This window comes from Oncorhynchus tshawytscha, linkage group LG33 (genome assembly GCF_018296145.1).
Source record: "Oncorhynchus tshawytscha isolate Ot180627B linkage group LG33, Otsh_v2.0, whole genome shotgun sequence".
In the NCBI taxonomy this organism is placed as follows: domain Eukaryota; kingdom Metazoa; phylum Chordata; class Actinopteri; order Salmoniformes; family Salmonidae; genus Oncorhynchus; species Oncorhynchus tshawytscha.
The window spans coordinates 32,945,644-33,017,732 of record NC_056461.1 but is presented as its reverse complement, the minus strand read 5'-3'; the positions used below and the strand labels follow the sequence as shown (position 1 = coordinate 33,017,732).

The following is a 72,089-nucleotide window of genomic DNA, read 5'->3' as shown; positions in this document are numbered from 1 at the left end:
GCCCCATTCAATAAATTTAGAACCAGGAACAGATATAGCCCTTGGTTCTCCCCAGACCTGACTGCCCTTAACCAACACAAAAACATCATATGGCGTTCTGCATTAGCATCGAACAGCCCACGTGATATGCAGCTGTTCAGGGAAGCTAGAAACCATTATACACAGGCAGTTAGAAAAGCCAAGGCTAGCTTTTTCAAGCAGAAATTTGATTCCTGCAACACTAACTCAAAAAAGTTCTGGGACACTGTAAAGTCCATGGAGAATAAGAACACCTCCTTCCAGCTGCCCACTGCACTGAAGATAGGAAACACTGTCACCACTGATAAATCCACCATAATTGAGAATTTCAATAAGCATTTTTCTACGACTGGCCATGCTTTCCACCTGGCTACTCCTACCCCGGTCAACAGCACTGCACCCCCAACAGCAACTCGCCCAAGCCTTCCCCATTTCTCCTTCTCCCAAATCCATTCAGCTGATGTTCTGAAAGAGCTGCAAAATCTGGACCCCTACAAATCAGCCGGGCTAGACAATCTGGACCCTTTCTTTCTAAAGTTATCTGCCGAAATTGTTGCCACCCCTATTACTAGCCTGTTCAACCTCTCTTTCGTGTCGTCTGAGATTCCCAAAGATTGGAAAGCAGCTACGGTCAACCCCCTCTTCAAAGGGGGACACTCTTGACCCAAACTGCTACAGACCTATATCTATCCTACCGTGCCTTTCTAAGGTCTTCGAAAGCCAAGTCAACAAACAGATTACCGACCATTTCGAATCTCACCATACCTTCTCTGCTATGCAATCTGGTTTCAGAGCTGGTCATGGGTGCACCTCAGCCACGCTCAAGGTCCTAAACGATATCTTAACCGCCATCGATAAGAAACATTACTGTGCAGCCGTATTCATTGATCTGGCCAAGGCTTTCGACTCTGTCAATCACCACATCCTCATCGGCAGACTCGACAGCCTTGGTTTCTCAAATGATTGCCTCGCCTGGTTCACCAACTACTTCTCTGATAGAGTTCAGTGTGTCAAATCGGAGGGTCTGCTGTCCGGACCTCTGGCAGTCTCTATAGGGGTGCCACAGGGTTCAATTCTTGGACCGACTCTCTTCTCTGTATACATCAATGAGGTCGCTCTTGCTGCTGGTGAGTCTCTGATCCACCTCTACGCAGACGACACCATTCTGTATACTTCCGGCCCTTCTTTGGACACTGTGTTAACAACCCTCCAGGCAAGCTTCAATGCCATACAACTCTCCTTCCGTGGCCTCCAATTGCTCTTAAATACAAGTAAAACTAAATGCATGCTCTTCAACCGATCGCTACCTGCACCTACCCGCCTGTCCAACATCACTACTCTGGACGGCTCTGACTTAGAATACGTGGACAACTACAAATACTTAGGTGTCTGGTTAGACTGTAAACTCTCCTTCCAGACCCATATCAAACATCTCCAATCCAAAGTTAAATCTAGAATTGGCTTCCTATTTCGCAACAAAGCATCCTTCACTCATGCTGCCAAACATACCCTTGTAAAACTGACCATCCTACCAATCCTCGACTTTGGCGATGTCATTTACAAAATAGCCTCCAATACCCTACTCAACAAATTGGATGCAGTCTATCACAGTGCAATCCGTTTTGTCACCAAAGCCCCATATACTACCCACCATTGCGACCTGTACGCTCTCGTTGGCTGGCCCTCGCTTCATACTCGTCGCCAAACCCACTGGCTCCATGTCATCTACAAGACCCTGCTAGGTAAAGTCCCCCCTTATCTCAGCTCGCTGCTCACCATAGCATCTCCCACCTGTAGCACACGCTCCAGCAGGTATATCTCTCTAGTCACCCCCAAAACCAATTCTTTCTTTGGCCGCCTCTCCTTCCAGTTCTCTGCTGCCAATGACTGGAACGAACAACAAAAATCTCTGAAACTGGAAACACTTATCTCCCTCACTAGCTTTAAGCACCAACTGTCAGAGCAGCTCACAGATTACTGCACCTGTACATAGCCCACCTATAATTTAGCCCAAACAACTACCTCTTTCCCAACTGTATTTCATTTTAATTTATTTATTTATTTTGCTCCTTTGCACCCCATTATTTTTATTTCTACTTTGCACATTCTTCCATTGCAAAACTACCATTCCAGTGTTTTACTTGCTATATTGTATTTACTTTGCCACCATGGCCTTTTTTGCCTTTACCTCTCTTCTCACCTCATTTGCTCACATTGTATATAGACTTGTTTATACTGTATTATTGACTGTATGTTTGTTTTACTCCATGTGTAACTCTGTGTCGTTGTATCAGTCGAACTGCTTTGCTTTATCTTGGCCAGGTCGCAATTGTAAATGAGAACTTGTTCTCAACTTGCCTACCTGGTTAAATAAAGGTAAAATAAAATAAAATAGATGGAACCTACAGTTAATCAGGGACTCCATCGCTTGGGTTGAAGATAGAGGTCTGCCTTTAATGGTAGCAGCGCTAGAAGTGTTGGGCTGCGTGTTAAGATGATGCAGTACACCGACGACACTTCCTTGCTGCTGTGCAAGGACTCTTGCCTGACAAGGTCCCTTGCCATCATTGGGGATTTCACCTGAGCGTCGGGAGCGGTTCTGAACCATGCAAAGTCTTCCGTTAAGATTTTCATAAGATGGCGCGGTAGGACGGATGTGCCCGTGGGGTTATCTCTCTGTGAGGAAGCCCTGAGGATTCTCGGGGTCCATTTTGAGACCTCCGGCTCAGCGACGCTGAACTGGAACATGGGTATCGCAGTGGTACGGAGAAAGCTAGCGATGTGGTGGGCTAGGTCTTTGTCTTTTATGGGCAAGGTCCTGGTCCTAAAGGTGGATGTGTTGCCGTCTCTTTTGTATTTGGCGTACATCTACCCAGTGCCGGCTTGTCTGAGGAGGCCTCTGGTGAGGCTTGTGTTTCAGTTCATGTGGGGTGGCAGGTACGAGTGGGTCGCCAGGGCATGCATGCTCTGTCCCATTGGGGAGGGAGGTAGGGGGGTACCACATCTCCCCCTCAAGCTGGACGCAATTTTTGTTTCTTTCTTGTTATCGGAGCATGCTCATCCAGTGATACACCGGTCCGGTTACCTCCTGCGGGTGTTCTTCTCGTATCAGGCGAGAAGCGTAATGGTGTGGTCTAACACGGGTCCTCGGGCGGAACAGCTGCTGTGGCACTTTGGCCATGCGGCCAAGTGGCTGCGTGCGCACCCCGAGGTTGAAGTAGCCCGAGTAGGTTTAGATCACAGGCACCTGTACAAGGAGGTCAGACAGGCAGGGAGTCCGGCGCCTGTAGTGGGCATTTCGGCAGTGGCCTGGGAGGGAGTGCAGGCGCGGGGCCTGGACAACAGGCTCAAGGACCTGAATTGGCTGAGCCTCCACAAGTGCTTGCCGGTACGTTCCATCATGTACCGGCATAGTTTGGCGCAATCCCCCACCTGTCCAAGATCCTCTTGTGGTAGGGAGGAGACTGTGCGCCATGCCTTTTGGGACTGTGCCTTTGCCGGAGTAGTATGGGCTAGGGCACGGGTGTTGTTAGGTTTGGTAAGGGGGGATTTTGTATTGACGTGGGCCAGGTTAGAGAGAGGTGTAGGGAGAGCGAGAGGGACGGATAGGGACAGGTTTCTGCTCTGGCTTCTCATGAGTCTCTTTAAACGGGGGCTGTGGGAAGCCAGGCAGAACATGGTTAAGACAGGGAGAGATTGGGGGGTGGAAGGGATAGTGAGGAGGGTGGAGGGAGACTTGAGGGGGAGGATGAAGAGGGAGGAGAGGAAGTGGGGGCAGCATGCTGCCCGGGAGAGGTGGAAGGGGGGTTTAGGGCTGGGTTTCATTTAGATTTGTAAGGGGATAGATCAGGGACGGGGAGATAGGGAAAGGTAGTTTGTAGGATGACGGGGAGGGAAGATGCTCCTCTGAGGTTTTGTTTTGGGGTTTTTGTTTAGTTAAATTAAAATACCATTATTGGTGTATGAATGAAAATTATGAGTTGTAAATAATGAATGGTATTGAACGTAATAAATTATTTTTAAAAATAAATGTAAAAAAACATCTTGGTGGCCTTTTGGTTGTTTGCTTTGGCACCTTTCAACACCCTGCATTATCACATTCATGCATGCAAAACACTCACTTACACTACTGTTTACTATTACACACACCATTGTATATTGTACTTAGTTTACTTTATTTAATAAATATGTGTTTTGTTACTCCTTATCTCCACGTTGTCTCCCTTTTGTTACGGGCTTTGAGCCGGTTCGTGACAAGTGGGCGCTCGTCCGGATTTTTTAAACATAATGGTTTGGGAGAATGTGGAGGTACGTGTTTGGTTTGCATATTTTGTTTGTTTTGAGTTTGATAGGCCCAGTATTGGTTGCCTGTGTTTTTTGGTTTGTGTGCTGCGTTGGAGAGATAATGGTTAGTTTCCAGGCCCTGCCTAGCCTGAAAACTCTTGTTCTACTTTCTGTTGGGACATCAATCTGAGGAGGTGAGTAATCTGCTGTGTACCTCGGTGGGAGATTTGGGTAGGGTAGTGGAACTTGCTACCCGGAGCTATGGCTTTTGTCCCCTGATAGGTTTAGCGACGTGTTTAATTTTTGGACATGTTGAGCATGGTTAAATGTTTGTTATTTTTGTGTGGTGTCTGTGGACTGGGCAGTTGTCTCGGGGGCACATCCGTGGCTTGGTGGAATCTGCCAGCATGCTAGAGAGTTTTATTTCCTTGCCAGCAGGCTACAGTGCGTAAATACCTACCGCAAATCCGCACAAAGACTAGGGTTGAGTTATTGTAGGTTTTGGGGAAGCTCCTTATCTCATCTCTCTTCTGTGGTGCTCAGGGTGATAGTCATTTCTCTGGTTGTGGTCTGATGTGCTCAGCAGAGGGGTTGAGCAAGATTATTTACTTATGACTATGGTGTCTCATGTTGACAAGTTCATTCGCTTTCCATCAGAGGAACTGTTAGAATTATGTACTAAAGAACAGCTGTTGAAGATCGCTGAACACTACAAGGTTGAATGATTGAAATTAGTGAAATTCTGTTACGTTGGGAAGTGACTATGAATCGTTGGAAGTGACTATGAATCATTGGAAGTGACTATGAATCGTTGGGAGTTGTTGTAAAAATTAAGAAGGACCCTGATGTTCTTTTCGTTGGAGTTTGTAGCTGTTGTGGTCTTTTGTGCCATGTTCCTGAATGTTTACGTGACTGACCATTGTTTGGGGTTGTCATGTTCTATCTTTCCTGTCTGTTCCCTCCTGGTCTTGTGTTCTTCTTTCCTCTTAAATATTGCTTCCTATGTGCAAAGGTTGCTGAGGTCTGGGGAGGAGGAGGTTGGCTGGGGCAGGTGGAGGTGTGAACACGTAAACCCTCATCAATTTGGGACGCAGAGGCTGTGTCAATTTGGGACGCAGAGGCTGTGTCAATTTGGGACGCAGAGGCTGTGTCAATTTGGATTTGGGATGCCGAGGCTATATCATTGTTCCCGGGCCCTTGTTGGTCCCCGGTTTTAAAGGGGGGGATGTGACGATCCTCCCACTCTGTCTGCCGTATTCTCTCTTTGTTCTTGTTTCCTTATTAGGATGCCGGTGGGCGGAGTTGGGTGGGTCGTCAGCTACATGGGAAACACCTGGGCCCGGTGTCTCCCAGGATAAATACACCACTTCCCCATCCATGGAAGAGACTCTCTCCATGCAGACACCTTGACAGATTTTGTTGTGTATCTTGGTGGCCTTTTGGTTGTTTGCTTTGGCACCTTTCAACACCCTGCATTATCACATTCATGCATGCAAAACACTCACTTACACTACTGATTACTATTACACACACCATTGTATATTGTACTTAGTTTACTTTATTTAATAAATGTATGTTTTGTTACTCCTTATCTCCACGTTGTCTCCCTTTTGTTACGGGCTTTGAGCCGGTTCGTGACAGTATATGTCATCTGTGACTGTGTATATACCATCTGTGACTGTGTATATACCATCTGTGACTGTGTATATACCATCTGTGACTGTGTATATACCATCTGTGACTGTGTATATACCATCTGTGACTTAGTGTGTATACCATCTGTAACTGTGTATACCATGTGTGACTGTGTGTATACCATGTGTGACTTGTGTATGTGAGGGAGGAGCATTTTGTGGAGCGTTTATGATGAGGGAGGAGCATTTTTTTTAATGAGCATGGCCGTATTTCTATTACAGCATGTTGGATGACTGTCATTCATATTCCATTCACCCTGTTCAATGTAACATCGATAAGTTTAGGCTACATGATACTCAAATTTTCCATATACCCATCATGAGGTTGCTACAACCTAGCCTATGAATGAAAGTTTACAACACAGGTCGAGAGAAATTTGAGATGACGGTGACACATGAACAGACAGTGACACATTCAATACCACCTTGCACACTCTTGCCTGCATCTAGCTTATCTAGGGTGTAATCATTAATCCATCAGTTGCAAACCAGAGTTTCTATTGGAAAAATACAGGTATTGTTATCCCCGTTTCGTTTGCTTCTGTTTAAGAAACGTTTTTCAACAGAATCGGCGGAATGAATACACCCCTGATCATTCATAAACACAAAACTTTCATAGCAGCCACGTTGTATTCCTTCTCATCTCTATGCATTCTCCTCTTTTCACCTTTCTCCTTTGTTGATTTCAATGAACAACACAGCTATATGTGACCAGGCGGAAAAAAACGTTCCAAGCCAAACCGTGTCATAACCGCTACACACAGCCTACATCGTTGTCTCCATATTAGCTAAAGTAACGTCCTAGTCAACATAGCTAATAGAACTCATGCGTTAGTAAACCCACTATAATCATGCAGTGTATATTCAGTAAGCAGTTACACCGGCAAGCCCCGGTGGCGATAAATTAATACAACCAAAAGTTTACCTTGACTTGGAAGAGTTCCAGTGTTGTGTTGGATAGTCATAGCCACTTAGCTAAAATACAGTAGCAACCCAGTGTTTGAGCTGGGTGTTTGACAGCTGCATTTGCTAGCTAAGTAAGTGAAACTGAAAGTCAAAAAAATATTCTCTCTCTCTCTCTCGCTCTCTCTTCTCCATTTTTGAATACATACATTTTTTTAAACTGTTCAACTATTGTCTTTCTCTTTGAGTCAAATACTCACCACATTTTATGCACTGCAGTGCTAGCTAGCTGTAGCTTATGCTTTCAGTACTAGATTCATTCTCTGATCCTTCGGTTGAGTGGACAACATGTCAGTTCATGCTGTAAGAGCTCTGATAGGTTGGAGGACATCCTCCGGAAGTTGTCATAATTACTGTGTGAGTCTATGGAACGGGGTGAGAACCAAAAGCCTCCTAGGTTTTGTATTAAAGGTTTTGTATTAAAGCTGTCCTCCGGCTACACCATGGTGCAACCCTACAGAATGCTGCTGAGGCTACTTTAGACCTTCATTGCAAAACAGTGTTTTAATCAATTAGTTCGTAACGTGAATATATTTAGCATAGTTTTAACTAAAAAGGATAACTTTTCAACTTTTTAAAAAGTTTATTTTTATGAAATTCACTGAGGAGGATGGTACTCCCCTTCCTCTTCTGAGGAGCCTCCACTGGCGTATTACATGTGTGGCTTTGTGGGTATACCATGTGTGACATTGTGTGTATACCATGTGTGGCTTTGTGGGTATACCATATGTGGCTTTGTGGGTATACCATGTGTGGCTTTGTGGGTATACCATGTGTGGCTTTGTGGGTATACCATGTGTGACATTGTGTGTATACCATGTGTGGCTTTGTGGGTATACCATGTGTGGCTTTGTGTGTATACCATGTGTGACATTGTGTGTATACCATGTGTGGCTTTGTGGGTATACCATGTGTGGCTTTGTGTGTATACCATGTGTGGCTTTGTGGGTATACCATGTGTGACATTGTGTGTATACCATGTGTTCTTACACGTGGGTAATGTAAAGCCTTCAATGTATGGTGTGTGTGGATGGTGTGTGTGTTTGAGTGAGTAGTGTAAACGTGTAGTTTTGTGTGTGTAGGGTGCTCCTAGCTGTGAGCGGCCTGGTCTCCTCCACTCTGCTGGAGCTAAAAGCCCTGAAACGGGACGGTAATTGCCCAATTAGGCCCCTCTCTCTGTGGGCCGCAGAGCCCTACGCGCCTCCACGCGCTCACAGAGTCACATAATTGAGCTGAAAGCAAACGAACGGACGACAGACAAACAAGCTACTAGAAAATAATTACTTGGAGTGTTTCTTTTCAGTACCTGTACAGGGGATTTCATTATCGTCAATAGCCTCTAAAGCTGCTCCAAACGCTGCTAGTTGTCATTTTCATAGAGATTTGATAATGACATTAATTTGTCTTAATGGGTGGTTCTATTGTTATAAATAGTCAAATGAGCTGAAATTGTCTTGCCATGGCAGGCAGAGAGGACTTCACCGCGCTCCCGACAGACACGAGGAGATAATTTGGTGTGCTTGACAAATTTCCAATAATTTGTTATATGGAACATGAGTAATGCTAGTGCCATTAATGTTCAGTTTCCTTTAAATTCATTACTGACCCTTTTCCCTTTCATCTTTTACTGCCTCTGCCCATTTTACACACACACACACACACACACACACACACACACACACACACACACACACACACACACACACACACACACACACACACACACACACACACACACACACACACCCACACACACACACACTGAAGACTTGCATACACTAGCACATACTTCTGAACAGTGAACACAAACATCAGATTGGTACATTTTATACATTAATTTATTCACTGATTTCAATTGATAGGTTCCTCAGTAAGTTTTCCGTCTACTTTAATCAGTTACAGCCATGCAGCGGAGATGGCATTGAACTTCTAAGGCACCAGCAGTCTTGTAAAATAATGCAGATTTTTGTCCCAGTCAGGTTACCTCCCAAATTTTCTACAATCACCCCACTACTTATGGTAACATCATATCACTAAATCAAGGTAATTTGAGTAATTTGTAAATATCTAAATGTTCAAACATTGACAACATCCCATTGTTTTATACTGTGCTTTAACCCTGTCTCTTAAATCATTAAATCATTCACAAAGTCACAAGCTCCTGTAGTTTTGTGTCTTTTTGAAGTGACGAGTGAGAGTTTTAGAGTTGGTGATAGATCTCAGTCTACGTGATGAACAGTACCAAACAGCCATATGACGCAGAAGCATACATCTTCAATGAGCCTTGGGATGCCTGTTCCCCATTGGTACTATTGATGAACCCTAATATCAAGTTCATATGTGAAATAACAATATATTTTATGATAGATACTCAAACATTTGCTCAATTGTGTGCTTCATTACATTGATTGATATATGCATTTTCTATTATCTTGGTGTATGTGTGTGTCATTTGAGAGTGTATATAATATCATTTCTAAGTTATCTCAGAGAGGGTCCATAGAGGTTGGGCGCAGTGACTCAGGAGCTGATTGGTGATTCAGGGATGAAGCCATACTCCTGCTGGTAGCTTATTTCGTAATGTTATCTAATAATAGTTTTTAAACAGCCCTCTTATAACGTTTCAACAATCCTCGCAGCACACCAGTAAATACACTATCATAGACATGTGAGCTTTTAAGAATACCTCACTAGTAAGGGTGTATAAGCCTGTCTCACTCCCTTGCCACTAAAACAGCACAACACCAGACTGAACAGAACAACACCACACTGAACAGCACAACACCACACTGAACAGCACAACACCACACTGAACAGCACAACACCACACTGAACAGCACAACACCACACTGAACAGCACAACACCACACTGAACAGCACAGCACAACACCACACTGAACAGCACAACACCAGACTGAACAGCACAGCACAACACCAGACTGAACAGCACAGCACAACACCAGACTGAACAGCACAACACCAGACTGAACAGCACAACACCACACTGAACAGCACAACACCACACTGAAAAGCACAACACCAGACTGAACAGCACAGCACAACACCACACTGAACAACACAAAACCAGACTGAACAGCACAACACCACACTGAACAGCACAACACCACACTGAACAGCACAACACCACACTGAACAGCACAACACCAGACTGAACAGCACAGCACCACACTGAACAGCACAACACCAGACAATAGAGTAGTTAATGGAGTGTAAATGAGGGTCAATAGAGCAGGAGAGAGGAGAGAAACTTCTACTATGGATACAATAATTTTTTTTGTTGTGTTTTTTGTTGTTGTCTTAGTTTATGTGTGTGAATGTGGTGTGTTTCTATACATTTCTGTGCTGGCGTTGGTTTATGTGCATGCGTGTGTATTTGTGTGATGATGTGTGACACACTCCAGATGAAAAGTCTCAGAGCCTCTCAGATCCACACAACAGCCAATGAAGAATCAGTGACTTTTATTGGTGTAGAATAAAAGGATGGGATGAAAGAGTCAAAGCCTAAAGGAGAGAAAGAAGGGATTCAGAGGGAGGGGCAAAGGAGTGCAGGACAAGGGCTCTATCCATCACGGCCGTGGAGGAGAGGAGACGCATTCCACCTCTCAGAGCAGGAGGATACACTCACTCAAGCCACAATGGAGGGGGAGGCTGGGAGAGACTGGGAGGGGCGTCCATCAATACTCAACCTCACCCATGGACTCTCTGTCCACACAATCTCAATTCAGCTCCCAGTCCAATTCACTGCCCTCTGTGGGCATGACAAATGTACATTTCTGATGCCAAAAGCATTCCTACCCACAACTTAGCAAAAACAAAACCACACTGCACTAGCTCATGGTTTACACTCTAGGTTGTTGGTTTCAGTGTCACTCATGTCTTCTCCAGATTTTACTTTTTTTTTTAAATCTCTTCTATTCAGTTTGTTCCTGTGTTGGTGTCTTTATTTTGGAGGTCTCTCTCTCTTTCTTTCTGTCTGTCTCTCTTTCTCTCTCTCTCTCTCTCTCTCTCCTCTCCTTTCTCTCTCTCTCTTTCTCTCTTTCTCTCTTTCTCTCTCTCCCTTTCTCTCTCTCTCTCTCTCTCTCCTTTCTCTCTATCTCTTGCTCTCTTTCTCTCTCTCTTTCTCCCCACCCCAGTCAGTCAAAGTAGGCAGTGAGGAGCAGAGGGTGGTAGGATGGTTCGGAGGTGGGGGTGGGGGGGGGTTAGTGGGGATTGGAGGGCGGAGGGAGCAGGTGATGGCTTTCTGGAGTGCACCCTTTCACATCTCTCTCTTTCTCTGTCTGAGCAGCGTGAAGAGGTGGGAGAGATGAGGGGCCTCCTCCTCACGCCCCCAGGGGCTGCACCTGCCAGGGGTGAGGGCGGTGAGTGTGAACTCTGACATTGTACCCTCCGGGCTTGCTCATTTGATGCCCATACACAGGTAATATACGTATACAAACGCACACTGTTACACACACATGTTGAGTCCCTATCATCCAAACAAGCACATATTTTGTGTACACTTCACACACACACATTTCACACACAACTCAGCATGCTTACTGATGTGAAATGACTAATTATCATTTGAAATGTTTGGAAATTGATACATTTTCAGAGTTGTATTTAGTGTTAAGGAATTAAGACTTGTTGAGCTCTTGTTTGTTATCTAGTGCTGTTTTGTGAATTACTTTTAGCTCTGTTTTGGGTTGGTTATTTTCTGTACAGATGACCTGTCTCGTGGCTGTTATAGTTCTAAATGTAGTGCTGAGAAGTCCCGTACCTGAGAGTTCTGCTCCATAATGTAGGGTTTGGCCCTGTACTGGTTTGTGTCATCTTGGAGTGGTTCTGTTTGGGTATCTTCCAATTAATCTTATTCGTCTGTGGTCCATCATGGGAGTGGCATCTCAAAAACTAGGTCTCATTTCTTAAAGTAATCTGTGCACAGGCTGTCATAACGGTGCTGGCAGTTCTTGTTATGTTTGACAAACTGGCAACAAATTAGTATTATTCAGTGTGCGGAGGTCCGTTTGGGTTCTGTCAGGACTCAGATCAGTGCGAAGGTCGGTGTCAGTGGACCCCTGGCCCGGGCCAGCTGAAAGCCAGTGTATTGGTTTCTATGGTAATGGAGGAGTAGTAACCCCCCACTCAGCAGCGTCCCGCCGCGTGTCGCCTCCTCAATAGAGCGCATCTGCAGAAAACGGGGGACCCTCTGAAATGGGCAGTGACCCGTCCCCAGCAGCCACAAAAAAAGTAACACATTTTATACCCCAGAACCACAGAGTTGGGCTTTTTCTCAGCGCTTACGTCATAACTCAGAGACAAAAAGCTGGGACAGAGCCCTGCACTGTCAAATGCAGAGAGAGGGAGGACTGGGGAAGGGGGGGGTGGTCACCCCGGTCATTAGGGTGGGGGGAGAAGTCAGATGCAGGAATGAATGAGAGGAAAAAAATCAAACGAAAACTTAAACAAAAGCTGGCTCCAAAACACAATGACGGCCATAGAGATTTGGTAAGAAAAGGGGATATTGGGTTATGAAAATGAATCAGGGGGCTATTCTTACTCACGTCCCCAAATGTCTCATTCATTACCCTGAAAGTGTCGCTCTTGGTAACAGCTCACTCATTTCAGGACTGGGTACAGTTTTACATTTTCATCAGAATTTACACTGAATTGAGCAACTCAACCTTCACCACAGCATTTCCACACAACATGTGTTCTCCTATAGCACCACTTCAGAAATAAAATTGCCAACAAAAAATATGCTCCTGCCTCAAACATAATACTGTTTTTACCATTATAGTGCAAAGTAACAATGCAATTCACTAAACACAGCTCATCTATTCTAAAACACTGCTCCAAAATACTTGTAAAAGTACTGAATTTAAAACAATGCTAACATTAATATTGCATTTTCTCTTTCACAATATCTTCTCTTAAACTAATAAAAAATTATACTAACTGTTAAAAGGAGAATGATGGGAGATAGGGGAATCTTCAGGGGGTGGGAAATGAACAGGATATAAGAGGTGATAAAGCCATCCAAGCAGCAATGCTATCCTGAGAGCTTAATTATACAATCACATTATTGCAATTAAACCACGTTACTTTGAGTAAGAAATGGAAATAAACAAGTCAATACAAATGCAATAGTAATGTTGACAGTTTGCAGGCAGTGGCAGCTTCCCACCCTCCCCAACCCCTCTTCTATTCTCCTCCTCCCTCCCATGGCTCAGTTGTCAATCCCAGGGGGGATCCAATTAATTAAATTAAGCGAATACACAAGTACTGTGGGACTCTATCAAATAGCCTATGGTTTACTTGTTCAAGTATATCTGAAACTAGTTAGCTAGTTCACTAAGAATACATGTTTCTTCAAAATATTTAGAATTTCAACCTGGATCCTCAACTTCCAGCTTTCATCATAGGACAATGCTGTGTGATTGGAAATTGATTTCAGATAGCATCGCAATCTTGGAAAAGTGCTTGAAGTTTAACCAAATTTCTCCCTCCTTCCTATACGGTCTATTCTTCTTTTCAAGCACATCTCCCCACCCCTCCCTCCCGCTTTCTCCCGCTTTCTCTCCAAGAGCCAATGTAGCCAGCTCACAGAGAGACATGAGAGGAGCTGAAAGAGGGACGATGAGAGAGCGAGATGGCTACAATGAAGGAGGGGAAGAAAAGAATGAAGGGAGGGAACTAGGGAGGAACAGAAAAGTAAAACGATTAAAAGGAGGGAGGAGTAGAGAGAGACAGGCAGCACTCGTTTGGGTCATAACTCTGTGCACATGACTAGTTTCTGTGGGTTTCTTATGACTTTTTCTAAGGAGAGGGAAGGAAAGTGGTGAAGAAAGTGGTTTGCCATTCTTTCACATATTGTTGTTAGGGAGTGTTTGGGTGTGATAAAAGGACAGAAACAGAGAGCGGAACAAAGGGGGGAGGGGGGGGGGGTACCTTGGCTGAAGGCACTGTCACTGACGTCCCCAACACTTTGAACAACTTGTCAATGGAGATGCTGAAGTGGCCGCATTCTAAGCATTCTGTCACACATTTGTGTACAGACTGTTGAAAGAGCTTGCTGACCTGCCCATCGCCCTTTATTGCAGTTCAAATGGCAAGGCGCATGCATTGTGCCTGGGAGTTCATTAAATTCATTGGTTTGACCTGTTATTTTTAAAGCCGAAAAGTCTACTGAATCGGAAAAATCTGAGTCAGCCATACAAAATGGCCTGATGACCTCCATAGGGAAACAGACCCCTTTGAGCAGCATGTCAAGGCTTTCATATGGGAACGAAAGCCAAAGGGGACATTTTAAAACATATCTATACCATAACAAATGTATTCACATCAAAAGGGTATTATGTATGCAGAGTGTCGTTATCAAACGTCCATTAGCTCTATACTTCACTATAGTTTGATGGGCATTTCGTCAAAAGGCCTTAAGGCCTAGTGCAATCAAAAACTTGATTTTCCTATGTTTTATACTGTATGCATTTCCACACTATGAGGTTGGAATAATACTGTGAACTCATGAAAAATGATGATAATGCCCTTTTTAGTGTAAGAATTGTTTGAAAAGACCACCTGAAATTTCAGCCTGTTTTGGTGGGGTGGAATTTTGGCCTGCTTAGTGAAATCACCAGGCCGTAAATAAGTAAATAGACCAATAAGAAAGAGAGTTACAAACCTCTCTGCAAATAACAGTTAGTTTTCAGTTTTCCCCTTCCCACTCAGACCACTTCCAGACAGACCTAGCTAAATTCTTGCTTGAGAAATTGCTTTTTGCTACAAAACCATTTTTGTTATTTTTGACAATTTTGATTGAAAACATTCACAGGTACTTAATTGTTGAGATAAGGTACTTAATTGTTGAGATGCATTGGAGCTTTAAGCGAACATGAGTTTCCATATAATCTCACTGACTGTATTTATCAGACCTCTGGATGCAGACAGTTCGAAGTAACAAAAGTTATTTCAAAAACAGGGGGCAGGCAAATGACAGGTCAAGGGCAGGCAGAGGTCAGTAATCCAGAGAGGAGTCCGAAAGGTACAGAACGGCAGGCAGGCTTAGGGTCAGGGCAGGCAGAGGTCAGTAATTCAGGGCAGTGTCACAAGGTACAGAACGGCAGGCGGGCTCAGGGTCAGGACAGGCAGAGGTCAGTAATTCAGGGCAGTGTCACAAGGTACAGAATGGCAGGCAGGCTCAGGGTCAGGGCAGACAGAGGTTAGTAATCCAGGACAGTGTCACAAGGTACAGAACGGCAGGCAGTCTCAGGGTCAGGGCAGACAGAGGTCAGTAATCCAGGACAGTGTCACAAGGTACAGAATGGCAGGCAGGCTCAGGGTCAGAGCAGACAGAGTTCAGTAATCCAGGACATTGTCACAAGGTACAGAATGGCAGGCAGGCTCAGGGTCAGAGCAGACCGAGGTTAGTAATCCAGGACAGTGTCACAAGGTACAGAACGGTAGGCAGGTTCAGGGCAGGCAGAACGGTCAAAACTTAGACTAGAGAGAAAAAAGGAGTACAGGAAAAATGCTGGTAAGCTTGACAGAACAAACTGGCAAAAGATGTACAGAGAACACAGGTATAAATACACAGGGGATAATGGGGATAATGGGGCAAATGGGCGACACCTGGAGGGTGGTAGAGACAAGCACAAAGACAGGTGAAACAGATCAGGGTGTGACAGTATTAAAAAGGGTCTGACCTCAGCAAGGACAGTATGCTGAATTTGTTCAATCTTCTGTGTACTAATTGGTTCCTACAGTGCACAAATTAGTTCTCTGCTATTTGACCATAGGAAAAACAGCTACTCTGTAGATACTGCAATACGGGTTTGATTGAATTGAGCACTGTTGACTATTGTTGAATACTATTATTCTCTTATATTGGTTTATGAATGCATGTATAGCAACTTATTGATGCATTCATTGATTGGGCATTATGAAATGGTATAGTGCTGTTATGATTAGTCACAATGATATCACATGATTTTAAAAGTATTCAGTTCACCTGACTTTAGGGACTTTAGCAAGTTTGGTAGGCTACTAACAACCATCAGCGCCCTTCATTTACAGGGTGCAGTTTTGGAGAAGCCTAGTTACTGTGACTCAACAGCCATATGGAATTTGACTATGGTCATGATTGTGACTGCAGATGTGGCGGTAATACGGTCACCATAACAGCCCTCTTCAGGTGACTTTCACTCTTGCTGTAGATTTACAACCCACCTCACACTGCATCGTAGATATTTGATGATACTTCCCATACATAGCTAACTTGTGGTGGGCACTAAACCCATACTTTGCGTTTATATTTTTCACATTCCTTGGATGATTGCACTTTACTGTCAATCGCTCTGAGTAATAGTGTCTGCTAAATGACCCAAATATAAATGTAAATGCAAGAAAATGTGTGTTTATCTATGTTCAAGTTCATCTTGATAACTCGTATTGCTACCAAATGGAGCAGGACACGCACACACACACACACACAGACACACACACACACGCACACTTAAGGATTCATTAGTCCCCATGGTGTGCTGTACATATTGCACTACTCAGCTGGTAGTTGGGTTAGCAGTGTTGTCTGTTGGACTGGTGGCTCTGCTGAGCATATGAATGATAATCAGGCCTTTGTGTGCCTACCCATAGTGGTGCAGCAGGACCTGCAGTCTGTGCAGTCGCCTCAGGGGAAGATTAGGAGGGGCAGCCGGCCCTCTGTGTCACATCGACAGTCACAGCGCCCGTCCGGCTCGGCCAAACCCCACTGGGACCCTAAATCCTGTTACACTGTCAGCTAAGACCATCCCTCCTACTAGAGATGTGTGGCTGTAAAATGTGTGTACATATTAAGTAGGGGGGCGGAGTGTCTCAAAAGGATGAATAATTCATACTAGAAGAAAAGGAGATATTGACGACATCCCCATGAACAGAGTGCCCTCTTTATTTTATCAAATGGGAGATCTTTAGACTCACACACAAACCCATGAAAATTTCATTTTCTGGTGGCACAGTGGGTGCTGGCCAATATCATCAACATCATGCATAAAAGATGTTCAACTGGAATCATGACTATTGTTTATTGGAATATTTGATTAATGGTTAGGCTATTTTCAGTTGTTGCTTTTTCAGTTGTATGGTTTGTGACATCACACTATTGGATACTTAGTGGATTAGCTTAAATGTTTATCAGATTCTTATTCTATTTGTTGTTTGACTTGAGTGAGTAATCTATTTGTTGTTGTACTTGTAGATGTTCACTGCTTTTGTTTCTAATTTCACAATTTATGTTATTGATTCATCTTATATGAATGTTAGGCTGTAGCCTACTTTATGAAATGAGGACTTCATAACAGTGTCTAGAGTATCTATGAGGATGCTGTTTTGCTCAGACAGGGAACTGCAGAGTAGCTGTTTGATTTGTTTCAGTAACAAAGTCATTATACTAGATGAGATTTCTTGCACTTCTGGCCTGCGCCTCCAGAGGGCCATGTTTTCTGAGGTCAAAGCTATTTGTCGGTCTCCAGTTGGGATTACAAATGAGGATGAGCCTCCCTAAGTAGCGACCCCCAGCACCCCTATATTCCTACCCACGGGATGACAGCTATGACCGTTATTTTGAAAACGATTTCCTTTGATAATATATTTAAGCAATGGGCCGACTCTAAACGCCAACCAGCCAAGCAAATGTCACTGTCCTAATAGTGACCAGATAATTAAATGTAACCCTCCACCTGTTGAAACAGCACCAATTCCAGACCAATTTTATTGTGCCTTGTGAGATCATACCCCAACAAACTCTGAGCCTCTAATGTTTTACATTTTTGTTGTGAAAATAAGGAAATGCCTTTAATTAATGAATTGTTACATTAATACAACATTATTAACCCATTTTGTAATTCAAATTTAGAATACATCATATAATTGAGAGGGGATGTGGTGGGTCAAGGGACTGGAGCGAGATTGGCCTATTAGTTAATGGAAGACGCCTGGCATACGGCGTCCAACAGAATGAAAGGCCTAATCCCACTCTGTTGCAGATAACAGGCTCTTGTCCGCATGAATCTGTACCTACAGCTTGTTTAAGGGTTTAATTGCTCCTAATTTGTGCGGTAAATACCTGCTATTATGGCGCTGCAAAGTTGCGACCAAATTATACCCTTAATGTAAGTCGAGTGGTATTTTCCACGGAGCAGAGTCCCTGGTCATTTCACAGGAGATAAAACAAATAGGTTTGTATGCTGCATATGGGCGGGCTTTGCTTCTACACTGGAAAGCCATTATGTGAGCGGCTCGGTTCTGAACTGAAAAGCATGAGCGGTGAGCAGACAGGTAATTGTCACGCTTGTCAAGGACCACCAGTGACACCAACATTTTACTCTGCAACGTCGCAGCCATAAAGGTGTCCAGTGTGCTATATGTGGTCATGCACGCCATGAGAAGTTGTGGATTTTTTTGCACCTTGCAAAATTAACAGACTAATAATAAGATTTCATTTATACACAGCTCATTGCAACATATTTCCTTAGACTAAGAGTTAGTATTGTCATTCGTGGGAAAGATTCCTTGCCCATGGGAATTAGAAAGTTCTAGACCGTAGCGCACTTGTTGCAGAAAGCACACTAGCAACCTGGGTAGAAAGCATGCATGTAAAATATAAGATTTTAGATATAAAAAAATTGGAAACTCCAGTCGTAGCCCAAACTGGTGACAAAATCTTATATTTTCATGTTATGGTTTTATCCAGTTGCTATCTGATATGTGTTTATAAGCTTTATAACCAATTACCCATCTTATTTTCTCTCTCTTCCTCTGAGAAAGCACTGTTTGAATTTTGAAAGAATATTTACATTTGCGTCATCTAAGTTTTCAGAAAAATAAGAAGCAATGTGAATAAAATAGGGAAGCTTTTTAGGGACAAATCAAAAACAAAAAATAAAAGAAACGCAATACGGCTGGGAGGAATATAAACGACATTTCACTGTTTACTCAAACATTAATGGTTCCCATCCCTTTGAAGGTGTTGTTTAGAAGACCTAAAGTGAAAGAAAATGTTTTCCTATTACTTAATTCAATCAGAGCGAGGCGGGGGCTTTCACGCGCACGCATTTGGCCTCTCTGTGACAGAGTCGCCTTTGTGTGCGTCTATCCGCCGCTGTCACACACTTTAATTCGAGTCTCTTTCTCTTGCATTGAAAACACTCCACAATGACATTCAATAAGGGCCGGCGAGTGAAAACCTGGTTATTTTTATATATTCTTTCCCGGACTCGGCGGGGGCCCGGGCACAGGAATTAATCACTGGTTTGAACCGCATTGCCTTCAGGCTGTGACTTGTCCTTTCTGTGTCTAGAAATGATACATTGGCCTCAAAATGGACAAGTACATTCACACGTTTTAAATTAAACACTTATTTGTTTGCAGATAGTCCTGCAGATAGTCCTACCTTTAGCAGCAATCAATAATATATATTCTATATATAATATAGCCTATACTTAATACTTATATTTTCACTTGTATAGACAAATAGGTCCTAGTATGTCATGTAGGGCTGTATGTCATGTAGAGCTGTATGTCATGTGTTCACAAATATTACGACATACTTGCAAGTTCAACATAGAAGCCTTAACTATGCCAATTAAGGAAGGTCCTCTCCAGCATAAATTAGAACAAAATGCAAACGTTTTATTGTATTATGAGACTAGGATGCTATTGTGTGTCCTGCATATTTTGTGTGGCATGCATATGTGCTTGGATTCCAGAAAATATTAACTTACAGGTTATTTAACGTAAACATTACAGAGCAAATACCACTCAACTCCCCAACTGTTACTCACGATTGATCAACTTAAACATATTCTCTGTTATGTTATGCGGGAAGTGTAGGCCTAGTTGGATAAGTGCTGATGGTGTTCCATAAATGAGTAGATTTTCTGAAAACAGACAGACCAGTAGAAATGGCTACCCCAGTACATTTGCAAAATGTTTATTTCTCAAATTATAGATATGAAAACGTAATATAATAAATAAGAGCGAAGCTAACATGTAGAAGGGGTAGTGCCGCCTCTTGCGGCGTGGGTGGGGCTGACAAGAATAGACCACATTATGCAGTTCATTTAGTTAACAAGTGAAATAATGGGGAAGCGTGCAGTGTGAATGCCAAGAGAAAAGGCACAAAACCCTATTGAGAGCTCTTAGACGCTCACGGCGTAACCGTCACATGGCCGGACCGGGACTACAACTATTTAAAGAGCGTCAGTGTCCTTTCAGCACCACTCCGCTGTCCACCCGCCAAGCAACCAGTTCAGAACGAAACAACGCGCTGACTGAAAAAGTTTACCAAGTACTGAGCAGCAAGTTTGCAAAGATGCCGAGGTCCTTTCTTGTGGATTCCTTGATTTTGAGGGAGGCAAATGATAAAGGGAGGGAAAACAATCCACCTTTATTTCCTTACGCTATGCACCCGTCTCACCCACTCCATGGGCTGTCCGCAGGCTCTTGCCACTCACGGAAGGCTGGCTTGCTATGCTTCTGTCCGCTATGCGTATCCCAGCTCCACCCATCCCCACCGACCTTGCCACTCCTCAAGGCATCCTTCCCTACCTTCGGCTCCCAGTACTGCCATTCTGCACTATCGAGGCACCACACGTCCTCCACCGGCGTCAACCTCAACCACGGTCCGGGGATATATCAAGCAACCTATTCGGTTCCAGACCCACGACAGTTCCACTGCATCTCCATCGGTGAGTAAAACCTATTGAATGCACAATTGATACTTTTACACAGAATGAGCTTCATCAGCTGAATGAACATTTACTCCGGTGTTTTATTTAGCATTTTGGATAACTTAATTAAATGTGTATATTTTTTTTGCTTTTACAGAAAACAACAACAGCCAACTTCAGAGCAGCAAGCGCATGCGCACAGCGTTTACCAGCACGCAACTTTTGGAGTTGGAGAGAGAGTTCACTTCCAACATGTACCTCTCCAGACTTCGGCGCATTGAGATCGCCACATATCTAAACCTGTCAGAGAAGCAGGTCAAGATCTGGTTCCAGAACCGCAGAGTCAAACACAAGAAGGAGGGGAAGAGCGGCGCGCACAGATCCGGTTCCCACAGTTGCAAGTGCTCGTCCCTGTCATCTGCACGGTGCTCCGAGGAGGAAGAGGACATGCCCATGTCTCCCTCCTCATCAGGGAAAGAGGATGATGGAGACCTGTCCGTCTCTCCCTGAACTTCCCCTGATCTTCCCCGATCCTCAACAGAGACAATTCCATAGCACCTGTGGAATTCTGAATGCAGCCAAAAAGTCGACTGTTCTTATCGTGTTCAGTCACCTGTACATAGGAAGAGAATAAAATATATAAACAGGGAATTTCTCTGGAATGTTGTATAATTGTATACATGTTGTTCGTTTTATATGTAGTTTTTTCTGATAACGGTCCATTCGTTGTTGCCAATGGATTCTATTACAGCTAGACAGGTCGATATTGGTTTTATGATATACCCAAATGAATAGCAACATTTGTTAGTATTATTTTTGTAAAACAATAGCTGTATTTTGTATAATGGTGAATACTGGCTAGCTTTAAGCACATTATTTGGATGGAAATGTGACGGAGATATTGTGTGCGGGACGAAAAAGAAATCCTCACAATGTTACATCACTAATAGCCTATCATACTGTTATTATATCTTCAGTGTATTTGAAAATATTTATTTATTTAAAAATGTGAATACTTAAATAAAGAATATTTCTTAGTGATATAGTCATGACTCTGTGTAAAATTGTTTACACTTGCGCACCACTGGGAGCGCAAACACAGACACTGGGAGCGCAAACACAGACACTAGGAACGCAAACACAGACACTGGGAGCGCAAACACAGACACTGGGAGCGCAAACACAGACACTGGAAGCGCAAACACAGACACTGGGAGCGCAAACACAGACACTGGGAGCACAAACACAGACACTAGGAGCGCAAACACAGACACTGGGAGCGCAAACAGACACTGGATTCGCGCATACAGAGCCGTTGCGCACTGACTTCATTCGTACAATCAACGGCACAGCACCGTGTGGAAACGTTAACAGGATATTAACTTAAGACATCATGAATAAAATAAAATGAAAAACGACTCACCGTGGATACGTTTAGTTCAAAATATGTTACCAACTACTTTATGCAGAGTTGGATATGGCATGGCATTTGGGTCAGTTTACTGGTGATACTGTGCCACCTTCAGAATGCGTGTTGTGTTTGTGATGTCCATTCCACATTTATTTGTGTGTGCATGTCCCCATAGCCTATACATTAAGTCTATATGTAGCCGGTGCTATACTGCACCTCTGTAACTCTGCGTTGTGTGTGGTTGATTGAGACTATAAACGTGGACTTTGGAGATCAGGTAGTTTTAATCAAGCAGAACTGACTCTCTGCATCCTGCATCTGCATCCAAAAGGAAATAAAACATTTGTAGAGCACATATGTTCTGAGAATCGTCGCCTCTTTCTACATTATCCTATACATTAATTTATGAATCGAAAGGAGATGGTATATATCAGATAGCTCATGTTCATCATTTACGCGCACGGTCTGTTTACTTTCAAGAGTGGACAGAAGAGAAAAAGCGGGCAGCTGAAATGTTTTTCTGTCCAGGGAAAAATCTAGGCACTTTTCCGTAGGTTGTACTGAGTATTACGCACAAAGACACTTGGTAATGCGTGCTTTTTGCCACATGAAAATGGTGCAGCTCTAAATTTTAGATGCCCGTTTGAATCCAGTTATTGTGCTAAAGTGTTTCAAAAGAAAGGTTCCCCTCTCTCAAGAAAAGTGTTTCAAAAGAAAGGTTCCCCTGTCTCAAGACAAGTGCTATGGGGACGGTAATCTCTGTCAAGAAGTCTTAACAGCCAGACATTCATGCTTTCCCTGGGGAGAGCTCTCAAAGCCCGCGTTAGCATGCAGGGGCCCTCGGAGCTCCACATTGCGGCTCTCGCTCTTGTCATATCAGAAATCCGCTTCATCCCAATGTCCTGATCCGTCTCGTGCCAGGGAGTTAATAACCACTACAGGGTGTATTAACGAGTGAATGAAAGTGAGCAAGTGAATACATTCATCACTGTGTCGGCTATTTAAATAAACAGACAAAAACAAAGGCTCATATGCTATCCATATCATTCCTGTTGATCTGTAATTCTGTTGGTAACGTCGTTGATCTCCAAGGTTGTTTTTATTTCTGATAACTCAATTCTGAAGACAACTACAGGCTATATCTATGCCTATGTGTTAGGCTCCATTCTCCTTTCTAGAAATACATTCAAATGTACTTCAATGTAATGTATTCTAATTGGAATGATTAGACCATTTTCAAATATAGCTAGTCTATACTCCACGACGTTGCTGCTCAAATGAAGGGACAAAAACCCAAAGCATAGGTTGTTTTGGAAAGGCTCTTCAATTAGTAGCCTATCTGTCAAAAAGCAATCATGATGAAAAAAAAACACTTAATATAGAGAGAACGCATATCAAGTGACCGCATATGAAAAAAATTCTCAAAAGTGCGTGGTTTGAGAGACTATTGGGTGACAACGGGACCAAGACGGTAAAAAAGCATGCCATGTAGCCTACTCGCGCTACATGCTCTCCTTGTTCATTACTGGCTTCTCAAAACTATATTACATTTATTAAAATAGGATTTAAATGCTATTTACTTATCTGGAAACGTATCATCAGCCCTCGGTGACAACAAAGACTCTTCTAGGACTGCACATTTACTAAATTATTCACGTTATTGTGCCTTTGGGCGAGAAGTTGCACTTGTAAACTTTGATTTAATTGTTCACTTAAACATTTTAACAAAACTCCAATATTTGCATTTGTTAAGATATGGGATTAGACCATTTTGTTAATTGCACCATAGAGACCCATTTTGCTCACTGCGTCCTCTGTAAAGCGCCCTTTATCCATTCAATAGCCCGAGGGTATGCGCCCTGGGGGAGTTTATAAGCCCGGTGCTCCAAATGCTAAATTTATTTATTCTTAATTTTGTGCTGATCAATTCATTGAAGCAAAAAGGCTACAGTGTCTTTTTAAGAGAAGAAAAGCGAATTGTTGACGTGACATTGACGGGGCTGCTGAGAGCGCTACCCGACGCTCGAGGGCCGCTTGAGTCAACAGGCGCCCATCTAGCAGACTTTCCCTTGTCTTTATTCCAACAAATTTTTCATTTACGGCTTTTCTTAGACATGTCTCTTATCTATCAGATTAAAAGAGCAGCTTGTAACAAATCAGTCTGCCCGATTTACAAGAGCATTATGCGCGGAGTCGCGGACAAAGGGAGCAAGCCGTCAGTACCTGAGTCTGGTAGACGGTGCGGCGCTGCAGCTGATTCGATGGTTTGAAAATGCGCACGAAACAAAATACTTGAATCCTGAAAAAGAGCCTTTGTACGTTTCTTTAGAAATCAAGCAATTCTACATGACAAAGGACAATTAATAAGCCGTCTTTTCACGACCAGCAGCTGGTTTCCACGTCAAGGAAAGTTGGAAAAAATTCAGACTGAATGCGCGCAAAAGCCCTTTGCGCGCAGACAGCTACCCAAGGTGACCCATTTGGCACAGTTAAAATAACCAAGCCGAAGCAAAAGCGAGGGAACTGTCAAAAACATTTAAGCTGGGATATCTTGAAATTGCAAATCCCTTTATGTGGAGGGACGCTGCCGATGTGGGTTAGTCTTACAATGGAGGTGGTTAAGTTGGAGAGGCTTTGGAAACGGACACGTGGCTTCTCAATGAGCGCTCCTTTGGACTCGCGTGGCTCGCAGCGGCACTACACATTCAGATCAAGTTTAAACATTATATTTAATAAAATAAACATATAAATACCATGTAACATAATTTTACTAACACATTTGAAGATATTATATATGTTTTTATCTTAAACAGAACATGTTATTTACACATAATTGTAAAGGAAAACCATAGACACATTGTCTTTTTTTAATCCTCAGCCTTGTAGACAATTGTTGTGAATAACTGGATCTATGCTGCATCTTTACCACTTCATTTCTAAAAAAAGGAGATACATGTTTTCTTGCCTTTTACACCAACAAAATATTTAGTGAATAATTTGTTGTTTTCTCCTCAAGCAATGGAGCCCTTATTTGAACAATGGTGCAGTTGGATATGAGAAAGCATCCATGTGAAAAAAATCTTAGCCTACTGCAAAAGTTAACATTTTGATAGGCTGTTATAACAGTTATATAATTCCATCTTACTTTGTCCTAATATATTTAAAACCAATTACCTTTAGACATATTCAGACGTGTAAGCGAATATATATATATTTTTTTACAAAGCCTGCTTTATATTAAACAGCAAGTGAGCTTCATGGGAGACAAGATAAATAGTATTTCACTAGGGCTGTTATATGGTATGTTTTTGTTAGTTTTTAAGCGATTTGCACCGGACTGTGGTAATGATGGTTTCTGCGCCAGTAATTTAAGCTGTGGGAAGCCTGGTTCAGATTGCAACTGTGTAATGAGATCTTTTTCCAATTCGCTAATTATTGTTTAAAATGCCTCGTGGGTATAGGGGGCCGGTGGTTGGGGCCATCTACAAAGCAGGGTGTTCTGATTGTGGCGACGCACCCAGTCAGGTGATCGATCCCGACAGGGCAATAGTCATCGATCATGACCTTGTAAACTCAATCCCATTTGACTGTCAGCCTTTCCTTGGAAGTTATAGCCACAAGCCCAATAGCCTTTAACTAAGGATAGACACCCTATTTCCACAATCACAGAGAAGTGTGCGTGTCTGTGCGAGAAATGACAGAAATACTTTTATTTTAATAATATCCTAGGTATAATTCTCTGTTACCATCTTTCAACAATATCGGAGCATCAGATCCTGGACCAACGGGCTCTGAGACAGCTTCAACCTGCAGCCAGCAGCATACCACCCTGCATCTCACTGCTGGCTTGCTTCTGAAGCTAACCAGGGTTGATCCTGGTCAGTCCCTGGATGGGAGACCAGATGCTGCTGGAAGTGGTGTAGGAGGGCCAGTAGGAAGCACCCTTTCCTCTAGTCTTAAAAAATATATCCTGGGACAGTGTAGGGTGCCATCTTTTGTTAAGTGGGTGTCCTGACTCTCTGTGGTCACTAAAGATCCCATGGCACATATCATAAGAGTAGGTGGGTTAACCCCTGTGTCCTGGCTAAATTCCCAATCTGGCCCTCATACCATCACGGTCACCTAATCATCCCCAGTCTACAATTGGCTCATTCATGCCCTCTCCTCTGTAACTATTCCCTAGGTAGTTGCTGAAAATGAGAATGTGTTCTCAATCAACTTACCTGGTAAAACAATTCTGCCATAAGACTGCTGAACAGCTAAACCTAGCTGTCTACTTGCTCAGACCTACACCTAGAGACTCTCCAGTGCTTAAGGCTCCTGGTTGATTTTTTTTAGGGACTCAGTCAGGGTCTCAACTTGCTATTGAGTGTAAGAATAGTAGAATACACCAGGTGCCATTTCGAAATTTGACAGTCACTCAATTAGCCATGTAAACTAACAATTTTTAGATTTGTAGTTAGTCTAGCCAGCAATCTAAACGTGTAATCAAGGCCGAAAACAGACTGGGCACGCAGGGCACATTCCCAGGGGCCCTGACCTCAAGGGGGCCGCCATTTTCATTCAGATATCATATTAACATGGAATAGGCTGTCATGGCAAAATGTGTAGACATGTCGGACATTGGCTTTAAAACTGAAAAAATGTACCTCCACCACATGGCAAAATGTGTAGAATTGCAGGTTCTCTCCGCTGTCAAGAGGGAGGACACTAAAATATTTTGCCAAGAGGTGGGGAGCCCCCAACACACATACATACACATAGGCTACACTACACACACACACACACACACACACACACACACACACACACACACACACACACACACACACACACAGTCAATACTGGTGTTCTATTATATACTAGTTATTTAACTGTGCGACCATGACACTTTCCATTTTATATTTGTAAATACAGTTATACTTGACATAGCACATGCATAATCTATACGGTATATATTATTGTTTATATATCAGTTTATTACTTGCATACTACCTTGTAATTCCTTTACTTTTTATTATTGATATTGATTACTGTAGTGCAATGTTGGGGGAGATAGCACGTAACTCAGCACTGCAATGTTGGGGGAGATAGCACGTAACTCATCACAGCAACTTTAATACATTCTGTAAACTGTGTACGTGACGAATAGCATTTTATTTGATTTAGTTGGCCAAGCATTAAATAGTGAAATCAGTTCATGTATGTATTTAATACGTTTACATCTTCAAAATGTCGTTCTACTGTTGTTCAGTGTACGGAACGAGAATCTGCAGCTATTTGAGTCTGCACCTGCAATGTCAAGGGTCGTGAAATAATGAACTGCGCTGACTTGGAACTGAGCTTTCAAGTGTTAACCTTTGTAAGCGATATAAAGAGACACGAGAACAATACCACCAGGGTGCAAAAAGAATGTTTCGCTCCCGTTTCCGCCCGCATGTACCTCGAGAGAAGGCCATGCCGAAATGTTAATTTCAACATTTATCTTTTTGGTAGAATTTTGCACAGCTAAACAATTCTCACTACCTCTGCTATTGATATCTTTCTGACCTGATAAAGCGTGCTTGGCTGCTGTCAAATGGGCCTGTTTCGCTTGTTCACATTTAAATATGAGAATTAGTCATGAGGCTTGACACAAGCTGCAGAAGTTGTTAAATTGTTGGAATCTTTTCACCGTGGAGAAGGGGGGTTACTGCATTCATTTTGAATTCAGCGTCGAGGTGAGAGACCTCCAATTTGCAGTCTTTTACCGGGATGTCATAACAAGAAAGTGATCTGGAAACGAGATCGCGCGCATGCAGCCAAGGAATGATAGCTACCACAAGATAATAGGGTATTTTAGCTTCCCATGATCTTGTTGCAGTTACTCACTCATCAACCTTTTGTGGTATACCTACAACTTTCCAGCCTATAATACCTAACCTGATATATAGCCTAAAACATGATATGGATCGAATTTTGTGACATTTTAGAATTTTGTGAAATGTCGATATGCTAATCTTTTGAAGAAATGCATACGAAATAAGAGAGATAGCCCTGCTGCCGCCGGATGGCGCTATTATTCAATAACAAACTATTTAAGGAATAATAGCGCCATCTGGCGGCGGCAGCAGCAGGGCTAGAGAATGGAAATGTGGAGAACGGGTCGATTGTGACAAGCAACAAGCCTTTATTTAATCACAATACATGACATTTGATAACATACACATTAACAGTAGACTGGACCCACGACAAATACTAATGGCAAAACAGAGACATTGCTGGATTATAACATTTACCTTTTGCCATTCCACAAAAGCACAAGTCTCTGGGTCTCAGCCAACATTTTCCAAACTTCTTATTGCTCAAAATAGTAAAGAAATCGTCCTGCTCAGAGACTGGATGGAGTAGTGGCGTCATCTAGTGGCGATATGGGTAGACTTTCTTTTAAACAAAAATTGTTAAGGCTGAAACAAGGGAGTAAAAGATTGTGTATATACAGTACAAGTTTCCTTTATTTTTACTATTGTCTACATTATGTAATAATAGTGGCGATATCAAAATTATGAAATAACACATATGGAATCATGTAGTAACCAAAAAAGTGTTAAACAAATCAAAATATATTTTATATTTGAGATTCTTCAAAGTAGTTACCCTTTGCCTTGATGATAACTTTGCACACTCTTGGCAGAGTGGGTGGCAAGGAATGTTAGCTCTAAATATTGAAAGTTCAAACCCCCGAGCTGACAATGTACAAATCTGTCGTTCTGCCCTGAACAGGCAGTTAGGCCATCATTGAAAATAAGAGTTTGTTCTTAACTGACTTGCCTAGTTAAATAAAGGTGGGGAGAAGTCTGTCTATGATAAAGTGATGCTCTGCATTATTAACAACACTATCAACAAGGCAGGTCCTAGTTTTGTAACACCTCAACACGACTGTTGAGTCGTCTGGTCAGTTGCCACAAAAAAGGACTTAGGAAAATTGCAATTGGCTCAGAACAGGTCAGCATGGCTGGCCCTTAGATGTACACAGAGAGCTAATATTAATCATATGCATATCAATCTCTCCTGCCTCAAAGTGGAGGAGAGATTGTCTTCATCACTACTTTTATTTATGAGAGGTATTGACAAGTTGAATGCACCGAGCTGTCTGTCTAAACTACTGGCACACAGCTCGGACACCCATGCATACCCCACAAGACATGCCACAAGAGGTCTCTTCACAGTCCCCAAGTCCAGAACAGACTATGGGAGGCACACAGTGCTACATAGAGCCACGACTACATGGAACTCTATTCCACATCAAGTAACTGATGCAGCAGTAAAATTAGATTTCAAAAACAGATGAAAAAACACCTTATGGAACAGTGGGGACTGTGAAGCAACACAAACATTTGCACAGACACATGCACACACACACACACACACACACACACACACACACACACACACACACACACACACACACACACACACACACACACACACACACACACACACGATAACATATGCACTATACATACACATGGATTTAGTACTGTAGATATGTGGTAGTGGTGGAGTAGGGGCCTGAGGGCATACAGTGTGTTGTGAAATCTGTGAATGTATTGTAATGTTTAAAAACTGAATAAACTGCCTTCATTTTGCTGGACCCCAGGAAGAGTAGCTAATGGGGATCAATTATAAATACACATACAAATACAACCAGCTTCATGAGGTAGTCACCTGGAATGCATTTCAATTAACAGGTGTGTCTTGTAAAAAGTTAATTTGTGGAATTTCTTCCCTTCTTAATGAGTCTGAGCCAATCAGTTCTGTTGTGACAAGGTAGGGGTGGTATACAGAAGATAGTCCTATTTGGTAAAAGACCAGGTCCATATTATGGCAAGAACATCTCAAATAAGCAAAGAGAAATGACTCTATCATTACGTTAAGACATGAATATCAGTCAATGCGGAACATTTCAAGAACTTTGAACGTTTCTTAAAGTGCAGTCGCAAAAAACATCAAGCACAATGATGAAACTGGCTCTCATGAGGACTGCCACAGGAAAAGAAGACCCAGAGTTACCTCCGCTGCAGAGGATAAGTGCACCTCAGATTAACTGCACCTCAGATTGCAGCCCAAATAAATGTTTCACAGAGTTCAATTAACAAAAACATCTCAATGTCAATTGTTCAGAGGAGACTGTGTAAATCAGGCCTTCATGATTGAATTGCTACAAAGAAACCACTACAAAAGGACACCAATAATAAGAATAGCTTTGCTTGGGCCAACAAACACGAGCAATGGAACGGTGGAAAACTGTCCAAATTTGAGATTTTTGGTTCCAACCGCCATGTCTTTGTGAGACACAGAGTAGGTGAACGGATGATCTCTGCATGTGTTGTTCCAACCGTGAAGAATGGAGGAGGGTGTGTGATGGTGTGGGTGTGCTTTGCTGGTGACACTGTCAGTGATTCATTTAGAATTCAAGGCACACTTAACCAGCATGGTTACCACAGCATTCTGCAGTGATATGCCATCCCATCTGGTTTGCACCTAGTGGGACTATTTGTTTTTCAACAGGACAATGACCCAACACATCTCCAGGCTGTGTAAGGGCTATTTAACCAAAGAGAGTGATGAAGTGCTGCATCAGATGACCTGGCCTCCACAATCACCTGAGCTCAACCCAATTGAGATGGTTTGGACCGCAGAGCGAAGGAAAAGCAGCCAACAACTGCTCAGCATATGTGGAAACTCCTTCAAGGCTGTTGGAAAAGCATTTCAGGTGAAGCTGGTTGAGAGAATGCCAAGAGTGGGCAAAGCTGTCAAGGGTGATTGTGCGTGGCTACTTTGAAGAATTTCAAATATTAAATATATTTAGGTTTGTTTAATACTTTTTTGGTTACTACATGATTCCATATGTGCTATTTCATAGTTTTGTTGTCTTCACTATTATTCTGCAATGTAGAAAATAGTACAAATAAATAAAAACCTTTGAATGAGTAGGCATGTCCAAACTTTTGACTGGTATTGTATATATATATATATATATATATATATATATATATTATATTTTTATTTATTTATTTATTTTTTAACTTCAAATGCGTAATTTCAGAAGAAATGTAGGCCTATTGTAGTATGTTATGCTTTAAGAAGGGCCTAGGCCTAACACTAATGATATTCGAGAGACATTAGTTGTGCTGGCATGATGGCTGTGGTAGTGTGTGAAAAGCTCATCTCAAGACTCATAATTTCACTAGAAATTGATAACCTATCATGTTAGCTTCACAACTAACATCCCCATTTTCAGTTGTCTGTTCAAGTAAGATGCAAGAAAAAACAGTAGGCTATACCAGGGTTACCCAAACTTGGTCCTGGGGCCCATCCTGAGTGCATGTTTTAGCTTTTGCCCTAGCACTACCCAGCTGACTCAAATAACCAACTCATCATCAAGCTTTAATTATTTGAATCAGCTGTGTAGTGCTAGAGTAAAAACCAAACCGTACCGGTTTATACTACCTATACTGCCTAGGATGTTTGGACTTCAATTGGATTCACATCTGAACACTAATAATATTGACTGTGGTGGTCTACATCTGTGCTCACTGGCCACATGTTCTGGGATTCATTTTACTGTCCTCGGTGTATTTTTCCTGAGTTGTGTCTATAACATTTTTAAAGAGAGTTGCCCAAAACGGCAGACAGCACTAAGTCTCTGTAGGTCCCAATCCATTACCTTTAAGACCTTTTACAACTCTGCCCCTTATCTGTCAGAAAAATATATATTAGGGAACTGAATCTGTAGTGATCGACACCCAAAGGATCTGCTGATGATTGGTATACCTTTTACAGGTAACTTAATTAGATCTATGAGATTAGTCAAGTTTTTTATTGTGCTACTCTCAGTGAAACACAGAAAGAGACAATTAACCAGTGGAAAACAAAACAGATAATGTAGCTCAATTCTGCAGCAGAAGCACCATACTTTGGGGGTAGTTTGGGAGCCTGTCTAGAAAACCCAGCGATGGGTAAACAGATTGAACACAGGTGTACCAGTCAGAGGTGTGGACTCGAGTCACATGACTTGGACACGAGTCAGACTTGAGTCACAAATATGATGACTTGCAACTCGACTTTGATTTTAACATCAGTGACTCGTGGCTTAACTTGGACTTGAGCCTTTTGACTCGACCTGACTTGATACCCTCCTTAAGCCCCAATATTAAAAATTATGCTATTAAAAAAAGTGTGCAGCGCATCAACTCTTCATTTAACGGATTACAGTTTGAATCGGACAGCAGCCAATCAAATTGTGCCAGCTGAGAAAACGTTGTGCTTTGCAGTGCAGAGGAATATCGGCGGGTGAATTCAGATGGAGCCCTTGGAAAGATGACACCCCAAATTATTATTTTCGGATATAAAGACGAAGCTGTATCAACAAAAAAAGGATTTCAACTTGCAAAACATGCTGGAAGAAAATTACAGACAGAGGCGCAACAATTTCCAACTATGTTCGACATTTGAGGCTGCACAAAGAACGGTAAGTTGTGGCTAATATAGCCGACAGCTATATCATTTATAACTTTGCTAGTGTAGCATGTAGGCTAACATAATGTTAAACCAATGAGCCTCCACACAGTCAGTCAGTGTGGGAATGTGATCATTGCACCCAAGATTGAGCTACAACTGGCTAGGCAGTTGGTAGCCTAAATCCTGCCTGATGTTACTGCTGTTCCTAAAACCATTGACATAAGTTAGCCTACTGTAACCACACAGAGAGTGTGTGTGTTAAGGTTGGGCGATTGTGTACAAACCAACATCACCTGATTGCGCCCCATAGGGATCCTAGGTAGTCGATCACTATTGGGGGGGGGGGTCTTTCTCCGGCTACCCATGTATTTCCATGGAAATGTAACATTTGTTTGAAAAGTAATAAATATCTAGATATTTTTAAAAGCATTCATGATTTGCGTAAATGTAATATACTAACTATTACTCTTGTTAAAAATATGAAATGGTATTACATTTGGTGAAGAGCACATTATGATTTGTTTAGGATTCGAAACTCAAAGTTTAGGAATTGAGACTTGACTTGATACTTGTCAGTCTTGACTTGAGACTTGACTCGGACTTGTCTGTCTTGACTTGAGTGCTAAGAAATGAGACTTACTTGTGACTTATAAAAAATGACTTGGTCCCACCTCTGGTACCAGTATACCATTTATCCCTTCCCTACATACTCTAAGGAATGCAACTAATAATAACTTTACTAGACACACTGGTATTTTTTATTTATTTAACCAGGCAAGTCAGTTAAGAACAAATTCTTATTTTCAATGACGACCTAGGAACAGTGGGTTAACTGTCTGTTCAGGGGCAGAACGACAGATTTGTACCTTGTCAGCTCAGGGGTTTGAGCTTCCGGTTACTAGTCCAATGCTCTAACCACTAGGCTACCCTGCCGCCCTGGCAGATCTATGGATATATGGAACAGACTCAATTGTATACGACTAATATACAGACTGTCCGTATGTGGACACCCCTTTAAATGAGTGGATTCGGCTATTTCAGCCACACCCGTTGCTGACAGGTGTATAAAATCAAGCACACAGCCATGCAATCTCCATAGGAAAAACAATGGCAGTAGAATGGCCTTACTGAAGAGCTCAGTGACCTTTAACTTGGCACCATCATAGGATGCCATGGTCAACTGTAAGTGCTGTTATTCTGAAGTGGAAACATCTAGGAGCAACAACGGCTCAGCCGCGAAGTGGTAAGCAACACAAGCTCACAGAAGGGGATCGCCGAGTGCTGAAGCGTGTAGTGCTTAAACATTTCTGTCTTCAGTTGTAACACTCACTACTGAGTTCCAAACTGCCACTGGAAGCAACGTCAGCACAAGAACTGTTCGTCAGGATCTTCATGAAATGGGTTTCCATGGCCGAGTAGCCGCACACAAGCCTAAGATCACAATGCGCAATGCCAAGAGTCGGCTGGGGTGGTGTAAAGCTCGCTGCTATTGGACTCTGCAGCAGTGGAAACGTGTTCTCTGGAGTGATGAATCACGCTTCATCATCTGGCAGTCCGGCCGACAAATCTGGGTTTGGCAGATGCCAGGAGAGAGCTACCTGACCCAATGCATAATGCAAACTGTACATTTTGGTGTAGGAGGAATAATTATTTTCATGGCTTGGGCTAGACCCCTTAGTTCCAGTGAAGGGAAATATATTATATATTATATATATATATATATACTTTTTCCATTTCATGGTATCCAATTGGTAGTTACAATCTTGTCCCATCGCTTCAACTCCCATACGGACTCGGGAGAGGCAAAGGTCGAGAGCCCTGCATCCTCTGAAACACAACCCAGCCACGCAGCACTGCATCTTGACACAATGCCCACTTAACCCGGAAGCCAGCCGCACCAATGTCTTGGAGGAAACACTGTACACCTGGCAACCATGTCAGCATGCATTGTGCCCGGCCCACCACAGGAGTCACTAGTGCGCGATGGGACAAGAACATCCCTGCTGGCCAAACCCTCCCCTAACCAGGACGACACTGGACAAATTGTGCACCGCCCCATGGGTCTCCCAGTCGCGGCCGGGTGCAACAGAACCTGGACTCAAACCAGGATCTCTAGTGGCACAGCCAGCACAGCGATGCAGTGCCTTAGACCACTGCACCACTTGGGAGGCCCTGTAAAGGTAAATATTAACGCTACAGCATACAATGACATTCTAGACGATTCTGTGATTCCAACTTTGTGGCAACAGGTTTGGGACTGCCCTTTCCTGTTTCAGCATGACAATGCCCCCGTGCAGAAAGCGAGGTCCATACAGACATGGTTTGTCGAGATCGGTGTGGAAGAATTTGACTGGCCTGCACAGAGCCCTGACCTCAACCCCATCGAACACCTTTGGGATGAATTGGAACACAAACTACGAGCCAGGCCGAATCGCCCAACATCAGTACCCGATCTCACTTAATGGAAGCAAATCCCTGCAGCAATTTCCAACATCTAGTAGAAAGCCTTCCCAAAAGAGTGGAGGCTGTTATAGCAGAAAAGGGGTGACCAACTCTATATTAATGGCCATGATTTTGGAATGAGATGTTCAGCGAGCCGGTGTCCACATACTTTTGGTCATGTAGTGTATAACAAGTAAACTTGTACCTGACAACAGTGCCGTATTACCAAACTCTGTGCCAACCTGGAGGTCGGGGGGCCAACAGATAGCATATGATAGCAAAAAAATTAGAGATACAGGAAATTAGCTTAAACTAAAAATATATATTCTGAGCCTCATGGCAAAAATGTGTATAATAGCTAGAATGTAGCATTAAAACGGCAAAATGTTCTCTCAGCCTCATGGCAAAACAAAAGCATGAGATGAGATCTGCATCCTACTGGCAGTAGCCTAACAGGTAGAAGTTTGGTGTGATCTGGAGGGGTGGGTGGTGCATCCTCCTGTCTGATTTTTATTGTAGACAACATTTTTGCTTTTTAAACTGATTTTGTCCTTGATGACCAATGTCAGCCCTGGTTCTGGGCCCTTTGTCATTAGTGCCCAGAGATATTTTTTCCTGGTCAGCTCACGTGGTCAGGAAAAACTCTTAGTATTTTCTGTTTTTCACTTGGCTAACTAGCTAGCTAGCTAGATCACACAAATCTACATTTTGCCAAGTTTTCATCCAGCGAAAATTGGTTCGGAAGATGGAGGTCAGTGCAGATGCGTTTTTTGGTAGCTGAAAGAATTATTGGATTTCCTTACCCAAATATATACATTTGGTCATTTCTAAGGACATAAAACCCTGGATGAATATGGTTTAGTTCATTTACCCAAGTAATAGATTACTTACTGCAAGTTATTCACCTCTAAAACTATTAAGTTAGCCAGATCAGCTAGCTAGCTCAAAAACTAGCTTGTCTACATGGAAACTTCCACGATCAGAACCAAAAGAAAAGAAATTGAGAAATCATCAGATGGACAATTAACAGCAAAAGATCGTATGATTTTGGACACTCCTCTTCAGAATGTAACTGTGGAGGGGTGCTATGGGTGATGAAAATATGGTGAGCACGGACAACAATGCTCACAATTTATGCCCATCCAGCCCCCACCTCGGGCCGTTACCTTACGACCCCGGCACTACAGTCAAGCCCCAGGGGAAAAAGATGAGGGAAGAGGGTATGTCATTTCTTGAAATGCAAAATAATATTGTGATGCTTTTGATAGAAAAGATAGATGAAATGGCTTGGAGGACATGGTTAGGGAGAATACGATGAAAATGGAGGCCATAAAAAAAAACTTGACTTTGTCTATGAAGAAGTGAAACCCCTCAAATGTGACATGAAGAAAGTGGAAGTTATCTGCCAGGAAAATGAAAAGAAGGTGGCTGAACCCGAGCAAAATGTGAATGAGGCGGATAGATACCAGCGCAGGTAGAACCTGAAGCTCCATGGAATTTCAAAGCAGGCGTGTGAGGACATCAAATGCAGAGTTGTTGACATCTGTGGAGCTGTCATTCCCGAATCAAAAGCCAAACTTCAGGAAAATGTGGACATGGTTCATCGTTTAGGAAGACTCAAAGATCAAGACAAGTGACAGAGGACAACCATCAGCCGGTTCACCAGTAAATCTAACTTCCTATCGGACCTTGTAGTCATGGCAGATAATATTGACATTTTTGGTGACTTTAATTATGGCTGCAGGGGCAGTATTGAGAAGCTTGGATGAATAAGGTGCCCAGAGTAAACGGCCTGCTCCTCAATTCCAGTAGCTAATGTATGCATATTATTATTATTATTATTATTATTATTATTATTATTATTATTATTATTATTATTACATTTGGATAGAAAACACTCAAACTGTTTGAATGATGTCTGTGAGTATAACAGAACTCACATGGCAGACAAAAACCAGAGAAAAAATCCAAACAGGAAGTGGGAAATCTGAGTTTTGTAGTTTTTAACTCAGCCCTATCGAATACACAGTGGGATATTTGTTATGTTGCACTTCCTAGGGCTTCCACAAGATGTCAACCGTCTTTAGAAACTTGAATGAGGCTTCTACTGTGATGTGGGGCCGGATGAGAGCTCTTTGAGTCAGTGGTCTGGCAGAGAGCCAGGTCCTGGTCATGCGCATTTCACATGAGACCGACCAGCGTTCCATGGCTTTTCTATAGACAATTGAATTCTCCAGTTGGAACGTTATTGAAGATTTATGATAAAAACATCCTAAAGATTGATTCTATACTTAGTTTGAAATGTTTCTACGACCTGTAATATAACTTTTTGAACTTTTCGTCCGACGTTCAGCTGGACCTGCACGAGCGTTTGGATTTGTGTACTAAACACCCTACCAAAAGTAGCTACTTGGACATAAATAATGGACATTATCGAACAAATCAAACATTTATTGTGGAACTAGTATTCCTGGGAGTGCATTCTGATGAAGATCATCAAAGGTAAGGGAATATTTATAATGTTATTTCTGATTTCTGGTGACTCCAACATGGCAGATTAAAAAAAAAATTCTGAGCGCTGTTCTCAGATTATTGCATGGTTTGCTTTTTCCATAAAGATTTTTTTTTAATTTTGACACAGTGGTTGCATGAAGGGGAAGTATATCTATAATTCCATGTGTAACACTTGTATTTTCATCAACATTTATGATGAGTATTTCTGTAAAATTGATGTGGCTATGAAAAATCACTGGATGTTTTTGGAACTAGTGAACGTAACGCGTCAATGTAAACTCTGATTTTTTTATATAAATATGAACTTTATCAAACAAAACATACATGTATTGTGTAACATGAAGTCCTATGAGTGTCATCTGATGAATATCATCAAAGGTTAGTGATGAATCTTATCTCTATTTGTGCTTTTTGTGACTCCTATCTTTGACTGGAAAAATGGCTGTTTTTCTGTGGCTTGGTGGTGACCAAACATAATTGTTTGTGGTGCTTTCGCTGTAAAGCCTATTCGAAATCGGACACTGTGGTGGGATTAACAACAACATTACCTTTGAAACGGTGTAAGATACATGTATGTTTGAGGAATTTTAATTATGAGATTTCTGTTTTGAATTTGGCGCCCTGTACTTTCACTGGCTGTCATATCGATCCCGTTAACGGGATTGCAGCCCTAATAATTAATATTCACTTGGAAAAGTCCACATACCCACTCAAAAATGCTTTCGGAGCCATCAGTGGGTTTTGTCCAACATGTCTCTGGACCTACTCACTGCCACAGTCATACCCTGGACCTAGTTTTGTCCCGTGGAATAAATGTTGTGGATCTAAATGTTTTTCCTCATGATCCTGGACTATCGGACCACCATTTTATTATGTTTGAAATCTCAACAAATAATCTGCTCAGACCCCAACAAAGGATCCTCAAAAGTCGTGCTATTAATTATTGGACAACCCAAAGATTCCTTGATGCCCTTCCAGACTTCTTCCGCCTACCCAAGGACGTCATTGTATAAAAATGTGTTAACCACCTAACTGAGGAACTCAATTTAACCTTGCGCAATACCCTAGATGCAGTCGCACCCCCAAAAACAAAAAACATTATTCATAAGAAACTAGCTCCCTGGTATACAGAAAATACCCGAGTTCTGAAGCAAGCTTCCAGAAAATTGGAACGGAAATGGCGCCACACCAAACTGGAAGTCTTCCGACTAGCTTGGAAAGACAGTGCCGTGCAGTATCGAAGAGCCCTTACTGCTGCTCGATCATCCTATTTTTCCAACTTAATTGAGGAAAATAAGAACAATCCAAAATGTATTTTTGATACTGTCGCAAAGCTAACTAAAAAGCAGCATTCCCCAAGAGAGGATGGCTTTCACTTCAGCAGTGATAAATTTATGAACTTCTTTGAGGAAAAGATCATGATCATTAGAAAGCAAATTACGGACTCCTCTTTAAATCTGCGTATTCCTCCAAAGCTCAGTTGTCCTAAGTCTGCACAACTCTGCCATGACCTAGAATCAAGGAAGACACTCAACTGTTTTAGTACTATATCTCTTGACACAATGATGAAACCTTCAAGCTGCATACTGGACCCTATTCCAACTAAACTACTGAAAGAGCTGCTTCCTGTGCTTGGCCCTCTGTTGAACATAATAAACGGCTCCTTATCCACCGGATGTGTACCAAACTCACTAAACGTGGCAGTAATAAAGCCTCTCTTGAAAAAGCCCAACCTTGACCAAGAAAATATAAAAAACTATCAGCCTATATCGAATCTCCCATTCCTCTCAAAAATGTTAGAAAAAGCTGTTGCGCAGCAACTCATTACCTTCCTGAAGACAACAATGTATACGAATTGTTTCAGTCTGGCTTTAGACCCCATCATAGCACTGAGACTGCACTTGTGAAGGTGGTAAATTACCTTTTTTAATGGCGTCAGACCGAGGCTCTGCATCTTTCCTCGTGCTCTTAAACCTTAGTGCTGCTTTTGATACCATCGATCTCCACATTCTTTTGGAGAGATTGGTCTACACAGACAAGTTCTGGCCTGGTTTAGATCTTATCTGTCGGAAAGATATCAGTTTGTCTCTGTGGATGGTTTGTCCTCTGACAAATCAACTGTAAATTTTGGCGTTCCTCAAGGTTTCAGACATAAGGACGTGGATGGCTGCAAATGTTCTACTTTTAAACTCGAACAAAACAGAGATGCTTGTTCTAGGTCCCAAGATTCTGTTGAATCTGACAATTAATCTTGATGGTTGTAGGACAGCTTTTTTCCATCTATGTAACATTGCAAAAATCAGAAACTTTCTGTCCAAAAACTATGCAGAAAAATGAATCCATGCTTTTGTCACTTCTAGGTTGGACTACTGCAATGTTCTACTTTCCGGCTACCCGGATAAAGCACTAAATAAACTTCAGTTAGTGCTAAACACGGCTGCTAGAACCTTGACTAGAAACAAAAAAATGTATAATATTACTCCAGTGCTAGCCTCTCTACACTGGCTTCCTGTTAATGCAAGGGCTGATTTCAAGGTTTTACTGCTAACCTACAAAGCATTACATGGGCTTGCTCCTACCTATCTTTCCGATTTGGTTCTGCTGTACATACCTACATGTATGCTACGGTCACAAGACGCAGGCCTCCTTACTGTCCCTAGAATTTTTTTAACAAACAGCTGGAGGGAGGGCTTTCTCCTATAGAGCTCTATTTTATGGAATGGCCTGCCTACCCATGTGAGAGACGCAGACTCGGTCTCAACCTTCAAGTCTTTATTGAAGACTCATCTATTCAGTAGGTCCTATGATTGAGTGTAGTCTGGCCCAGGACTGTGAAGGTGAACGGAAAGGCACTGGAGCAACGAACCGCCCTTGCTGTCTCTGCCTGGCCGGTTCCCCTCTCTCCGCTGGGATTCTCTGCCTCTAACTCTATTACAGGGGCTGAGTCACTAGCTTACTTGTGCTCTTCCATGCCGTCCCTAGGAGGGGTGCGTCGCTTGAGTGGGTTGAGTCGCTTGAGTGGGTTGAGTCACTGACGCGATCTTCCTGTCCGGGTTGACGCCCCCCCTTGGTTTGTGCCGTGGCGGAGATCTTTGTGGGCTATACTCGGCCTTGTCTCAGGATGTTAAGTTGGTGGTTGAAGATATCCCTCTAGTGGTGTGGGGGCTGTGCTTTGGAACAGTGGGTGGGGTTATATCCTGCCTGTTTGGCCCTGTCTGGAGGTATCGTCGGATGGGGCCACAGTGTCTCCCGACCCCTCCTGCCTCAGCCTCCAGTATTTATACTGCAGTAGTTTGTGTTGGGGGGCTAGGGTCAGTCTGTTATATCTGGAGTATTTCTCCTGTCTTATCTGGTGTCCTGTGTGAATTTAAGTCTTTCTTTTCTCTCCTCGCCTCGCCTCGCCTCGCCTCGCCTCGCCTCGCCTCGCCTCTGAGCTCTAGGACCATGCCTCAGGACTACCTGGCCTGATGACTCCTTCCAGTCCATCTGGCTGTGAAGCTGCTCCAGTTTCAACTGTTCTGCCTGTGGCTATGGAACACTGACCTGTTCACCGGACGTGCTACCTGTCCCAGACATACTGTTTTCAACTCTCTAGAGACAGCAGGAGCGGTAGAGATACTCTGAATGATCGGCTATGAAAAGCCAACTGGCATTTACTCCTGAGGTGCTGACCTGTTGCACCCTCGTCAACCTCTGTGATTATTATTATTTGATCCTGCTGGTCATCTATGAACATTTGAACATCTTGGCCATGTTCTGTTATAATCTCCACCCGGCACAGCCAGAAGAGGACTGTCCACCCCTCATAGCCTGGTTCCTCTTTAGGTTTCTTCCTAGGTTCTGGCCTTTCTATGGAGTTTTTCCTAGCCACCGTGCTTCTACACCTGCATTGCTTGAACTTGAACTTACACAGGATCCTCTCTGGAGCCAAGCGAAAAATTGTGCGTTCCTCATCAAGGAAAAATTGAGGTTCACGGAGGATCTGACCTCAGCTGACAAAATTACACGAGAGAAACTGTGGCGGATGGTGGCTGCAGCTCGAAAGGCAGGGAAAACAGATTTTTTTGTCAGTGTAAGAGTGATCATCGATGGGAAAGAAATGCGGCCAAATCAGAACATTTGAGAGCCAGAGTCTAACTCAGCAAGAACTGGTAGGCCTAAACACTGCCTAATTGCCCGGCGAAAAGCAGCTTTTTATTGGAATGAATTTACACTTGAATGAGAAAAGGCTGACCTGAAAACTGGTAGACAAAACACTAACTATGGGTGAATAACTGCTTATTGTAAGGTCTACACAATGTCTCCCCCTTTTGTGGGAGTAAGAATAATTTGGTAACTTTATGACCAGTATCTCTTCGTTTTTTGTTGGTGGGGTTAAAAATGGGATGGAAATCCTTTTGAGTTATATATCCTTAGGAAAAGCTTATATTGGCATAAAAAGGTTGTTTGTTGAAGTTTGTCTTTTTTCTCTTTGTTCAATTAATATCAGGGGTATTCATAATTTATTAAAACATAAGGCTATTTTCTGGTATTGCAAACGGTTTAATGCAGACTTTTACTTTCTACAAGAGACTAATGGGTGGCAGATAGCCAAGTGGTTAGAGCGTTGGGGTAGTTATCGAAAGGTTGCTAGATCTAATCCCGAGCCGACAAGGTAAAAATGTGTTGATCTGCCCCTGAACAAGGCACTTAACCCACTGTTCCTAGACCAGTTAACCCACTGTTCCTAGACCAGTTAACCCACTGTTCCTAGGCTGTCAGTGTAAATAAGAGTTTCTTCTTAACTGACTTGTCAAGTTAAATGTAAAAAATAAAGACTCATGCTTGTTCTTCCGATCTAGTTTTTTGGAAAAATCAATAGGGTGACAGTATCTGGTTATCGTATGGCAACAACCACTCTGCAGGTGTAGCAGTTTTAAGAGGTGCATTTAAAGGGAAGGTCATCAGTAGTAAGACTCACCACTCTGGATGTTTGAGTCAATTGGAGGTGTACCTGTAGATGTATTTCAAGGCCTACCTTCAAACTCAGTGCTTATTTGCTTGACATCATGGGAAAATCAAAATAAAGACCTCAGAAAATAAATTGTAGACCTCCACAAGTCTGGTTCATCCCTGGAAGCATTTTCCAAAAGCCAGAAGGTACCATGTTCATCTGTACAAACAATAGTACACAAGTATAAACACCATGGGACCACGCAGCCGTCATAACGCTCAGGAAGGAGACACATTCTGTCTCCTAGAGATGAACGTACATTGTTGCGAAAACCTTGTGAAGATGCTTGAGAAAACAGGTACAAAAGTATCTCTATCCACAGTAAAATAAGTCCTATATCGACATAACCTGAAAGGCCACACAGCAAAGAAGAAGCCACTGCTCCAAAACCGCCATAAAAAAGCCAGACTGCGGTTTCCAACTGCACATGGGGACAAAGATTGTAATTTTTGGAAAAATGTCCTCTGGTCTGAGGAAACAAAAATAGAACTGTTTGGCCATAATGACCATCGTTATGTTTGTAGGAAAAAGGGTGAGGCTTGCAAGCCAAAGAACACCATCCCAACCATGAAGCATGGGGGTGGCGGCATCATGTTGTGGGGATGCTTTGCTGCAGGAGGGACTGGTGCAATTCACAAAATAGGTGGTATCATGAGGTGGAAAAGTATGTGGATAAATTGAAGCAACATCTCAAGACATCAGTCAGGCAGTTAAAGCTTGGACGCAAATGAGTCTTCCAAATGGACAATGACCCCAAGTATACTTCCAAAGTTGTGTTAAAATGTATTGAGGACAACAAAGTCAAGGTATTGGAGTGGCCATCACAAAGCCCTGACCTCAATCCTATAGAAAATGTTTGGTCAGAATTGAAAAAGTGTGTGCGAGCAAGGAGGCCTACAAACCTGACTCAGTTACACGCTCTGTAAGGGGGAATGGGCCAACATTCACCCAACTTATTGTGGGAAGCTTGAGGAAGGATACCCGAAACGTTTGACCCAAGTTAAACAATTTAAAGGCAATGCTACCAAATACTAATTGAGTGTATGTAAACTTCTGACCCACTGGGAATGCGATGAAAGAAATAAAAGTTTAAATAAATCATTCTCTCTACTATTATTCTGACATTTCACATTCTTAAAATAAAGTGGTGATCCTAACCTAAAACAGGGAATTTTTACTAGGATTAAATGTCAGGAATTGTGAAAATCTGAGTTTAAATGTATTTGACGAATGTGTATGTAAACTTCCGACTTCAACTGTATTGATGCATCCAACAACAAACAAAACAAGAATTTGAAGAAGAGATTAACAGAGTTTAGGTGTATTTCAGGATATCAGAATCATTTTATGTGGAGATTTTAATTCTGTATCTAATGTGGTGATTGACAGATATCCCCATCCTAACAAATCCAGCATGGTTTAATAATCTATTTCTTGGTCTTGGAGATCTAAATATCCTGGTAAAAAGGACTTCACTTGTTTTTGTCACCAAAGCCCCGTATAGTACCCACCACTGCGACCTGTATGCTCTCGTTGGCTGGCCCTCGCTTCATACTCGTCGCCAAACCCACTGGCTCCAGGTCATCTACAAGTCTCTGCTAGGTAAAGTCCCGCCTTATCTCAGCTCACTGGTCACCATAGCAGCACCCACCGTAGCACGCACTCCAGCAGGGATATCTCAATGATCACCCCCAAAGCCAATTCTTCCTTTGGCCACCTCTCCTTCCAGTTCTCTGCTGCCAATGACTGGAACTAACTGCAAAAATCTCTGAAGCTGGAGACTCTTACCTCCCTCACTAGCTATAAGCACCAGCTGTCAGAGCAGCTCACAGATCACTGCACCTGTACATAGCTCATCTGTAAATAGCCCATCCAATCTACCTCATCCCCATACTGTATTTATTTATTTATCTTGCTCCTTTGCACCCCAGTATCTCTACTTGCACATTCATCTTCTGCACATCCTACCATTTCAGTGTTTAATCGCTATATTGTAATTACTTCATCATGGCCTATTTATTGCCTTACCTCTCTTATCCTACCTCATTTGCACATACTGTATATAGATTTTTCTACTGTATTATTGATTATATGTTTGTTTATTCCATGTGTAACTCTGTGTTGTTGTATGTGTCGAACTGCTGCTTTACTTTATCTTGGCCAGGTCGCAGTTGCAAATGAGAACTTGTTCTCAACTAGCCTACCTGGTTAAATAAAGGTGAAATAAATAAATAAAAATGTCCAGACAGTCAAGAATTGACTTCTGGTTGATTTCTAATTCATTATATAACACTGCAGTCAAGGTATCCATTGAACCATCAATTCTTGCTGATCATAAAGTTATATCCTTATCTTTAAATATTAATGGATCTCATAAACCGAATCGGAGTTATTGGATACTCAACTGTAGGCTGTTGGAAAATTATAATTTCAAGATGAATGCCAAAGATATTATACAAGAAAATTGGAGGAAAGCACAACTATTTGTTGGGTCTTATGGGAAATATTGGGAATTAATGAAGTATGAAATAAGACAAACAGCCATGGAGAGAGGTAAAGAAATTGCTGAACTTCAAAGATTGAGGGAAGATTAACAATTTTTTTTACAACTAGAAATGGACCGCATGAATGAAGAGAGAGCAAAAGGGGCATTTGTAAGATCAAGAAGGAAATGGTTGGAGGAAGATGAAAAAAAAAAAACTTTTACAATTTAGAGAGAAGAAATTCTGAATTTACCTCTGTTCATAAGCTTAATATAAACTCAGCAAAAAAAGAAACATTCTCTCACTCTCAACATGTGTAAATATTTGTATGAACATAAGATTCAACAACTGAGACATAAACTGAACAAGTTCCACAGACATGTGACTAACATATATTGAATGTATCCCTGAACAAAGGGGGGGGGTCAAAATTAAAATCAACAGTCGATATCTGGTGTGGCCTCCAGCTGCATTAAGTGCTGCAGTGCATCTCCTCCTCATGGACTGCACCAGATGTGCCAGTTCTTGCTGTGAGATGTTACCCCACTCTTCCACCAAGGCACCTGCAAGGTCCCGGACATTTCTGGGGGGAATGGCCCTAGCCCTCACCCTCCGATCCAACAGGTCCCAGATGTGCTCAATGGGATTGAGATCCGGGCTCTTCGCTGGCCATGGCAGAACACTGACATTCCTGTTTTGCAGGAAATCACGCACAGAAGAAAAAAAAAACACGAACTATACAAAAACAAACGTATGCGAAAACCGAAACAGCCTAAACTGGTGCAAACTAACACAGAGACAGGAACAATCACCCACGAAACACTCAAAGAATATGGCTGCCTAAATATGGTTCCCAATCAGAGACAACGAGAATCACCTGCCTCTGATTGAGAACCGCCTCAGGCAACCATAGACTTTGCTAGAAAACCCCACTAAGCCACAATCCCAAAACCTATGAAAAACATACATAAACACAACACAAAATAAACCCATGTCACACCCTGGCCTGACCAAATAAAGAAAGAAAAGACAAAATACTAAGACCAGGGCGTGACAATTATTTTATTTTTGAGACTTAGATTTTTTTGGTTGTAAGTGTAATTGTCACGTGTGCTCCCTCTCCGGCCTCTAGGTCACCAGGCTGCTCATTATGGCACACCTGTGGCCATCGTTATGCGCACCTGTGCATCATCACTCACCTGGACTCCATCACTTCCCTGATTACCTTCCCTATATATGTCACTCCCTTTGATTCCTTCCCCAGATGTTATTGTTTCAGTTTCCTGTCTGTGTGTTGTTCGTGTCTCTTGTTTTGTTTATTAAATGATGCACTCCCTGAACTTGCTTCCCGACTCTTATTGCACTTGTTAAAGTAATTGAGACACTTTACAATAATAGTAACACTTCAGTTAAATTATCCCATGGAACTTCACAGAAGATCGACATTAGACGTGGAATTTAACAAGGATGCCCAATTTCCCCTTTCTTATTTTTATTGGTCACACAAGTTACGGCACTTCATATCAATAAGGATAGTTTTAGGGGTATTCAGATACAAGATAAAGAGAATCAGTGTTCATAATTGGCTGACGACACCAACATTTTTATTTAAAGATAATGAAGTCAGGACAGCTATTGGGTGTATTAATGCCTTCTCACTTGTATCTGGTTAATCTCTGAAAATTAGGAAATGTGAATTATTTGCGTTGAAAAGATGTGACTTAAATTCAGTATGTAATATCCCTGTAAAATACGTGATCACGTATATTGGTATTAAAGTTAGCAAAGATCAGAAAGGGCCAACTGATATTCCTCCTATTGTAGAGAAAATTGGAAAGATATTTAACTCCTGGTTATTAAGAGATCTTTATCTGGATGTGTACTTTTGTAAAATTCTGAAGGTCTGTCCAGATGAGTTTATACCTCCCTTGTATTGGATGTTCCTCTAACTACAATGCTTGATACTAAATTATTTAACTTCATATGGAGGAATAAACCTCATTAAGAAAAGCGGTAATATGTAGCACCCAACGTGAGGGAGGGTTGAATGCTCTGGATTTTAAAACCTAATCTTTATAATATAATCTTTAAGATCAAATGGATCCAAAAAGATTCAAGAAATGATTGCATTTAGAATATAATCCCTAATTTAATATTCCAACAGATTGGTGGTCTAGAATTCTTACTCAAATGAAACTTTTATGTGGGTAAGATCCCTATTAATAAGCTTGTTAACTTTCATAAACAAGTACTTCTAACTTGGAACCTTGTGTATTTTTCCCCACATAGATATACAATCTGGAATAATAAAGACATAAAATACATGTTTTTCAAGAACTGGTTTGACAACAGCATTATCTGGGTTTAACAATTATTGAATAATGATGTATAACTATTTGATTATCCAAAATTCATGAGAACACACAATGTTACATTCACTCCTGAGGAGTTCCAAATAGTTGTTAGAGCTGCCCCTAAAGGTGCTATTCTTCATTTAGGAGAATATAACAATACTCCAAGTGCAACTGTTGAGGATTTTGTAGCCTCAATACAGCTAGAAAGAATTCATATTTTAAACTATAAATGTAATAACATGTATATAAGAAAACTATGTCAAGATGTTACTATTCCCTCTGCTAAAATGTACTGGAATACAGCACTAGGACAAGTGAACTGGAACAAAGTTTTGTTGTTGTCTGGCATATTGACCAAGGAAAAGACAGTTTCAAGTTGGATATTCAACAGATATTCGCGCTTTCAAACCTCAATAGCTTTCAAACCATTTGAGCCACAGACTCCAAATAACTGTCATGATGTTGGAAAAATTGCGCACATCATTGCACAGGTCTTATTATCACGATTTGGACATACATTTGCTTTCCAAAGCTAATAAACATGTGGAAATGTGAGCAGCATTTTCTATTCCTAGTTTAATTAGTTAGGGAGCGTAAACTAGGTACAAACCTTTTTTACATTCGAATTTCAATAGCTCCTTGGTCATGTGACCTACTTGACTCAAACAAGGTTCAGAATGTCCACTGAATACCCTTCTATATTGCACACCCTTTAGTTTGTCCATTTTCATCTCACTCAATTTTACATGAATTTGTCAAACGTTCAAATTTCAATAGCTCCTTGGTCATGTGACCTACTGACATCAAAATGCATGTAAAAACGTGTGAGATGAAAATGGGCCAACTAAAGGGTGTGCAATGTGTAGGCCCACTGAGGGTACATTCTGAACCTTGTTTTAAGTCAGTAGGTCACATGACCAAGGAGCTATTGACATTTAAAATGTAGAATAATTCATGTAAAATCATGTGAGACGAAAATGGACAAATTAAAGGGTGTGCAATATAGAAGGGTAGTCATTGAACATTCTGAACCTTGTTTGAAGTCAGTAGGTCGTATGACCAAAGAGCTATTGAAATTCAAATTTGTAAATAAATCATTTAAAATAGTGCCAGATGTAAATTGACAAAATAAAAGTGTGTGCAATGTGTGTCTATGCCATCGGGTTAGCTACAACCAGTTTTGAACGTTTTAGGAGTAATGGTTAAAGAGCTATTGATAATTGAAAATGTTGAATTGTCACTATGTTGATGGTCCCTAACTACTGTTGGTGAACGTAAGGAATACTACAGGCGAATATCCGTCGAATATCCAACTTAAAACGGTCTTTACCTCGGTCAAATACCGTAAATCTAATAAGGTGAAGTATCATACGAACTCATTCATAGAATCTACCCTGTAAAGACCTTTATTATACACAGATTCAAAATAGCTGTTGATAACAAATGTGTATTTTGTGGTTGTGACCCAGAAAATCTTGACCATTTATTTTGAGACTGTTCTTATGTCAGAAGAGTTTGGAGTGAGTTAGAAGACTTTATTTTAAAAGAAACGACTATTATTAGAAACTACTAATGATTAGTTATTAGTAGTTATTATTTAACGACTATTATTAACGACCTGACTTAACTTTCATTGTTCATTTGTTTATTTTGAATGGAAGATTATTTAGCCATAAACTGAAGTGGGCAGAGAACAAACCCCTCTTCACATTATTTAAGATAATTTCAAAATAATATTTCAATTCTATCAGTAAATGTAAAAAACTAAAAGCAATACGGACCATAAAACTTTTTGACAAATTAAAAAATGTATTTTGATATGTAATACCCCTGTCTGTTAGGTTTATGTACTCTTGTTTGTATATTTCTGTATCTGTATTTGTTTTGTTCATCCAGCGCAGGGGTTGATAGGACCCGGAACTGGAACGCTGGCTGACTAGCTAATCAGTCAGTGTCATTCAAATACACCAGCTAGTTCAATAAGGTCGGACTGTTGTCAGAATGGCGATAGCGTATATTCTAGTAAGGCGTTTCAGCAGGGTTTTCCAATTAAATGTCAAAAGACAAGATATTATGTTTTCAGGTGAGTACTAGCTAAAAGTGTTTAATTCATGTCCCAACTATTACACTTTGAGTAATGCAGACTTCCATAAAACGTCAGGGGGTGTGTCGCTACACCACTGTAGGAAATTAACGATACAATGAGTTAACTAGCTAGCTAATTAACCAATCGCTAAATCCTTAACGAAAAACGTCTACTGGCTAGCTAACTAGACAGATTTTCAAACGAATGTTATTTCTACGAAATCATTGCTTCAAAAACAAAGTCTGTTGGCGTTAGCTACGTTAACGTTAGTTAACTAGTTATTTAACAAACTAACTGTAACACTAGCCCAGCCAAGCAAGGCCAACTAGCCCAGCTAGCGAACTACAGTAGTTGGCTAATTTGATATAATGCATGGCTTGGCTACATCGTCTTTTTCTGCTCAACCCTAAATAGATAGCTAACTAGGTATTTACGAGAAAGTACCCTGTTAATGGGAACCTGGAGCTAACTCGCCAACAGTTATTTGTCAGTATTGGCTAACTAATGAGGGTTAACAAGCTAAGTAATATCTACATCTGTCAGAACAGAGTATGATTGGTCAGAGGTGTCGAACAAGAATCAAATCAATATTGGAGTCACAAACAAAACCGTTGTAAATCACCCTTGCACCACATGGCTATCATTGTAATCTCATGAAATCATGTATTGCATGATTGACCTAGCTAATGGGTTGGGGAAGCATGTAATGTTTCTGATTTACAGGAGTGAGACACAAGTCTACAGTGCATTATGCTACACGCCCAGACTTGCCGAAACTGGCTTATAGAAAAGTGAAGGGGAAGAGCCCAGGGGTAGTGTTCTTGCCGGGGTTTGCCTCAAACATGGGTGGGAAGAAAGCAGAAGCCCTTGAGGAGTTCTGCCAGTCACTAGGCCACTCCTACCTAAGGTAAGTTGGCTATAGTATTTTCAACTATTTAAAAAAAATAGTCTCATTCATGCATACCAGTATGTCAGTCCTTCAATTAGTCAGGAAAACCAATTGCTGCAGATGTACTTGGTCTTTCCAGGTTTGACTATACAGGCTGTGGGTCTTCTGAAGGTGAAATAGTAGATGGCACTGTTGGCACTTGGAAGAGGGATGTTCTATATGTATTGGACGAGCTTGTGGAGGGGCCACAAGTAAGTAGTTCCCCTCTGTTTCTATGATGAGACAAATTCTAATCAGCCAGTGTAATCCAAAGTATTGTTAGCTGAAATAGACCTGCACAGTCTATTGTATAATAGTGTATAACCATTTGGGATGGTAGTTGATGTAAAACTGTTACATATTCCGTTGCGAATTGTCCACTGAGTTAACAATTTTAGGGTTAATATACAGGATTTTAGGGTTAATATACCTCGACTTGGGCTTCAGTTGTATAATAAGACTTTGGGTCCTCCGGCATGTGTAATTGACACTAGAGAGATCAGTGCTGTCATTTAGAAGATCATTTCTGATCTAGCTAATTGTTCTGATATTGCAGATTCTGGTTGGCTCCAGTATGGGCGGCTGGCTGATGTGCCTGGCAGCTATAGCTCGTCCAGAAAGAACTGCGGCCATGGTTGGCATCTCTACAGCAGCTGACCACTTTGTAACTGTCTACAATACACTTCCTATTGAGGTGAGTCAGCATTCAGAATAATCCATCTTGAGTTCTCAATAACCTTAACAGGCTCTGTATACAGAGCCATGCACATTTCCCCTAATGACAGATGCTTGATTAAATGAGTCTTATCAATACACTGAAGGTGGTTCAAAGGAAAGGGACATGTGCATTGTACAGGTAATTTCCTGTATTTACTGAACATTGAGAGAGCAAACCACACACAAGTCAGAGTATATTATAAAGTACATATTTAATTATATGAGCTTCACCATAGCCCTGTGACTCTCCGATCAATTCAGTGTCTATAAATGAATTCTCTGAATGCTTACAAAACAGTTCTTAGTATAATTTATAGCCAAGACACACCCATCTCAACTCACATGACTAATAACAGATCTTAGGAACATTACACAAAGAACATTTTACTTGAAAGAGAAGTATCCCATAGCTAGATAGCATTAGCTATACATTATTGTTCAGTTTGGTCTCCTAAACTAAGTTCCTATCTCATTCTTGGTACCACTTAGGACCAAAACATTACCTCATCCAATGGCATATATCAATTGTCAATTCTAGTTACTCCCATCTCACATACACCCCCTCCTGGACAAGATCAGAAAAGACAGTGAGCTTCCTAGGTCATATACTAAATCAAGATAAGGGCAACCTCAGAGGGGACATACAATAGTTACAGACACATTCCCATAAGAAGACAAGCCTCCATTCTGTCCTCCTCCCCTTCTGATATTCTTCATAGTATCACATGGTTTAACAGATACATTGACATATGAAGACAAGCCTGATCTCCCCTCTGGGCCCCTAGTGACTAAGTCCTAGCAGAGAAGGGATAACTGCAAACTGCCAACAGTATTATCCAAAAGAAGACATCCTAATGACATATCTCACATAAGCATTATTATGTGAATAAAACATCTTATTTATCAATGTTACCTAACTAATTCTGATTCAGCCACGACAGTTTAATCTTGAAATTGCAAGAACAACATTTGGATGGAATTAAAATTGAAACATCTTTACTAAGCACATTTTTTAAATGGCTGCCATCTTAGATAATGTCTTTACCCCCAAAATAAAATGGTATCGTTTTGTTGTCGTCATTGTAGGTGAGGAAGGAGATTGAAGAGAAGGGGCAGTGGGTGGTTCCTACCAAACACAATGAGGAGGGCTCCATCACGTTCACCACAGAGTTCCTGAAGGAGGCAGAGCAGCACTGCGTTCTGCAGAGCCCCATTCCAGTGACTTGCCCGGTGAGGCTCATCCATGGGATGAAGGACCAGGATGTGCCTTGGCACGTCTCCATGCAGCTAGCTGAGCGTGTGCTTAGCAACGACGTTGATGTCATCTTGCGCAAGCATGGCCAGCACCGCATGGCAGAAAAGGAGGACATCAAGCTCATAGTCTACACCATCGATGACCTCATAGACAAGCTGACCACGTTGGTTTGAGTGACCAAATCAGGACAATGCTGTGGGTGACTCCAACCACCCCGACCCCAACTTTTCCGCACTCAGGCCGTTTGGTTCCCAATGCGTTACATAATCGAAGGTGCTATTGTACCTAACACACACGGTGAAGAAAATGAACTCTTGTGTTTTCTCCCGGCTCTCTCCATGCCTTTTATTAGGATTTGTATTTACCATTGCCATGACACTTTGTTCCCACTACTACCAAACTTCTTGGGCCTGCTGTGAACAGTTTTGATTTATTCCCACAATGTGGTCTGATAGTTATTCCGTTAAGCCTTCAATGAGTAGGGATCACTCCTATTAGAGTAGCCCATCAGGTACAGATGCATTATGTCCATTTGTGAGACATTTATTTTATCCACTGTCAATTTTATTCAAACAAGTGTGATGTGCCTTTTGTTATATTTATGCATGTACTCTTAAAGACCAATAGGAGGCAGCAAATATCAGCACAGTATTTTAGGCACTTCACCATGTATTTGTATTATTATGAATCCCCATTAGCTGCTGCAGCTACTCTTCCTTGTGTTAAGGCAGTTCTACAATGTCAGTTATGGTGTGGCAGTTCTACTATGTAACATGTCTCCAGCAGAGGAAGGAGGGGGTGTTGTCTGTGGAACGATCGGTTGAAAAATAACTTTACTCAACTAATGTTTGATTCTAATGCTGACGTCCATGCGTTGCCCATTTCTTATGCTGTCTGTATTAGCTGTTTGGTTCAAATGCTGACAGAACATGTGTTTGTATTGATTTGTCCATGCCATTTAATTTTGCACATAAGGTCAGAACAGAATATTGACTATGACAACTCATGTAGAACTGAGCATTGTGTTATATTAAAATGTATTTTACCGTTTTGGTGTAAAATATATATTATGGTGAGTGATTTTAGTGCAGTCCAGAATTATAACTTTTTATGTAATTTCAACAGTCACTCTGGGTAACTTTTCAATGTTGGCCCATGTTGGTTTTGTTGCAAGTATTGGCCATTCCAAAATGACAAAGATTTCAAATAATGATTGAACAGTAGCATGAGATGGCCTGGTATGTTCGACTGGTCTAAGACGCACAAGTAATTAGGTGAAAAGCATTGCTGTGTAGGAAGCTCATGTTTTAGTATAGTCAACATTCTGATTTAACTGGATAAAATGCCATGTGTGGCTACTACGTCAAACAGTGATGGTAAGCTGTCGTGTAATGTGACCCCAGATACACTGCCTAGCACATTGTCAGCTAAAAGTGGTTAGGACTTGATGTCATTGGTTTCCAACATACACTGCATGACCGAAAGTATGTGGACACCTGCTTGTCAAACATCTCATTCCAAAATCATGGACATGAATATGGAGTTGGTCCCCCCCTTTGCTGCTACAACGGCCTCCACTCTTTTGGGAAGACTTTCCACTAGATGTTGAAACATTGCTGCGGGGACTTGCTTCCATTCAGCCACAAGCATTAGTGCGGTCGGGAACCGATAAGCAATTAGGCCTGGCTCGCAGTTGACGGTCCAATTTATCCCAAAGTGTTCGATGGGGTTGAGGTCAGGGCTCTGTGCAGGCCAGTCAAGTTAATACACACCAATCTCGCCAAACCATTTCTGTATGGACCGCACTGTCATTGTCATGCTGAAACAGGAAGGGCCTTTCCCCAAACTGCCAGTTGTGAAGTGTGATTCATCACTCCAGAGAACGCATTTCCACTGCTCCAGAGTCCAATGGCGGCGAGCTTTACACCACTCCAGCCGACGCTTGGCATTGCACATGGTGATCTTAGGCTTGTGTGTGGCTGCTCGGCCATAGAAACCCATTTCACGAAGCTCCCGTCTAACAGTTCTTCTGCTGATGTTGCTTCCAGAGGCAGTTTGGAACTTGTTAATGAGTGTTGCAACCGAGGACACATGATTTTTTACGTGCTTCAGCACTCGGTGGTCCCATTCTGTAAGCTTGTGTGGCCTACCAATTCGCAGCTGAGCCATTGTTGCTCCTAGACATTTCCACTTCACAATAACATCACTTGCAGTTGACCAGGGCAGCTCTAACAGGGAAGAAATTTGACAAACTGACTTGTAAAGGTGGCTGCCTATGACGGTGCCACGTTGAAAGTCACTGAGCTATTCAGTAAGGCCATTCTACTGCCAATGTTTGTTTATGGAGATTGCATGGCTGTGTGCACAACCTTTATGCACTTGTCTGCAACGGTTGTGGCTGAAATAGCTGAATCCACAAATTTGAAGTGGTATCCTCATACACTATAAATACAAAAGTATCACAACCCCTATCTGGAATGTTTCATCTTGTGAAATAAGTTTGTTTTCGACATGTTCTATATCACAGTTAAATGTTTCTAGGTGATAGTACTATGTTGCAGAATTGATGGGCTAGCTCACTGTATAGTGATGCTAACAATGCATCTGAAGCTGACGCCGATAAGAAAAGTACCAGAACTTATGGATGAACATTTTAGGATGGGCCTAACACATTCGTTTCCACATTTTCACTTGTTTATTTCTCTCATACTGTACATCAGATAGGCCTCTTTTTTTAAAATTTTAAATGAGCCATTTCCAAACATGTATAGTGTCTTGTTTCTGATATATATTATACATACACACACACTGCTTTCCTTAATAAAAGCTCAATGTTGACCAATTTAAGAATGAGATATGCTTGTCCTTTACAGTAAATAAACCTAAATATTTGTTAAGTCGGAGTGGAAACCAAGTTTCTCTACAGGGTCTCTACTATGTGATCCTCAGTGCTAGACTTGTCTTTAAGAGCTTGAAAGCACCAGCCCAGCCAGACAACTTTGTGTGAAAGGCCTATTTCTATATCAGAGCTCTGGCACAGAAACAGGTTGCTAACTTGCAAGTTTTCTGGTATTCATTCCTTAGGGCTTTCTGCATTCCCTGTGAAAGAGAGTTGTGTTCCCTTCACATCCGTTTGTGAGATTCCAGCCCAGAGACTCTCACATGCCACAGAGCAACAGCTCACGTCTCCAGCTTCAGGTAAATCTAACTTATTTCTGCTACCTTTTCCAGAACTCCCTTAAATACCGTTAACAGGTAGGTGGTTGAAAGCTATGAGATGTTGCAGCTGTGGTATATTTTTCCAGATGCATAATCAAGCTGTCTGATTTATTAAAGTTTGTGGGGAAACGTAGGCATATTATGTTAGTGTCATATATTGACAAAAACATTTTGTTTTGGTCATTTACACAACTGGATTAAGATTTTATTTTTTCAGGTCAGAAGCAATCCCAAAATAAGATGTTTTATCAATTACTAAACAGAAATGTGCAATACCACTATTTTTTAACATGGTTTTTGCTGCTTCATTCCTTAAGGAAGAGGAAGCTACTTGATTCATCAGACTGATGAGATCATCAGGATACTGGGATCCCAACCAGGACCAGTGGGCTTACACTGTTCAAGAACAGGTGCCTCCACATCTACCATTGTATTGTGTGTATGGATTTTAATTTTATTATGTGAATGGATTTTGTATTGCCTTTGACCAGTCCAAGCTTTCCACCTGTGTAAATATGTATGGGTGTTTGTTTGCATTGCCATGATATATTGCTCTCTCTACCCAAGGGCAATGAGCACTGGACACAACTAAGAAAAGATGCCAAGTATTACATGGATATGGGACACCTGATGTTCGACCACTCTATGGCTACTTAAGTCGCCCATAGATAACCGTAACGAGACCCCAAACACGTCCTATTCAGAACACGCCTTACGAATTCATATAATGTGTAACTCTGCTGTTGGCATGCGTTTTTAAATAGTCAGATTGCATTTATGTCTTCCAGTGAAAACAACAGGCTCTTCTTTATGGAGATGCTGGGTAATGCTTGTATTTACCTTGACAGGTGGACAGTGACCGATGGTCAGTAGATGTGTTGTGGAGATGCTGAGCAGGTACAGTGTTATGGACAGTAGCATCACCTCCGTGAGGGTGGATGAATACAATCACTGCGCTAAATGTGCTTTCTCTACAGCGTTGTCCTTGACGTAAGAGTGTATAGCTTGCAGAATGCATTTACTGTATTTACTGTAGCCTATTATCCTGTTTATTCTGTCAAAATAAACAGTTAAAGGAAAATTCAGTTTTTTCGTATGTATGTTTAGTTTCTGCATACACGTTTTTTTCATATAGCATACGCTACTGTATTTCTGTGACATGCATTTAAGTAAGTATATGAATATAAACTATTTTATAGGAATTATAAACATGTGGTTTCGTCGAGATGAAGACAAATATGCCTTGATTCGACTGACTTTTGAATCAAACAGTTTCTTAAATAATCCCTCCTTTCTATGCCTGTGATACGTGGTTGTCCCACCTAGCTCTCTCAAGATGAATCCACTAACTGTAAGTCACCCTGGATAAGAGCGTCTGCTAAATGACTCAAATGTAAACGTACAACAGATCAATGTTTTGCTCAACATAGAGAAAGCACATACACATAAATCATGGTAGTAAAATTAACTGGTAAAGATTATACACAAATCATGCAAATTGAATCATTGATGGCCTACAATATATTAATGAAATAATTGGAATGAACTCCCAGTAAATTATTGAAGGGTAATATAGTCCTAAAACCATTCCTGGACATTTCCACTGGATGTTGTGACGTTTCTCCCGTTTGGCCATGAATTCATTCCTTAAATGCCCTGCCAGGGGCGCTGAGGCATCACTGAACTCGCGTGGCTCTGAAAGCTGTGGCGAGTCGGAGAACAGTTGCTGAGTAGGGATGCTGAGCTTGGTACTGCACCCCTCAAAGATGTACAATTTGAACAGCATGTGACTGCAGATCCGGACTAACGACCAGGAACGGAGAGAAGCGGACCATACATTCATTTAAAATTAGTAAGTAAACGAATGAAATGGAAAAAAATAATGTGCTGAGACGAATGACATTCCGAAGGGGCCTAAATGTATTGCACACGCGATAATAAATTAATCCATTTTGCTTGCACTTGCAGTATTTTCCCTTGGCGGGAGTGTATCCAGACCGTTTTGCCTAAGTTATTTCCATAGCTCGAATGTCCAAGAGGAACTTTATTTTGGGGGGTATCCATTTGCCTTTTGGCTATCTATGCAAGTGCATTATGGCGTTTCATAAATCCTGCCTTGGATATGCTCTCCAGTGGCGAGTGACACCGCGCGCATCACGGGACCACTACGTATAATACATTTCTTTCATATTTACCTTGATTTTTTTTTAGAGAGAAGTATCACTCACACGGTTAAATTATACATTTCTCGATATGAAACTAGAGGTGTCCGAATATGAAGAAAATTGCTGAACTTTACAACTACGTTATCTGCATCTCATTGAAGTCAGAGGCTTACGCATGCCCGCATCTAGCTATATATAGCCTACATATGACATCAGAAATGAAAGCGCAGGGCGGGATTCTGAGTGAGCTGCATAGAGTACATTATTTATGAATACAAAGAATACACAGAGAGCAGTGAAATTTTTACAGGCAGCCCAATTCTGATATTTTACCCAATTGTTGGCAAAGGAGCTGATCTGATTGGTCAACAGACCAATTAGTGGAAAAAAATATCAGAATTGGGCTGTCTGTGTGTGTTAACACAGCCATAGTGTATGGTTCCAGCAGCATAGGCCTACACATCTGACACATCCTCAATCTAGATGGCAGTTCAATTGTTATGTATTGGCCCACAATAATTGATTAAATTGAACCCTTTCCTTGCCGTCCCTCTTTTGGAAGGTCTCTAACTCTGGCAGCCATGGCTAACAGAGGACCCAGCTACGGACTGAGTAGGGAGGTTCAGGAGAAGATAGACCAGAAGTATATTCTGGACCTGGAGGCCAGACTAGTGGACTGGATCATCTTGCAGGTTGGGGGGAACATAGAGCGACCAGAGCCTGGGAGACTGAACTTCCAGAGCTGGCTCAAAGATGGAACAGTGAGTCTCTGAGCCAAACTCTGGCTGACGTAGGGCAGCAGGTAGCCTAGAGAGGAAGGCACATAGCGCTAAGTCACTATGGATAGAAGTGTCTACTAAAGGACTACAATTTAAACATAACCTCATGCCTTTACTGTATTCTAAACCTAACTCTTAAAGATGCAGTCCGGGATCTTTTGTACAACAAATTTGTTACACCATGTCATAATGTGCCATATTTGATAGCCTTGGGTATTATGGGGTTTCTTCTCCAACCAACCCCTGATGAGGCTGGATTGGTGTAAGCCAGTTGTATCCTGTCATTACATTTCATATCTCGTTACAGATTCTTTGTAGGCTCATTAACAGCCTATATCCCCCTGGTCAAGAGCCCATAAAGAAGATCCCAGAGACAAAAATGGTCTTCAAGCAGATGGAAAAGATCTCCCAGTTCCTGCATGCAGCTGAAGCTTATGGGCTGATCACCGGGGACCTTTTCCAGACTGTGGACCTGTGGGAAGGTACAGCTCTCCTAATACAGTGGTGATTCCACTCCAGCATAAACTCACATGCAAACTGTTAGTTGTTATGTTAGATAACTTCAGGTATGTAAATATATTGGTTCAATATAATAACTTTCTGGAATGGATTACTTTGTCAAATCATAAATTTTCTTCTACAAAAACAAATTTGCATTATAGTCAATGAGGACCAACTAAAGCCAAATATGATATTGAAATATCTGTCTGGTATGTTGCGTGACTACAGGGAAGGATATGGCTGCCGTGCAAAGGACCTTGTCGGCTCTAGGCAGTATGGCACTCACAAAGGATGATGGTCAATATCGTGGTGAACCTGATTGGTTTCATAAGTAAGAAACTAATCAACTAATTATGTTTGAAATGAGTCCTACAAAACAGCAAAAATTGTCAATTTCTTTATTAAATACCACTCTAAAATTAACTATTTACAATGAGTCTCATTACCAAACACCCACTACCTCTCTCATCTGTTTGTTTATGCATCCATGCTATTACTGTAGGTGTAGGCCTTCCTATCTGACATAAATTTGAATCTCTCTTGCACAAACATCTATCACTGCAGGTAACTAACCAGTTGTGTCTCTCCTGTGCTTTCAGGAAAGCTCAGGGAAACCGGCGGGAGTTTTCTGAGGAGCAGCTGCGTCAAGGCCGTAGTCTGATTGGCATGCAGATGGGCGGCAACTCAGGGGCGTCTCAGTCTGGCATGACAGGGTACGGCATGCCACGCCAGATAATGTAAAAATGTCACTTGGCTCCCCTATACGGATCCAAAGTTGCTCTCTCATTAGCTCAGGGGCAGCGTGAAGTTTCCCTGATGATCTCTCTATAGGGGCCCTAGATGTCACTTCATACTGAAAATCTGAGCGCTCTAATGGAGCATTACAGACATCCTTCAAAAAAAACCTTTTATGCGCACAGTGGCTCTACAGCTGCATTTACACAGGCAGCCCAACTCTGATATTTTTTCCACTAATTGGTATTTTGACCAATCACAGATCTTTTTCCAGAGGTGATCCAATTGGTCAAAAGACAAATTACTGGGGGGAAAAAATATCAGAATTGGGCTGCCTGTGTAAACAGCCTTCACTCAGTTACATGGTCAGGTGTGTCATTTCGATCAGTGCGGATATATGTTGTCTGTGAATTAGACTGGTGTTCCAAGGTTTCTGTCAACACAGTTGTGACACGACAGCATGGAACTGTGCCATTGTCAAAGAAGACATTTTTGGTTATTTAGGAAAGTCATTGTAATGATAGTCACAATAGTATTACATTAGAGTATTCTTTATTCAGGTAATTTACAGCACGACTAGTCTTATTTTTTACTACAGTGTGGAATGTGAACGCTATACAGCAATTTTCTTTCACATAACTTGGTTGCATGCTAATGTTCAGTATTGAATGTATTTTCTGGTTTAATTTATATTACTTAATGTACACAGATGTATGAGTACTGTGTGAAATGTATCATGTTATATATTTACAGAATTTTCCCCCAATTGGTTTCAAAATCCTCTAGGCCTCTATGGATTAAATCCTTCATGATGGTTTGGACTGAAAAATCTCCCCCATTTGTCCTTTCCTCAAGCGAATTGCTGTTCCTTGCGACAGGGTAGGTGAATCTTAGCCAGCTCGCTGTCACAGTCAAGCACCAGATGGTTCTTTGCTCTCTGGGTTATGGCAAATTCTGTAGTTCCAGCCAATCCTGTGCACATGTCCTAGTCATTGATGACAGTTAACCATTAAAAAACATGAAGCATAGACCTGTCAAATAAAGTTCAGAGTAAATGTTAGCCATATCAGAAGCAACAAATTTAATTCCAGAAGTCAAAGAATACATCAAGCAAACATTTGTTTATTCAATAAGAGGAAACTATATCCAGGTACTATTATTAACCACATAATGGGACTACATTTTGTAATAGGCTGCATTAATTAATTTCAAAAGGATAACATAATGCTGTCAACAGTAACAGCAAATACTGGAATGTTAAAACTGGACAGAAACATTTATACTAAAAACGGCCAATCTTCCTCTGGGAAGACTACAGGTGGACAGCAACCCTCTCAATCAGCTACGGGCTGTTTATCTTCATCCATCTTTCTCTGAAAAGAAAATCAGTGGGATATTCAAATGGGGGTATTAACTCAATACCAAGAACACCAGCTAAAACAGATCCCCTAAAAAGTCTCATATCTTTCCATTTGGTCAAGATTCCACAAGCATAGGTAAAACTCGCTTAAATCAACAATGTTTCCCTATGAAGGTGATGATTATTCAAGATATTTATTGTTAAAAATGTACATTTGACAGTAAAACCTGAAGAATGTTGAGAATGTATTGTGGGCTCCAAGGTCAACTACATTTTCCTACCAATACACCACAAAGTAAAGATTCATAAGAATGACTTGTTACAGTTGAAAATTACCTTCAGGTTTAGGTAATGTGCCTCACTGCTACAGTGGACTGATTTGGCTGTATTCTCATTGGTGTAGAAGATGTTGCACAGCTTGCAGAAGAATCCAGTCCTTGGCACCAGATAGTCTAACCCTGCAAATAAAAGGACAGAAAAAAAACGTAACTTGTTTTTGTCCTCCCTGATATCCCCATCACCCATGATCATTAAAAAAAAGACAGCCAAACTGAAACAGAAGTCAGTATCTCTCTAGTCTCTTACCAACTGGGTTGTTGGGTTGATAAGGACCCAGAGGCTCCTGCTGCTTCTTCTTCTCCTCCTCTCCCTCTGGGACAGCTTCCACACCACTGGTCTCCTCACCCTCAAGGTCCACACATACCCCCTTACTATCAGACACAGGTCGCTGGACATCCTGGCCATACAAACACAATCATGTCTATCACATATTCATTCTATTCAGCCTGAGATTGCGAGGCCAACACCAATACATCATTTCACTATTCTCTGTGAAGCGTATTAACTGACTACATCTTGACTAACTGGGCAACTATAAAAGTATTGTTCACAGAAATGCCTAAATACATAAATATTTCAGCAAGCATTTCACTAAACAAGGTAATCTCTCACCTCGTTTAAATTGGGGAAACAAAATTATAGCAAATAACCTTCTCTTTCACCACTGGAGAGTGGCTTTTGGCTGACTGGCCATTAGTCTCATCTCCATGGCGATCTCTTGTTCTTCTGTTGTTCTGACTGGCCAACCACAGCTCATACTTGACTGGAGGCTTCCTGTATCCAGAGTACAGAATACAATGTCAACCCAGTACTTGAACTCATATAGTCCAGTTTAACCATATAACACAATATTATTGTAATCTGAGATTGATATCAATTGGAAGAATGAAGTATTCAACTAGCAGTGGACGTTGGCTGGATAGGATATCAGCATTCTTCAAATTCAACTTGAACTCATTTCCATCATCTACTCTGCTGCACACTTCCACTGTATATTCTTAGGGGCTATTGAAAATTACTTACCAGGATATCAGTGAGTCTCCCTTTTTGCACAAACTGACCCTTATCAGGGTGCCGTAAAATCTGGGAGGACGTTGGAAGCACTTCTTCACCATTTTCTGAGCGGCTTCCACACTCTCAAACTGGATATAACACTGGAGGGGGGAAAGAAGAAAAGTGAATCCTTTACCAATAGAAAAACACATTAAGTCCTCCCTAAAGAAATGGGCTGGTGAAACCTTACCTTTCTATGAACCCAGTTCAAATGATAGCCAGTGATTTTCCCAAAAGGCTGGGCAAGCCGTAACAGAGAGACGTCCGAGTACTTCTGCCGTGGAAGCAAACAAATGTAGATAGATCTCCCACTGGGACTCTACAATGACAGAAACATAGTCACATTACACATAATACTAATCTTTGTGTTACAAATATTGACTATATGCTAGGTGTGTAGCTTAGCTTATTACAATTAATTCATCAAATGCATAATGTGTAAAGCATAGGTACTACACCAAACCAACCTCCAACTTTTTCTGTGAATAGCACATTCTAATATCGACAGGTTTCCCCAACAACTGTCCTTTGCCTTTGTAGAATTTCACCATCTTATGCGCTTCATCGGTAGTATCAAGCTCTAACCATCCCTGCAAATATAGAAAAAGCACAACGGCATACAAACTATGATAACATTATTTCCATCCCATAAACAAACTAGATAACTGATCCCCAAATAACATATGGGCAAGTAACATAATTATGAACCTACCTCCTGTCTGAAGAAGGATATGGTACGGTTTACAACTTTCACGTTTGCTCGCTCTGCCAGTTTCAAGATGGCCACCTCTACGTCTCTATAGCCCTTTCTGATTGGGCTAATATGGACAACTTTTCCATCCTGTAGAAAACAGTCTTACTGAGCAACCTACAAGCAATAATGTTGGATAAAAAAACTACTTCTACACTTTTGATACATTCCAACTACACGTTTCTAAATTAACCATGTAGTCTAGTGAACCATGTAAAATACCAACCCATGAAGAATCCTTTGACTCTGCAAATAAAAAGAAAAGTCATTTGTATAAATTATGATATGCAGATTGTCTTTATTTGTTTTCCACATGGGCAGAACAGTAATAGTTATGTCCTTTGCTGCCAAGTAAGAATGTTTTTCATCATTCATTGCTTACCCATTGACGCGTCCTCTCCAGTATCATTGTCGAGTTCATCCAATGTAACAAAATCATCCATGTTATCAGGGAAATCCATGTCATCCATATCGTCCTGTTGGAATAAGTACAGAACATCAATAAGTTAAAGAATTAAGAATGTTTCAAGTTCCAAAGTGCTGCAACAGAACCACATCGAATCTCATGACAAATATTTATGAGGTTGTTATGGGAAACTGTCAAAAGCTGCTCAAACACTGAAGATGTAAGTATGCAAAACTGTATTCAATGGTCTTGAACTATGATGAAGATCCATATCTCTTAAAGCTAGGACATAAATCCTGTGGCTGCACTATAACAAATCGATAGACAGCTTCAAATCGTATTAAAACCTGTTGGTCAGATCAACATGTTGATCAAACCAGTTAAGGCTGAACAGCTACTCATCCATACATCTAAAATGTCTGGCTGACTGGCTGTGCTTCAAAGCTGTGCCACTTGAACTCAGTCCTACTATGGGAGCCTTAAGCACCTGTTCTGGATTACTACTGACAGGCTATGTTTTCAGGAACTTGTACAGAGATGATTCGATCACCTTTGATATTCAACCATGGAAAGTAAAGAGAAACCCTTCAGAGCTGATCTCCATCATTTAACTGATGGAATGAATAAACCATGAGCATGTCATTAAGCCTACATAGAGATAAGCCATGTCATTAAGCCTACATAGAGATAAGCCATGTTATTAAGCCTACATAGAGATAAGCCATGTCATTAAGCCTACATAGAGATAAGCCATGTTATTAAGCCTAGATACATTGCATGTTATGCTACCAAGCAAACTCAGTATTCCAACAATCCATGACTGAAACCGGGCATTGCCGACATGAGTCACAGAAAACATCTCGACTGTTTGTCTGCGTTGACGAGGTTCAATCTGAGCTTCAATCACAAGTGTCAGATCGATTTGATTTGCCACTGAAACCATTTCAGTGGTTCTACGCATAAGATGCCCACATCTGTTTCAACTGATCAATGGAGGATCTCAACCAAACTACATTCACTGGAATGCACTCAGAACTTCAACCAAGCTGCTTTAAGAACCCATTGCTGGGAACCAACATCTTGTTTACTCGACAAAAACGTATTTTCAATTCTGCGAACAATGCCTTTCTTGGTTCAGGTCACACATATGAATGACAATAATTCCTTACACCATGTTCATGAAAGCTCTCCTGTTCCATCATGTCCTCCATTGAGACGTCAGCATCACACTGAGCTGGATCATCGGCAGCCTTTAGGTCAGAATCCACCAAGGTATTGTCTGCCAACAAATCTGTGCTTTCAGGTTCCCCCTTATCTTTAGAGTTAGCCACCAGAGAGGCACTTTTGGAAGGAGCAGAGTCGTTAGTATCAGCTCCAAACTTATCTAACAAGCTTTGGTCATCTTCAACCTGGACGCTCTCTTTGTCTGGTTCTTTGTTTTCCAAATCAATGTCCTCCCCCTTTCTCTCATTCTTGACCACCTCAATCGTTTCCTTGATCTCCTCGTCCTTGATGTCCTGCTTTACCTCTTCCTTAACCTCCTCTGAGGAGCTTTGTTGACCTTTTCCTTGTTCCACCACTTTCTCAGCAGGTTGTTTGCCTGTACTGGATCCCTCTTTGTTTGTGGAGTTTGAGTTCTTGCTGGTCTCCTCGCTCTTCTGTCTGCTGCTTTGGCTTTTACTGGAATCTGTTCTTCTGGATGTGGTGGAGTCAGGACTTTCTCTACAAGGCAAAAACCATTGAGGTAAACTTCCCTGACACAAACTTCCCGACGAGGCCCACAGGAAAATTGGTCTGGCCGCCATTGCCCCAGGTGGACTCTTACTTACCTCAGACGCTTCAGTGACGATGACAAGCTGACTTTGACACTCTTTCCATTGATCTTGAGGGGGTTGGAGTGGTAGTACTTCACCATAATGTCAGCATCCTTCCAATCTACCATCTCAATCAGGGCCTGCAGATGGATAAGGAAGAATGTGTAAGAGAAAGCTAGAGGTGGTGGTTAATAACGGAGGTGTGTGTTGATTGATCTACTCCAGTCATACAATTCCATGCTATTCTGAACTTAAAATAGATACACTGCATTGTTCCATTGTTTTAATAATGTTTTTCTATTTGAAAGAGACATTTTGAAGATTTGATTGATCACAAGCAATATGGAATTGATTCAATTCCATATTGCTCAAACCTTACCTGATCACTCAAAAATGACGAATGTCGCACATCCCCAAACATCTTGGCAAGATCGAGAATCTCAGATTCTCTTTCTTTCCCAGGAGATACACGGGAAAAACAAACTACTGTACTGCTAACTTGTTTGTTGGGGCGTTTTCCTGGTGGTTCATCCGACCTTGGCGTCTAAAGGAAAAAACAAGCTCATGCTGGGAATTCTGTGATTAAGAATACAGAATCTCTAACTTTTAAGAGGCAGGTGCACTTACATAAATACTGCACACTACAGGTGACAGGTACAGAGTCAAACCATTTCCCTTCACAATAGCTTTGCTTTCACTGTAGTGATCCACCATATTGACTGCCTCTTTGTGCGAACTTAACTCCACAAAGCCCTGGAACAAAAAACAACAGTGAATCTGCCAATAGACAAACTACACAACATAAAATGTTTTTTGTTTTTTTAAAGACAGAACGTTAAGAGTTGAGTGTTTAAACTTGAGGTTCTTATCAATTTGTGTAACTTACCTTGCAGGGGAACACCAGATGTTTTACAACTGTGCCGAATGGCTTAGCCAAAGTCACCAAGTCTTCAACAGCAACAGACCCACGGGGATATTTAGCGACCACTACCTTTGTGCCAGCCTGACGCAAAAGATCACACATTCAAGCATGCATTTTATTTTTATTGAACCTTTATTTATTTAGCATGTAGACTTAAGCAAATAAACTTCATTATAAGAAGTGAATGGAAAAAATGCTTCATTTATTAGACAACACAATGACACAGAAGGGGCATTACCTTGGGCTTCAAATGGTGTCTTTCTGGTGCAGACCAGACTTCACCTAAAGATGAAAACATGTCAAAAAAGATTACATTTTCAAGTGGTTTGCCATTGGGCCTTATTTGGTCTGGCTCAAACTTGACATTAGGACAGGACATGAGGTTATCACCTCCTACGCGGTCTGAGCTATGTTGTCTCTTGTAAGGCATAGCAGGACGTGGCGCTCTTCTGGGCGGTGAATTAGCATCTCTACTTGGGATGGAAATTGGTCTGGAAGATAACAAACAGTGCTAAGTAAGAACAGGATGGCTAATTGTTTTACATTATGACATGCTTGTTTTCACCATGAAGCTTTATTTCATGACCCTCACATTTTCTTCCCTTGGACATCTTGTTTTTCCCAATCTGGGAATCTGTAAAAAAATGTTTTTAAAGAAGACAAAAACAAATCAAATTTGAATAAAACCAGGTAATAGGAAATACCTCTGCTGATTGATTTTGTGATCTGCATCAGTTTATTTTCTAAGTTTTACTTTGCATTTAAGCACTTACAGACGCAAGAGTTCCCGACAGCCCTCTGCATGGCGTAATCCATTGAGATGATCCTTCCATTGCTGTGAAAAAAGCAAACTCATATTAAGCAAAAATGAATGTCATTACGAAAGGTTGAGTGTTCTGATTAAAAGCATATACTTGTTGACACACTCCAACAGCAAGATTATTGAAATATAACAACGCTTACCTTAGTAGAATTCAACATACAGAAGCATAGCGAGCATGTGTGTGGGTAAATGTTGGGTACAACTCCTTGAAAATCTTCCAATTGATAGGAAGAAGGTTGGCTGTCTGATGTTTTTTCCGTTGAGGGCCTAGTGTGGTGGGAATCTTTTCTTGCCTCGGCCTGCTCTGGTCGCACCTCTACTTTCTTATAGTCAGTGTCACTATGGCTGCTTGACCGGAGACGGAATGCAGGGGGACTGTCCCGTTTGCCGCGGTCTTTAACATCTGTATCCTCTTCCTGTCCGGCGATCTTTGGGGAGGGCTCTCCATGCTCCTCTTGCTTGGCTCGATTGGCCTTCAGTTGCATTATCAGATAAGGCAGTGTCTCCACACTGATCTCGTTCTCTGGAATCTTGGCCAGAGCATCCACGTCTTCTGGAGAGAGCCCCAGAGTGGCATATAAATTCATAGCGCTCAACGCTCCATCACCAGATCCTTTGCGTGCAGAACTTTGACCCTCACTGCCCGCCATCCTCAAATTTCCAGGGCACACAGAAGTGTATTCTGAAATGGGAGAATAGTTTGGATTCAGTCATTTCAACAGATGGCTAAAGTAATGAGTAACTGTGATGACTGTGGGCGGAGTGCACTTCCGACTACATCAAGTCACTGTCAGCCGATACAAAGAAACAGGTTGTATTTGACTAAAGTTGTATTAAAAAGTATGGATTTCAGTAGCAGACTAAACTACACGATTTAAGATGAAGTTGAGCCATGAAGTTAAATCCGCTTTGTGTTTTGTTTCCTTGCCACGATATATCAATATTTTTATCATCCCGGCCCTAACAACCGCGATTTTCAGCACTGAATGAATAGCCCACATTTATAATTTATATACAGCAGGTTTTTTAAGGTCCAAATACTTTGGTCTGCCTGCTTCATGTTATCATTTTTGCCATGGAAAAAATATTGCGATACTGGTATCATCCCGGCCGTAGTAGTTTTTTTATAAAAACTTCATAGTTCCAGTCAGTCCACACTAGTTGCCGCTTAACTCCATCATCCTAAATCGTGGAGTTGAGTCACCTGGGATTTCAGTAGTGATGGGACACTGAGGCTTTCTGAAGGCTTTAGCGCTTACACCAAATTGGTAACAGAGAAACTGTGCTTTGTGCAGAAAAACAGAGCTTCATTATTTGTTCACAATACACATTAGTGACATCTGCTGGTCAGCAATAGCAGCGTGTGATTACCAGAGAGGTATTTTTGTGTTTTCATTCTAACACTGTGGCTCAGCAGTAAGTGTTTGGCTTTAGTAGCCTGTAATCAGTTGGAATACCAGGTTTGCATCTTACATCATGCTTCCCCTTTTGCCTTCAAGTTGACTATTTCTGAAAAACTAAATCTACGGCATTATTTATGATGCTTAAGACAGACACTTATACTATAATAAATGAAACCAATTATTTGAACAGGGCAGAATGAACATTTTTCAAAATAGTGTGCCAACAAGATTCAAACTCATACGCTCACGTCCCTGAATGTTCCATAGCCATTCCTCTACCAGCTAAACTACCTGTCAGGTAAACGTTTGTTTACAATCCTAACTATATTTGTAAGTACGTGTGCAATTTTCGAAATGGTGTGCCATCAACAAGATTCGTCCTCATACCCTCACGTCCCTGAATTAATCAATAAGGCCCCAGGGGATGTGGTACATGGTCAAAATACCATGGCCATGGGCTGTTCTTAACCACGACGCAATGCGGAGTGCTAGGAAACAGCTCTTAGTCATGGTATATTGGCCATTTATCAAACCCCCCAAGGTGCCTTATTGATATTATAAACTGGTTGCCAACTTAGAGCAGTAAAAAAATGTTTTTTTGTCATACCCATGTTATAGTTATACGGTATACAGGGCTCGAACCACCCAGTTTCTGATGTTCCATAGCCCCTTCCTCTACCTGCTAAACTACCTGTCAAGTAAAAGTTTAAGCGTAGTAGAGGTCGATGTTTGAAAACAGCTTGGAATCGAAAAAAAAGCACCGGAACCAGGTAGAAATCAGTTGGCTCTCTCAACTCGAGGTTTGAAAAGCACGTGATCAAACGAGGCTTCGGACGCCATTGATGACGTACTTCTGATAAAGTGATACACCCATAAGCACACCACTTCGCGATTTCGACGCATGCCTAGCCGCTGGAGCATCGGTATCAAACGTAACTAGGCACACTGCGAAGGTTTAAGTGTTACAGTTTAACAATTATCCGCTGAGCGACTCGATGTAGTCGGAGGTTCAGTCCGCAAAGTAGTCTCCGTTCATCTCCATTGATTTCACGTACATCGTGGAGTTAAGAAAAAGCTCGGCTAGTTGCTGGTTGGGTAAAAAAGTATAGGCCCAAATTGAGACTCCTTAGTATTGACTGAATGCCTACCATCTTCAATTCATTCCATGGTTAGCTTGATCGTCTTCATTTGCAATGAGCAATTTGATGTCCCTTGCTGAAAAAAATACGTTTCCCAGAATATTGTTGCACGCTAAATAAATACATTCTCCATGGTGGAGAGGCCTTCAATACAAGAGCTTTGTTGTTAACGTTAGCTACGCATCTTTAACTCTGCAAAACGAAGCTCAATATCGTCTTACCCCCCGGATAAAAAAATATTAGATATCAACCAAGCGCTATGTCAATGTATTGTTAGTTACTAGCTCGCGCTGGTGTTACCAAGCTGCACGCAGCACTTGGGAATGCGGCCCGCTAGCATGCAAGAAGTAGTTTACCAAAGCTTTCTAGAAAATTAAGCAATATCAGATTTTTTTGGCCTGAATGTTTGAGCATGAAGATCAACTACTACGTTGAATTCAAATTGTGATTGCTGTAAAACATACCTTTAAAGAAGTCCCCTTTCAGGTATTTCGTAAAATGTTCTAGCTAGTGGCTACAGCACAGTTTAAGTCCTATAACGTTACAGTCTGGCTAATCGTTTTTTCCTGCACCACAAAGTGTGCAGGACGGTAAGCAAACGTTTTCATTGGTCAGTTTAGGATGTATGTCAACGGAGAACTTCCGCTCTGTCGTTTGGAAGGCAGAGTGGAATATTTGCTCACTATCAGAAACACAGACACATATTATTATTACCTTCATTCAGGATGCCCACACACTTGCGCAATCTGAACTCAGGGGTAGACGTAACATAGTAAACTGAAGTATGGAATACTTCAATAAGAATGATATGTTACGTTTCGTATGCTACAATATGCATTCAATTGTGGATGTCCATTATTCATTTCTTATGATAGTGTAACGAGCACGCTTTTACAGCACAGTCGATAGCACACTGGACTTCGGGCTAGAAGTTCGAGGGTTCGAGACCTGCGTCCCTGCCTGTTTCATTACAATATGTTATGAATTACAATCCGTATGATGTGCTATGAATTGCCATATATGTTATTATGTTATTATACATATTTGTAAAACATATACACTACCTTGAAACATTTTGGGGTCACTTAGAAATGTCCTTGTTTTTGAAAGTAAAGCAATTTTTTTTAAATAAAATTAAAATAACATCAAATTGATCAGAAATACAGTGTAGACCTTGTTAATGTTGTAAATGACTATTGTAGCTGGAAACGGCTGATTTCTTTTATGGAATATTTACATAGGCGTACAGAGGCCCATTATCCTGTGTTCCAATGGCACGGAGTGTTAGCTAATCCAAGTTTATCATTTTAGAAGGCTAATTGATCATTAGAAGGCCCTTTTGCAATTATGTTAGCACAGCTGAAAACTGTTGTTCTGATTAAAAAAGCAATACAACTGCCCTTATTTAGACTAGTTGACTATCTGGAGCATCAGCATTTGTGGGTTCGATTACAGGTTCAAAATGGCCAGAAACAAAGAACTTTCATCTGAAACTCATCAGTCTATTCTTGTTCTGAGAAATGCAGGCTATTCCATACGAGAAATTTCCAATAAACGGAAGATCTCGTACAACGCTGTGTACTACTCCCTTCACAGAACAGATCAAACTGGCTCTAACCAGAATAGAAAGAGGAGTGGGATGCCCTGGTGCACAACTGAGCAAGTGGACAAGTACATTAGAGTGTCTAGTTTGAGAAACAGATGCCACACAGGTCATCAACTGTCAGGTTCATTAAATAGTACCCGCAAAACACCAGTCTCAACGTCAACAGTGAAGAGGCGACTCCGGAATGCTGGCCTTCTAGGCAGAGTTGCAAAGAAAAAGCCATATCTCAAACTGGCCAATAAAAAGAAAAGATTAAGATGGGCAAAATAGGTGTTTGGATCACAAAGAAGAACATTCATGAGATGCAGAAAAAAATGAAAAATTGCTGGAGGAGTGCTTGATGCCATCTGGTGGTGGTAAGGTGGGAGATTTGTACAGTGTAAAAGGGATCTTGGCGAAGGAAGGCTATCACTCCATTTTGCAACGCCATGCCATACCCTGTGGATGGCGCTTAATTGGAGCCAATTTCCTCCTACAACAGGACAATGGCCCAAAACACAGCTCCAAACTATGCAAGAACTATTTAGGGAAGAAGCAGTCAGCTGGTATTCTGTCTATAATGGAGTGGCCAGCACGGTCACCAGATCTCAACCCTATTGAGCTGTTGTGGGAGCAGCTTGACCGTAAGAGACCATCAAGCCAATCCAATTTGTGGGAGGTGCTTCAGAAAGCATGGGGTGAAATCTCTTCAGATTACCTCAA

At 41.6% G+C, this 72,089-nt stretch overlaps 4 protein-coding genes across 7 annotated transcripts; 3 read left to right on the top strand and 1 right to left on the bottom strand.

Moving 5' to 3' along the window:
- Positions 1-20,221: 20,221 nt before the first annotated feature.
- LOC112230597 (GS homeobox 1-like) lies at positions 20,222-21,643 on the top strand. Its single transcript, XM_024396869.2, has 2 exons — positions 20,222-20,704; positions 20,844-21,643. The coding sequence occupies exons 1-2, from the start codon at positions 20,329-20,331 to the stop codon at positions 21,194-21,196; spliced, it is 729 nt and encodes a 242-aa protein (XP_024252637.1). The 5' UTR covers positions 20,222-20,328; the 3' UTR covers positions 21,197-21,643.
- A 27,647-nt stretch (positions 21,644-49,290) lies between these two features.
- LOC112231211 (palmitoyl-protein thioesterase ABHD10, mitochondrial-like) lies at positions 49,291-53,419 on the top strand. The gene is made up of 5 exons (XM_024397839.2): positions 49,291-49,469; positions 50,196-50,379; positions 50,501-50,612; positions 50,957-51,094; positions 52,204-53,419. The coding sequence occupies exons 1-5, from the start codon at positions 49,388-49,390 to the stop codon at positions 52,543-52,545; spliced, it is 858 nt and encodes a 285-aa protein (XP_024253607.1). The 5' UTR covers positions 49,291-49,387; the 3' UTR covers positions 52,546-53,419.
- A 3,847-nt stretch (positions 53,420-57,266) lies between these two features.
- LOC112231210 (transgelin-3) lies at positions 57,267-63,553 on the top strand. The gene is made up of 5 exons (XM_024397838.2): positions 57,267-57,443; positions 58,319-58,517; positions 58,843-59,017; positions 59,265-59,367; positions 59,636-63,553. The coding sequence occupies exons 2-5, from the start codon at positions 58,338-58,340 to the stop codon at positions 59,775-59,777; spliced, it is 600 nt and encodes a 199-aa protein (XP_024253606.1). The 5' UTR covers positions 57,267-57,443; positions 58,319-58,337; the 3' UTR covers positions 59,778-63,553.
- On the bottom strand, positions 60,811-70,405 carry LOC112231209 (matrin-3). Of its 4 annotated transcripts, none has more exons than XM_024397834.2 (21): positions 70,246-70,405; positions 67,380-67,921; positions 67,190-67,251; positions 67,009-67,050; positions 66,807-66,907; positions 66,655-66,698; positions 66,381-66,497; positions 66,122-66,247; positions 65,874-66,038; positions 65,510-65,634; positions 64,850-65,402; positions 63,657-63,750; positions 63,501-63,520; positions 63,236-63,364; positions 62,991-63,113; positions 62,714-62,842; positions 62,494-62,624; positions 62,121-62,244; positions 61,717-61,867; positions 61,468-61,589; positions 60,811-61,144 (listed from the first exon to the last, which is right to left on the bottom strand). In XM_024397834.2, the coding sequence occupies exons 2-21, from the start codon at positions 67,887-67,889 to the stop codon at positions 61,106-61,108; spliced, it is 2,907 nt and encodes a 968-aa protein (XP_024253602.1). In that variant the 5' UTR covers positions 67,890-67,921; positions 70,246-70,405; the 3' UTR covers positions 60,811-61,105. The 4 variants fall into 4 exon arrangements, with proteins under 4 accessions (XP_024253602.1, XP_024253603.1, XP_024253601.1 ...); XM_024397835.2 differs by lacking the exon at positions 70,246-70,405 and adding an exon at positions 69,791-69,810; XM_024397833.2 differs by lacking the exon at positions 70,246-70,405 and adding an exon at positions 69,250-69,379.
- Between the last annotated feature and the right edge of the window lie 1,684 nt (positions 70,406-72,089).

Bases quoted from the DNA above. Each gene is read 5' to 3' on its own strand.
- LOC112230597 (XM_024396869.2), top strand. From the start codon at position 20,329: ATGCCGAGGTCCTTTCTTGTGGATTCCTTGATTTTGAGGGAGGCAAAT. The intron at 20,705-20,843 runs GTGAGTAAAACC...TTGCTTTTACAG, and splicing joins GTTCCACTGCATCTCCATCG to AAAACAACAACAGCCAACTT.
- LOC112231211 (XM_024397839.2), top strand. From the start codon at position 49,388: ATGGCGATAGCGTATATTCTAGTAAGGCGTTTCAGCAGGGTTTTCCAA. The intron at 50,380-50,500 runs GTAAGTTGGCTA...TGGTCTTTCCAG, and splicing joins CTAGGCCACTCCTACCTAAG to GTTTGACTATACAGGCTGTG. The intron at 50,613-50,956 runs GTAAGTAGTTCC...CTGATATTGCAG, and splicing joins AGCTTGTGGAGGGGCCACAA to ATTCTGGTTGGCTCCAGTAT.
- LOC112231210 (XM_024397838.2), top strand. From the start codon at position 58,338: ATGGCTAACAGAGGACCCAGCTACGGACTGAGTAGGGAGGTTCAGGAG. The intron at 59,018-59,264 runs GTACAGCTCTCC...GCGTGACTACAG, and splicing joins GACTGTGGACCTGTGGGAAG to GGAAGGATATGGCTGCCGTG. The intron at 59,368-59,635 runs GTAAGAAACTAA...CTGTGCTTTCAG, and splicing joins GAACCTGATTGGTTTCATAA to GAAAGCTCAGGGAAACCGGC.
- LOC112231209 (XM_024397833.2), bottom strand. The intron at 67,252-67,379 runs GTAAGCGTTGTT...CTTTTTTCACAG, and splicing joins GTATGTTGAATTCTACTAAG to CAATGGAAGGATCATCTCAA. The intron at 61,590-61,716 runs GTAAGAGACTAG...TTTTATTTGCAG, and splicing joins TCAACCCAACAACCCAGTTG to GGTTAGACTATCTGGTGCCA.